Source organism: Loxodonta africana, chromosome 3 (assembly GCF_030014295.1).
Source record: "Loxodonta africana isolate mLoxAfr1 chromosome 3, mLoxAfr1.hap2, whole genome shotgun sequence".
NCBI classification, from domain to species: Eukaryota; Metazoa; Chordata; class Mammalia; order Proboscidea; family Elephantidae; genus Loxodonta; species Loxodonta africana.
In genome coordinates this window covers 22,281,298-22,353,386 of record NC_087344.1, presented here as the reverse complement: position 1 = coordinate 22,353,386, position 72,089 = coordinate 22,281,298, and the positions used below count along the sequence as shown (strand labels likewise).

General features: G+C 40.1%; 3 protein-coding genes and 1 pseudogene across 3 annotated transcripts; all 4 read left to right on the top strand.

Annotated features, from left to right (window-relative positions):
* The first annotated feature begins 10,273 nt into the window (after positions 1-10,273).
* On the top strand, positions 10,274-12,817 carry LOC100657368 (olfactory receptor 7E24-like; annotated as a pseudogene).
* A 13,307-nt stretch (positions 12,818-26,124) lies between these two features.
* On the top strand, positions 26,125-28,124 carry LOC100657650 (olfactory receptor 7E24-like). Its single transcript, XM_003413397.3, has one exon. It carries the CDS (start codon positions 26,626-26,628, stop codon positions 27,631-27,633), a length of 1,008 nt encoding a protein of 335 aa, XP_003413445.3. The 5' UTR covers positions 26,125-26,625; the 3' UTR covers positions 27,634-28,124.
* A 13,243-nt stretch (positions 28,125-41,367) lies between these two features.
* On the top strand, positions 41,368-43,447 carry LOC100668223 (olfactory receptor 7E178-like). Its single transcript, XM_003422906.4, has one exon. The coding sequence runs from the start codon at positions 42,438-42,440 to the stop codon at positions 43,365-43,367; it is 930 nt and encodes a 309-aa protein (XP_003422954.3). The 5' UTR covers positions 41,368-42,437; the 3' UTR covers positions 43,368-43,447.
* Positions 43,448-58,756: 15,309 nt separating this feature from the next.
* LOC100665862 (olfactory receptor 7E178-like) lies at positions 58,757-60,769 on the top strand. The gene has a single exon (XM_003423541.3). It carries the CDS (start codon positions 59,773-59,775, stop codon positions 60,601-60,603), a length of 831 nt encoding a protein of 276 aa, XP_003423589.2. The 5' UTR covers positions 58,757-59,772; the 3' UTR covers positions 60,604-60,769.
* The last annotated feature ends 11,320 nt before the right edge of the window (positions 60,770-72,089 follow it).

Genomic DNA, 72,089 nt, shown 5'->3' with positions numbered 1-72,089 from the left:
CCCATTTTTTGGGGAAATTTGTGGGCATTCCAGAATCCGTGGTAAATCATAATATGTGCCCAATTGAGTCCTGTAACACCTATGGGACTGTCTGTATTTGCCATCTGTGACACAGGCATCCTGGTGAAATGCACAACTTTTTAAAAATAAAAAATATAATCCAGCACCCTTTCCACATATTATGCCTATTGTCAATACAACATCTATATCTATCTTATTTATTTATGCAGTTTAGGTGTATAATGCTTGTTATTAGTTCTCAAACTTATGTTCATATTGGAATCATCTTGTGAACTGTAAAGATACTCATGCCTGAGTTGCCACACCAGAGATTCTGATTTATTTAGCCTGAGGTATGTGTTGAGCCAGAAGAATTTTCAAACACCCCAGGAGGCACCAGTGGGCAGCCAAGGTTGGAGACTACTGATCTATGCGAGACCATTGTTCAATGATGACTAATATGCCTTGGAGCCTTTATTCCTCATGAGCAGATACTGAAGATTTTAAAGCCATCAGAGCTTACAAGGGGGGAGATATGAATGAACTTCAGGCAATGTGATTTTTCTCAATGTGCCTGGTAATATTTATCCAAATATCTTCTCTTTTATACCACAGAGCTGGTCATATGTGCTGCATATTATGCTCTTGTCTCTCTGCTCCAAACTCATCTTTGTATATTATAATTTGTGATACTGGAGTAGAAATTCTCCCATTACTGCTCTGATTTTCCATCAGACTTTCTTACAGTGTTCTTCTAGTATTTGTCTATAACAATCAGCACTCTCCAATAAGCCAAGATTTTTTTCACTATATTCCTTATCCTTTGGCATGGCCACTTTAGGTACTAGCTCTGTTACCCTTTTCTTTTATCAATGCCTTTCAGCCTTTCAATATCTATTTACCACTATTTTTTTATTTTATTTTAAATGATCTTCATTAAAATTACTAGTGTGTTTTCCTTTTTCTTGATTAAGCCCTAAGTGATAAATTTTAACATGGAGAATAAATGTAGGTTGTCATGTGTTTGTAATTGTTGTTATTGTTGTTAGGTGCCATCAAGTTGGTTTTGATTTATAGTTATGCTGAACCCTAGAAGGTGAGCTCTCTCCAGCACGCTCAGACCTGCCAATAATCTGAACAGTGGCCTTTGAGAGAAAGAAAGTAACCTTATTGCAATGCGCAGAGCAAGGAGCCGGTTGGAAGTTCCTCAGATTTGACTCCCTGAGCTATAGGGAAGCAAAGCTTATATGCGATTTGGGCAGCAAGATGGTGGCTGTGCAGGCATAGTGGGGAGAGAAAATACTAGAAGGAATACGAGGTGGATTGATACAGTGGCTGCAACAACGGGCTCAAGCATAACAAGGAGTGTAAAGATGGTTCAGGACCGGACAGTGTTTTGTTCTGTTATTCATAGGGTTACTATAAGTCAGAACCAACTCGATGGAACCTAACAACAACAACATAGTAGTTCTATGTCTATATTTCTGAGGAATCACCAAACTGTTTTCCATAGTGGCTGAACAATTTTGCCTTCCCACCAGTGATGGATGAGTGTTTCAATTTCTCCACATCACCGTCATGTTTTTCTTTTTTAATTCCTAGTCTTGTCAGGGTATAGTGGTATGTTATGTGGTTTTGATTTGCATGTCACTATTGGATAATGCCCCCACGTACCTGTCAGCTTGTGGTACTGTAGGGGCTTGCGTGTTGCTGTGATGCTTGAAGCTGTGCCACTGGTATTCAGATACCAGCAGGGTCACCCATGGAGGACAGGTTTCAGCTGAGCTTCCAGACTAAGACAGGCTAGGAAGAAGGACCCAGCAGTCTACTTCTGAAAAACATTAGCTAGTGAAAACCTTATGAATAGCAGTGGAACATTGTCTGATATAGTGCTGGAAGATGAGCCCCCCAGGCTGGAAGGGACTCAAAAGATGACTGGGGAAGAGCTGCCTCCTCAAAGCAGAATCAACCTTAATGATGCAGATGGAGTAAAGCTTTTGGGACCTTCATTGGCTGATGAGAAGATACAGCTGCAAGCATCCATTGAGAATTGGAATCTGGAATGTATCAAGTATGATTCAAGGTAAATCAGAAATCATCAAAAATGAAATGGAACACATAAACATCAATATCCTAGGCATTAGTGAGCTGAAATGGACTGGTATTGGCCATTTTGAATTGGACAATCGTATAGTCTACTATGCAGGGGATGACAACTTGAAGAGGAATGGTGTTGCATTCATTGTCAAAAACAATGTTTCAAGATCTATCCTGAAGTACAACGCTGTCAGTAATAGGATAATATCCATACGCCTACAAGGAAGCCCAGGTAATATGACTATTATTCAAATTTGCGCATCAACCACGAGGGACAAAGATGAAGAAATAGAAGATTTTTATCATCTGCTGCAGTCTGAAATTGATCAAACATGCAATCAAGATGCATTGATAATTACTGGCAGTTGGAATGCAAAAGTTGGAAACAAAGAAGAAGGATCAGTAGTTGGAAAATACGGCTTTGGTGATAGAAACAATGCTTAAGATCAAATGATAGACTTTTGCAAGACCAACGACTTCTTCATTGCAAATACCTTCTTTTACCAACAGAAAAGACAGCTATACACATGGACTTCACCAGATGGAGCACACAAAAATCAAATTGACTACATCTGTGGAAAAAGACAATGGAAAAGCTCAATATCATCAGTCAGAACAAGGCCAGGGGCCAACTGTGGAACAGACCAACAATTGCTCATATGCAAGTTCAAGCGGAAACTGAAAAAAAATCAGAGCAAGTTCACAAGAGCCAAAATATGACCTTGAGTATATACCACCTGAATTTAGAGACCATCTGAAGAATAGATTTGACACATTGAACACTAGTGACCGAAGACCAGATGAGTTGTGGAATGACATCAAGGACATCAGACATGAAGAAAACAAGAGGTCACTAGAAAAGACAGGAAAGAAAGAAAAGACCAAGGTGGATGTCAGAGGAGACTCTGAAACTTGCTCTCAAATGATGAGCAGCTAAAGCAAAAGAAAGAATTGATGAAGTAAAAGAACCAAAGAGATTTCAAAGGGCAGCTCCAGAAGACAAAGTAAAGTATTATGATGACATGTGCAAAGAGCTGGAAATGGAAAACCAAAAGGGAAGAACACGCTCGGTGTTTCTCAAGCTGAAAGAACTGAAGAAAAAATTCAACCCTAGAGTTGCAATAGTGAAGGATTCTATGGGGAAATTATTAAATGACTCAGGAAGCATCTAAAGAAGATGGTAGGAATACACAGAGTCATTATACTAAAAGGAATTAGTCGATGTTCAACCATTTCAAGAGGTGGCAGGCATATGATCAGGAACCGATGGTACTGAAGGAAGAAGTCCAAGCTGCTCTGAAGGCATTGGCAAAAAACAAGGCTCCAGGAATTGATGAAATATCAATTGAGATGTTTCAACAAACAAATGCAGCACTGGAGGTGCACACTCATCTATGCCAAGAAGTATGGAAGACAGCTTCCTGGCCAACTGACTGGAAGAGATCCATATTTATGCCTATTCCCAAGAAAGGTGATCCAACGAAATGTGGAAATTATAGGACAATAGTACTAATATCAAACGCAAGCAAAATTTTACTGAAGATCATTCAAAAATGGCTGGAGCAGTATATGTACAGGCAACTGCCAGAAATTCAGGTCAGTTTCAGAAGAGCACGTGGAACCAGGGATATCATTGCTGATGTCAGATGGATCCTGGCTGAAAGCAGAGAACACCAGAAGGATGTTTACCTGTGTTTTATTGACTATGCAAAGGCATTCGACTGTGTGAATCATAATAAATTATGCATAACATTGTGAAGAATGGGAATTCCAGAACACTTAACTGTGCTCATGAAGAACCTTTACATGGATTAAGAGGCAGTTGTTCAGACAGAATGAGGGATACTGATTGGTTTAAAGTCAGGAAAGGTGTGCGTCGGGGTTGTATTCTTTCACCGTGGGTATTCAATCTGAATGCTGAGCAAATAATCTGAGAAGCTGGACTATATGAAGAAGAATGGGGCATCAGGATGGGAGGAAAACTCACCAACAACCTCCGTTATGCAGATGACACAACCATGCTTGCTAAAAGTGAAGAGGACTTGAAGGACTTACTAATGAAAATCAATGACCACAGCCTCCAATATGGATTGCACCTCAACAGAAAGAAAACAAAAATCCTCACAACTGGACCAATGAGGAATATCATGATAAGCGGAGAAAAGATTGAAGTTGTCACGGATTTCATTTCACTTGGATCCACAATCAACAGCCATGGAAGCAGCAGTCAAGAAATCAAAAGATACATTGCATTGGGCAAATCTGCTGCAAAGGACCTCTTTAAAGCGTTGAAGAGCAAAGATGTCACCTTGAAGACTAAGGTGCGCCTGATCCAAGCCATGGTATTTTCAATCTCATCATATGCATGTGAAAGCTGGATAATGAATAAGGAAGAACAAAGAAGAATTGATGCCTTTGAATTGTGGTGTTGGTGAAGAATATCGAATATACCATGGACTGCCAGAAGAACGATCAAATCTGTCTTGGAGGAAGCACAACCAGAATGCTCCTTAGAAGCAAAGATGGCAAGACTGCATCTTACATACTTTGGACATGTTGTCAGGAGGGATCAGTCCCTGGAGAAGGACATCATGCTTGGCAGAGTACAGGGTCAGCGGAAAAGAGGAAGACCCTCAACAAGGTGGATTGACACCAATGAGCTCAAGCATAACAACGATTGTAAGGATGGCTCAGGACCAGGCAATGTTTTGTTCTGTTGTGCATAGGGTTCCTATGAATCAGAACCAACTCGACGGCACCTAACAACAACCACATTGGCTAATGGGAGGAGCCCTGGTGGTGCAGTGGCTATGCATTAAGTCTGCTAAACAAATAGGTTTGGCAGTTCGAATCCACTGGCTGCTACTTGGAAACCCTATAGGGCAGTTCTATTCTGTGTTTTAGGCTATGGGTCAGTTCTACTCTGTCTTTTATGTTACAAGTCAGTTCTACTACTTCTTTTAGGGTAGCTATGAGTAGGAATCAACTTGACAATGATGGGTTTGGCTTTTTTTTTTTTGGTTATTTGCTATTAAGCCCTTTTGGTACACTGGTTAAAGTGCTTGGCTGCTAACTGAAAGGTCAACGGTTCAAACCCAACAGCTGTTCTGCAGAATAAAGATGTGGCAGTGTGTACTTGTAAAGATTTACAGGTTTGGAAACCCTGTGGAGCAGTTCTATTCTGTCGCATGGTATCTCTATGAGCTGGATTTAACTTGACAACAATGGGATTTTGTGTGTGTGTGTGTGTTATTAAGAACATGCTCAGCATTTCTCAAGCTGAAAGAACTGAAGAAAAAAATCAAGCCTTGAGTTGCAATTTTAAAGGATTCTATGGCCATAAAAAAAAAAAAAAATTTTTTTTTTTATGGACAAAATGGAAACCCTGGTGGTGTAGTGGTTAAGTGGTATGGCTGCTAACCAAGACTTCAGCAGTTTGAATTTGCAAGGCACTCCTTGTAAACTCTACGGAGCAGTTCTACTCTGTCCTATAAGGTTGCTATGAGTCAGATTTGACTTGATGGCAGTGGGTTTTTTTTTTTTTTAATGGACAAAATACTGAACGATGCAGGAAATATCAAAAGCAGATGAAAGGGATACACAGAGTCACTATACTAAAAGGAATTGGCTGATGTTCAACCATCTCAGGAGGTACCATATGATCAAGAACCAATGGTATTGAAGGAAGCAGTCCAGGCCTTCACTGGAGGCATTGGCAAAAAACAAGGGTCCAGGAATACAAATTGAGATGTTTCAACAAAGGGATGCAGCACTGGAGGTGCTCACTCTCTATGTCAAGAAATATAGAAGACAGCTACCTGGCCAACTGACTGGAAAGATACATATTTGTACCATTCCAAACAAAGATGATCCAACACAATGCAGAATTTTTTTTTTTGAAGAATACTTTCTTTATATCATCACATATCCAGTCAGTGTTCAAATTTCTCTGATTGCCTCATAACTTTTTTTTTCACTTGCTATTTATTTATTATTGTGCTTTAAATGAAAGTTTACAAATCAAGTCAGTCTCTCATACAAAAATTTATGTATACCTTGCTATATACTCCTAGTTGCTGTCCCCCTAACGAGACAGCACAATTCTTCTCTCCACCTTCTATTTCCATGTCCATTCAGTCAGCTTCTGTCCCCCTCTGCCTTCTCATTTCCCCTCCAGACAAGAGCTGCCACATAGTCTCAAGTGTCTACTTGACCCAAGAAGCTCACTCCTCAGCAGTATCATTTTTTATCTTGTAGTCCAGTCCAATCCCTGTCTGAAGAGTTGGCTTTGGGAAAGGTTCCAGTCTTGGGCTAACAGAAGGTCTGGGGACCATGACCTCTGGGGTCCTTCTACTCTCAGATGATTAAGTCTGGTCTTTCTGTGAGAATTTGAGGTCTGCATCCCACTACTCTCCTGCTCCTTCAGGGGTTCTCTGTTGTGTTCCCTGTCAGGGCAATCATCAGATGTAACCAGGTGCCATCTAGTTCCTCTGGTCGCAGGCTGATGTAGTCACTGATTTATGTGGCCGTTTCTGTCTCTTGGGCTCATAATTACCTTCTGTCTTTGGTATCCTTCATTTTCCTTTGCTCCAGGTGAGTTGAGACCAATGGATACATCTTAGATGGCCGCTTGCTAGCATTTAAGACCCCAGATGCCACTAACCAAAGTGGGATGCAGAATGTTTTCTTAATAGATTTTATAGTGCAAATTTAACTAGATGTCTCCTGAAACCATGGTCCCCAGCCCCCCGACCCCTGCTACACTGTCCATCGAAGGGTTTGGTTTATTCAGGAAACTGCTTTGATTTTGGTTTAGTCTAGTTGTGCTGACCTCTCTTGTATTGTCTTGTCTTTCCCTTTACCTAAAATAGTTCTCATCTACTATCCAATTAGTGAATACCCCTCTCCCTCCCTCCCACTCTCTTAACCATCAAAGAATATTTTCTTCTCTGTTTAAACTTTGTGTGGAGTTCTTATAATAGTGGTCTCATACAATATTTGTCCTTTTGCAACTAATTTCACTCAGCATAATGCCTTTCAGATTCCTTCATGTTATGAAATGATTCATTACTGTTCTTTATCAATGCGTAGTATTCCATTGTGTGAATATACCATAATTTATCCATTCATCTTTTGATGGGCACCTTGGTTGCTTCCATCTTTTTGCTATTGTAAACAGTGCTGCAATGAACATGGGTGTGCATATATCTGTTTATGTAATGGCTCTTATTTTTCTAGTATATGTTCAGAATGTGGACATTATTGAACAATATCACTAATATCATACACAAGTAAAATTTTGTTGAAGATCATTCAAAAGAGGTTGCAGCAGTACATCTACAGGAGACTGCCAGAAGTTCAAGCTGGATTCAGAAGAGGACAGGAACCAGCGATATCATTGCTGATGTCAGATGAATCTTGGCTGAAAGCAGAGAATACCAGAAAGATGTTTACCTGTGTCTTTTTGACTATGCAAAGGCATTTGACTGTGTGGATCATAACAAATTATGGATAACATTATTACGAATGGAAATTCCAGAACACTTAATTGTTCTTATGTTGAACCTGTACAGAGACCAGGAGGCAGTCATTTAAACAGAGCAACGGGATATTGGGTGGTTTAACATCACAAAAGGTGTGCTTCAGGGTTATATCTTTTTATCATACGTATTCAATCTGTACGATGAGCAAATAATCCGAGAAGCTGGACTATATGAAGGAGAATGTGGCATCAGGATTGGAGGAAGACTCATTAACAACTTGTGATATGTAGTTGACACAACCTTTCTTGCTGAAAGCAGGGAGGATTTGAAGCACTTACTGATGATGATCAAAGACTACAGCCTTCAGCATGGATTACAACACAACATAAAGAAAACAAAAATCCTCACAGCTGAACCAGTAAGCAATATCATGATAGAGAAAAGATTGACATTGTCAAGGATTTCATTTCACTTGGATCCAGAATCAATCAATGCCCATGGAAGCAGCAGTCAGGAAATCAAAGGACATATTGCATTGGGAAAATCTGCTGCAAAAGACCTCTTTAAAGTGTTAAAAAGAAAAGATGTCGCTTTAAGGACTAAGGTGTGCCTGACCCAAGCCATGATATTTTCAAACACCTCATGTGCATGGAAAAGCTGGACAATGAATACAGAAGACTGAAGAATGGATGCCTTTGAATTATGGTGTTGGTGAAAAATGCTGAATATGCCATGGACTTCCAGAAGAATGCACAAGCCTGCCTTGGAAGAAATACAGCTACATCGTTCCTCAGAAGTGAGGATGGCAAGACTTCCTCTCATACTTTGGACATGTTATCAGGAGGGACCAGTCCCTGGGGAAGGACATCATGCTTGGTAAAGTAGAGAGTCAGTGAAAAAGAGGAAGACCCTTGGCGAGCTGAATTGACACAGCGGCTGCAACAATGGGTTCAAGCATAACAACGATTGTGAGGATGGCACAGGACGGGGCAGTGTATCCTTCTGTTGTACATAGGGTTTGGTATGAGTTGGAACTGTCTCAAAGACATCTAATAACAACAACAATGGCTGATGAAGTTAAGTATCTTTTCATGTGCTTTTTGGCCATTTGTATATCCTCTTTAGTGGAATGTCTATTCAAGTCCTTTGTCAATTTTTAGATTGGACTGTTAGTCTTTTTCTTGTAAAACTGCAGGTGTACTTCATATATTTTGGATATTAAACCCTTATCAGATATATCATTCCAAAATTTTTCTCCCAGTTTGTTGGTTGTCTGTTCACTTTGTTAATTAAGTCATTTCATGTACAGAAGTTTTTAATTTTGATGAGATACATTTATTTATTTTGTCTTTTGTTGCTTGTGCTTTGGATGTTATATCTAAGACTCCTGGGTTAAAAATTAGATCTCAAAGCATCGTCCTTATGTCTTCTAAGTGTTGTTTAGTTTTAGTTCTCATATTTTTAGGTCCTTGATACATCTTGAGTTAATTTTCATGTATGGTATTAGGTACTGGTCTAGCTTCATTCTTTTGCGTGTGGAAATCTAGTTGTCCCAGCACTGTTTATTGAAGAAGAAATTCTTCCACATTTAGTGAATTTACCGCTCTTGTCAAAGATTAATTGACCATTGATGTTGTGCTTATCTCTGGACTCTCAAGTCTATTCCATTGGCCTATAGGTCTATCATTATACCAGCACAGACTGCTTCGATCACTGCAACTTTATAGTATGTTTTGAGATGAGGGGATATGAGTCTTCCTACTGTATTCTTTTTCAAGATTTCTTTGGCTATTTGAAGCCCTTTGTGGTTCCATATAAATTTCAGGATTGGCTTTTTCATTTCTACAAAGAAGACTGTTGGAATTTTGATGGATATTTCATTGAGTCTGTAGATTAGGTTGTATTGACATCTTGACAATGTAAGGCTTCCGATCTGTGAGTGCAGAATGTTTTTCCATTTATTTAGATCATTTTGGTGGGGCAGTGGCTAAGAGCTACTGCTGCTAACCAAAAGGCTTGCAATTTGAATCCACCAGCCCCTCCTTGGAAACACTACAGGGTATTCCTGCTCTGTACTATAGGTTTACTATAAGTAGGAATAGACTCAACGGCAGCAGGTTTTTTTTTTTTTTTTGGTTTTAACTTTTTTTTTTTTTAAATAATGTTTTATATTTTCAGTGTACAAGTCTTCCACCTTTCTGGTTAAATTTTTTCTTAGCTATTTTATTCTTTTAGATGGTAATGCAAATGGAATTGTTTCCTTAATTTGTTTTTCAGATTGTTGCTGATGTACAAAAACTCTGCTTTTTTGTGTTTTGACCTTGTATCCTGCCATTGTGTTGAATTTATTTATTAGCGCTAATAGCTTTCTTGTCAATTCTTTGGGTTTTATACTTAGGATCATGTCGTCTGCAAAAAAGGGGTAGTTTTACTTCTTTCTTCCCAATTTGGATGCTTTTTATTTCTTTTTCTTGACTAATTGCTCTATTTAGAACTTTCAGTATAATGTTACATAGCAGTGTTGAGAGCAGATGTCCCTTGTCTTGGTCCTGATCTTTAGGGCAAAGCCCTCAGCCTTTCTCCATTTAGTATGATGTTAGCTGTAGGCTTTTCATAAATGCTCTCTATCAAGTTAAGGAATTTTCCTGCTATTCCTATTTTGTTGAGTACTTTTATCATTAAAGGGTGTTGGATTTTATCAAAAGGCTTTTATGTATTGATTGAGATGATCATGTGGTTCTTTTCCTTTGTTCTGTTGATGTGGTATATTACATCAACTTCCTAATGTTGAACCACCCTTGCATTTGTGGGATAAACTGTACTTGATCATAGTGCATAACCCTTCTAATAAGCTTTAGGATTAAGTTTGCTAATATTTTGTTGAGGATTTTTTGCATCTAAATTCATAAGAGATGTTGGTCTTAGTTTTCTTTTCTTGTGGTGTCTGTCTTGTTTTGGTATTAGGGTAATGCTAACAACACAGAATGAATTAAGGAGCATTTTCTCCTTTTTTTTTCTTGAAAAATTTAGAAGTATTGGAGTCATTTCTGCAAATGATTGGTAGAATTCCCCAGTGATCATTTGGCTCTAGACTTTCTTTTTTGGGAAATGTTTGATTACTGCTTTTATCTCTTCTCTTGTTATAGTATGTTGAAGTGTTCTATTCTTGAGTTAATTTTTTTACTACCTTAATGAATTTGTTATCTCTAAATGTCTTTGCTCCTGTAACATTCTTCAGCTGAGTGTCTCTAAAGTGGGTGTGTATAGAACGGTTACAGACCAATGAAGATTCTAGGAATAGTGGTTTTGCTGCAATTGAGAAGTATTGCTGAAGGTGATGTATGATAAGTGTGAATTCTTTACATGTGAATTTCCAGAATTCAAGAGGTAGTTGCTTTGCTGGTTGCCAATTTACTTGTTTCCTTTTATGGACTCTTTCCCTAAAGGTGTCTCTGCTACACGGAACCATAGAATATAACACGTGTCTCTGAATTCCTCCTCCTGGGCCTCTCATACTATCCAGAACTGCAGCCAACCCCTCCTCCATCCTTAGAATCTTCTTGTCCATGTACCTGGTCGCCTTGCTTGGGAACTTATTCATTATCCTGGCCATCAGCTCTGACAGCCACCTCCACACTCCCCATGTACTTCTTCATTTCCAACCTGTCCTTGGCTGACATTGACTTCATTTCCACCACGATCCCAAAGAGGCTTAATGACATCCACACACACCACAAAATCATCTCATATGTCGACTGCATGATTCAGTTGTGTTTTTTAAAATTTTGCGTTCATGGACATTCTTTTCGTCATTACAATGCCCTATGACTGGTTCATGGCCATTTGTCATTCCCTGCATTACCTCGTCATTATAAACCTTCGTCTCTGTGGTCTGATGGTTTTGGTATCTTTTTTCATTAGCCTTTTTGACTCCCAGCTGCACCGGTTGGTGTTGTTACAGCTTACCTTCCGTACAGATGTGTAAATCCCTAGCTTCTTCTGTGATCCCCCTTAATTCCTCAGCCTTGCCTGTTCTGACACCTCCACCAATATCATATTAGTATATTGTATTGGGGCCATCTTTGATGGTGTTCCGCTCTCAGGGATCCTTTTCTCTTATACTCGAATTGTGTCCTCCTTTGTGAGAGTCCCGTCATCAGATGAGAACTATAAAGCCTTATCTACCTGTGGCCCTCACCTGTCAGTATTTTGCTTATTTTATGGACCAGGCTTTCTTGTGTACCTCAGTTCAGTTGTCTCACCTTCTCTCAGAAGTGATGCAGTGGCCTTAGTGATGTACTCCATTGCCACCCTCATGCTGAATCCCTTCATCTACAGCCTGAGTAACAGGGACATCAAGAGGAACTTGCAGAGGCTTCTTAGCAGAACAGCCTATTTTGAATACTTATACCATCTTTTTTGGTCCCTTGATTAGATTTTTTTTTTTTTTATTAGAATAGGCAAAGAAACCAGCTTTATGGAACTGGAAAACATGCTCATTTGATCACATACATTTTGTAGTGATCAGAATAATGCTTATTTGGCACATCTTTTATGGAATTGGAGAATTTCTGGAATCCATCTTACATCATAACATCTGCCCAATTGAGTCCTATAACACTATGGAGCCTTCTGTTTTTGTCACCTAAGACCTGTACCCTTTCCACAGTTCACAGCTGTTTTTCATACCTTTATATCTATCTTATCTACTTATGCAGTTTAGGTGTGAGAATTCTTATTACTTGCCCTCAATTTTGCCTTCATATTGCAAGTATCTGGTGATCTCTAAAAATACTCATGTCTGAGCTGCACCACAAAAGATTATGATTTATTTACAGTGATGTGTGTAGTAAGCCAGAGAATTTTTCAAAATACCCTGGCAGGTACTAGTGGGCAGCCAACATTAAAGAGTACTGATTCGAGTGAGATCATTGTTCAAAAATGACTAGTATATATGTCTTGGGTCTTTTATTCCTCATGAACTTATGATGAAGATCTTAAAGTTATCAGGGCTCACATGGGGGAAGATATGAGAGATATTACCTTAGAAACAGGCCATATAGTTTTTCTCAATATGTCTGGTAATATTTCCTCCTATATCTTTTCCCTCCACGCCATGGATCTGATTATAGTGCTGGGTATTAAACACTTTTCTTTCTGCTCCAACTTCCCCTTCTCTACTAAACTTTGTGATGCAAGGGTAGAAATCCTCCAATCATGCTCTAATATTATATCTGTCTTTCTTGTGATGTTCTTCTGTTGTTGTTGTTATTAGGTACCATCAAGTCAGTTCTGAATCACACTGACCCTACGTACAACAGAACTAAACACTGGCCAATCCTGGGCCATCCTCACAATCATTAGTATATTAGAGCCCATTGTTGCAGACACTGTGTCAATCCACCTCATTGAGGGTCTTCCTCTTTTCTCCTGAGCCTCTACTTTACCAAGCATGATGTCCTTCTCCAGGCACTGGTTTCTCCTGACAACATGTGAGGAAAGAATGTGAGATGAAGTCTTGCCATCCTTGTCTCTAAGGAACATTCTGACTGTACTTCTTCCAAGAGAGATTTGTTTGTTCTTCCGGCAGTCCATACTATGTTAAATATTCTTCTCCAACACCATAATTCAAAGTCATCAATTCTTCCTTCGTCTTCATTATTCATTGTCCAGCTTTTGCGTGTAAAGATGGTTGAAAATACCATGGCTTGGATGAGGCATGCCTTACTCCTCAAAGTGACATCTTTGCTTTTTAACACTTTAAAGAAGTCTTTTTGCAGCAGATTTGCCCGATGCAATACGTCATTTTATTTCTTGACTGCTGCTTCTATGGGCATTGGTTATGGATCCAAGTAAAATGAAATCCTTGACAACAATTTTCTCTGTTTATCATGATTTTCCTTATTGGTCCAGTTGTGAAGTTTTTTTTTCTTTATGTTGAGGTGTAATTCATACTGAAGTGTTGTCATCTTTGATCTTCAACAGTGTTTCAAGTCCTCTTTGATTTCAGCAAGTAAGCTTGTGTCATCTGCATATTGCAAGTTGTTAATGAGTCTTCCTCTAATCCTGATGCCCTGTTCTTCTTCATATAGTCCAGCTTCTCGGATTATTTGCTCAGCATACAGGTTGAATAACTATGGTGAAAGAGTACAATTCTGAAGCACAGATTCCTAATTTTAAACCACTCAGCATCTCTTGTTCTTTTCAAACAACTGCTTCTTCGTCTAAGCACAGGTTTCTCATGAGCACAGTTAAGTGTTATGGAATTCCCATTCAATGTTATTCATAATTTGTTATGATACACACAGTCAAATGCCTTTGCATAGTCAATAAAACACAGGTAAGCAGTGGTCGATATTCTTCTAATACTTGTCTATAAAAATCACCACCCCCAATAACCCCAACCTTTTCACTATACTTCTTATCCTTTGTTTCCTTTGTTAGGCAGATGACATAACCTTGCTTGCTGAAAGTGAAAAGGACTTGAAGCACTTACTAATGAAGATCAAAGACAACAGCCTTCAGTATGGATTGCACCTCAACATAAAAGAAAACTCCTCACAACTGGACCATGAGCAACATCATGATAAACGGAGAAAAGATAGCAGTTGTCAAGGATTTCATTTTACTTGGATCCACAATCAGCAACCATGGAAGGAGCAGTCAAGAAATCAAAGGACGAATTGCACTGGGCAAATCTACTGCAAAGGACATCTTTAAAGTATTGAAGAGCAAAGATGTGACCTTGAAGTCTAAAGTGCGCCTGACCCAAGCCATGGTATTTTCAATCACATCATATGCATGTGAAAGCTGGACAATGAATAAGGAAGGCCAAAGAAGAACTGATGCCTTTGAATTGTGGTGTTGGCAAAGAATATTGAATATATCATGGACTGCCAAAAGAACAAACAAATCTGTCTTAGAAGAAGTACAGCCAGAATGCTTCTTGGAAGCAGGGATGGGGAGGCTACATCTTACATAGTTTGAACATATTGTCATGAGGGATCAGTCCCTGGAGAAGGACATCATGCTTGGCAAAGTACAGGGTCAGCAGAAAAGAGGAATACCCTCAACGAGGTAGATTGACACAGTGGCTACAACAATGATCTCATGCATAACAATGATTGTAAGAGGATGGCGCAGGACTGGGCAGTGTTTTGTTCTGTTGTACATCAGGTCACTATGAGTCGGAACTAACGAGATGGCACGTAACAACAACAACAAGATCTTATCCTTTGTTGTGCTTGCTATTTCCTGCATGTAATATCTCTGTGTTTACAGTTTTTCTTTTATGCCTTTCAGTCTTTCAAAAACTGCTATTTACCTATATTAAGTGATCTTCATTAAAATAACTAGTGTGGTTTCCGTCTTCTTGATTGAACACCAACTGATAAATTATAACTAGGGGGATAAAGGTATGTTGCCAGGTGTCTCTATTAGGAGGGTTAGAAATGGTTTCAGGTAAAAAGGTGGTTGTAAATCTTATGCCTTGGTCAAGGATGTAAAATTTAGGTTGAAGGTGGTAGTATCCTATTTCCAGTTGCTGTGTAACTCTAATGGTACCTCAGAATCATTAAATCACCCAAGTTTTATGATTAAATTTGCCTTTATTTTTCTTTTCATTATTCTAGAATCACAAAGGGCCATGTTCTCAGCAATGAGGGGCTGTTTCATTTTTCTAGTAGCAGCCTCGTTGGGGTTCTACTTTGTAACCATACTCCCCTGTCTTCTGTCATGACGAATCTATCTTGGGGCTCCTTCTGTCTGGCTCCTCCTGCAGCACTACATGGGTATGTACCTTCCCTTTGGAGATGACACACATAGTTCCTGATACAGAGATGTAGGCTCTGAAAAACCGTACAATAATTAGTTTAAATTACTCTGCACTTTACCACTAAGCTGAATCCCCATCCAATGTCACTGATGAGGAACTGATATTCGACCTGTGTTTAAACCTACATGCCTGAGAAAAGGTCTTACAATTTCATCTTTACACAGTGAAATTTGTGCAGTTTAACAGCAAAGACTGAATATCATTGGCTTATATACTCAAAATCTAGCTTAGTTATGACGTACTTTTGGTACATTTCACTTTGTTTAACGTTGGATAAGTCATTCACTGCCTCACAAGAAAAAGCGAAGATATTTTGACATTGATACATCTAGTATCAGATGAACCACTAGACCTTTGATATAAATCTCTAACTCCTCAGAGAATAAATATATGGTTTCATTGTTTTTGTTTTATGAACCTTCAATGACATCATTTTTGCAATCTAATAGTGTATGCAAGATTAAGAATCACAGAATAAAGAGTGCGTTTTTGTATTCACTAGGAAAAAAACCAATCAAGCAAACCACACATTTTATTAAGAATTCAAGAGTTTCAAACATAAAGAAATTCTAAGAAAATACATTCTGGTGTGAGGGGAGCCCATTCTAGTGAAGCAGATATCAGATGTCATTGGGGATATTTGTTGAGTTTGTGCATGTAATGGCTGCAATTGGCCTAATACGGATGGAAGGGCTCTGTTCTTGTTAAGAAACCAGAAAAACGTTTGACTAAATGGCTAGAAGCAGCGCGGTGCATTTGCAGAAGTACTCAAGGCAGAGAAAATTCTACCACATGCCTGTTTTTCTCTGTTGGGTAACAACCCAGTGGCACCTGAACCCAAGGTCAGCTGCATCTCCAAGAGACCAAAGAAAGACTCTGGAACCAGCCATCATGACATGTGGTTTATTTGGGAAGCTTACTTACAGAACTGTGGCCCAGGGTGGCAGATGGACCAGTTTAGTGCTCCACAACCACCTAGCAAGAGACCCAAGCTTATATAACATTCCAGTTCATTGTTTTTCTCCCACATCCTTGGGCAGTCAGTGTTCCCAGGGACTTTACATCCAGGCCCAGATGTTTTCCTTCCTGTTGCTAAGGCATTCCTCGGCCTTGACTGCTGGCCCAGTCATGTCACTCCAGCATTGTATGTTAGCCTGAGTCCATCCTGAATTCATCCCCAGCATGCTTTGGGGAAGAGCAAAGCTGACTCCATTTGGAGGGGATGAATATAACTGAATAGCATTACCCTACAATCCACCCCTGCATACCCTCCTAATGTCCTTACAATCTTACCACCCCCTCTTCGGCGATAGCCCTCAGACTTTGTATGCAGAGGAGCATTGGAAAACCAAACCACATACTCAGTATAACCATCAACACAGGAAAAGACATAGTAATTAGAGTCCCAATATCACCCAGAAGCTTGTCTGTCAGGTAGACAGAGGGATTGCAGCCAGCTGGAGACAGGATCAGCAGCATCATGTTTGATAGAAGCGTGGTGTTGCTGCAAGTCCTGAAAAGCCAAAGACACATTTTTAGAGGCATCAGGGCAATACATGTAACATTTAATTTTTATCATGGCACAGGTGCCACCCTGGGTGGCAGTCAGGATGTCAAGGGCCATCCTGCTCTGGACAACTTTCCGTATTTGTTGAGTCTCCCCATTCAGAAGGGTGATAGTCCACCTGGTATTGTTAAGTGCAGCTGTGGTGCATCTGGCTACCACCTCTGTTTGCCACCCCACATCTATAGTGGTGGCCTGTGGCAAGGACAGGGACAAGGGTAAAACTACCATGATGTCCGCTAGTATCTGTGTTGGGCTGTTACAGTTTGCCAATTGCTGGGAACACTGGGGAGGGTGGTGTAAATATTAGCAGCTATGTACAGCTGCCCCCAGGTGCAGTGTCTCACCCATTTGTAGGGCAGTTATGGGCACCCATGCAAGCCACAAGTCCAAAGCCACCCCTTGGGTGATGGGTATGCCCCTGCCCATAGGCTTTGCTTTTGCTCCCCTAACCAACTACTGGCAACAACTAGCAGGGTTCTAGCACACTGTTGTCGGGGTTCAACCCATCTGAGGGGACGAGAGGTATTAGTCCCATTCCAAGACTTCCAGTGAAGGAGAACTTGGCTCTTATAAGGACTTGCTTCCACTTGGAGTAGGGCATTATACACTGCGCATGACTGTTTCTCCAACATACTGCACCTCTCTTTCGCTCCTCACCACAACCGGGACCAAAGTCCCAGTGGCACTCTCTTGTTGCCTTGCCATTGCCACAGGCCCTACCTGTATTCCTCGGGGTAACAGGCTATGGTCCAATTCGCACAGCTGACCTTGCATTAACACTCCTAAAGCCTGTATTTGTTTTACAGCGACCTTCTCCTGCTGGAAGTCCTCCTCTTCCTTTGTCTCTCAATCACACATTTCTCCTTTCTTCACATTCTCTATGTCTCTGTCTCTCCCCTCTTATGGGTCCTCTCTTCTTCTCACACCCTCATTTTCTAGAACTCTCCCCAGTTTCACCTGTCTTTGTCTCTCTCCAATCTTCTTCTCTTCCTCTCTCTCTCTCACTCATTCTCTTCCCGTCTAGCCCCCCGTATCACTTTCTCATCCAATATTTTTGTTTCTCTCTCCTTCAATCTCACTTCCTTTCTTCACTAACCTATATAGGGGCTATAGGGTATGGGCTACATGTGGTATGAAGGGGCACCAATGCCCTAGGAACCTGACAAATGCCTGTAGTTGTTTCACAGTTTCTGGGTGGGGGTAGGATTGGACTTCATCTATCACCACTTCAGGCATCAGTCTAGTCTTAACCAACCAGATAATACTCAAGTACTTGACTGACAAACCAGGCCTTTGGGTTTTTCCCTCATTCATTGCCCATCCCCACAACTGGAGGTGCGTGACTACCTCACCAGCTGCAATCTGTAAAGAAGCAAATGAGTCAGAGGTCAGCATGACATCACCAATATAGTGGAATACGGCCACCTCAGCAGGAGAACCCCACTGCTTGAGGTCAGCAGCAAACATGCCGTAGCATATGGTGGGGCTATGCAGGTACCCTTGTGGCAGTGAAAGTCTACCACCTCATGTCCCAACTGAAGACAAATTGGTCCTAGCTGTCTGAGTGTAGAGGGATGCTAAAGAAAGCATTAACCCAGTCAAGCACAAAGTGGTAAGTGCTCAATGCCTCCCCTATTTGCCCCATCATCTGTGCGATGTTGGGTACAGCTGCAAAAAAGGGGGGAGTCATATCATTCAATTCTCAGTAGTCTACTGTCATTCTCCAGGAGCCGTCCGGCTTACGCATTGGCCAGACAGGATTATTGAAGGGGCTCTTGGTCGGTCTCAGAATCCCCACTGGGTGTAGCTCCTGCATGGCCTCAGTGATTTCTTGGTACCTGCCAGGGAGGTGGTACTGCTTAAGGGCCATGACCCAAGCTAGAGAGTGAAACTGCACAGGGGGCCATTTAGCATTACCTTGTACTACAGTTTTTATGGCTCCCACTTGTAGGTGGAACTCACTGGAGGTCTGCAGCTGCAGCCCCAACAAGATATCTCTGCCTAGAATGTATTCTGGTATCGGTACTATGTACTTGGTAGGCCTTTGGGGGTAGCCTTTCAATCTGCAGCACTAGTTTGATTTGGCACACCCTGACAGCCCTATGCCTTGTACCCATCAGTAGCTGTTAGTGGCCCTTTAAAACCTATTTGGGTTACCATACGTCAGGGTGCATTCCACTCCGGTGTCCACCAAAGCCAAAACATATTGCTTGTTAGTGGGGGGTTCAGTGCATGACCATTTCAATGTGTGGCCTCTGGTCCCCTGTCACCCAGCAGAGGGCTTCCCGTACCTGTGGTGCACCTTGACCGCACCCCTATTTGAGGGGTAAGGGAGACTCCCACCCCTTGGTGGGGGGATCCGTAGACTTGGTCTCCTCTCGTGGGCTCTGGTCAGTGCTTTTGTGGAACCCAGATGTTTTGTCAGGAATAATTCTACACCAAAGAAATTTTATAGAATAGATTGATCAAACATATGGCACAAATAAGAAATGCCCTCGCAGGGAACTGCTGCTTTGAGACCCCAGGCTGCTTGTCTGAGATGCATGGTCCAGGTTGGGGTTGTCTTGTCCCCTCCCATCAGCCATTTAAACCTGTCCATTGAAGTGTTCAATGCCCCTATGTCTTGGGGTGATAAAGAGTGTGAAAGTTCATTCAAAATCCAGTGGAAGCCTCTGTGTAGGATAAAAAGCCCCAAAACAATTTACCTGCCAAGAATACCCTGGCCCGTTGTCTCACGAATCTGTCCCCACATAGGTTTTAGCCTTGGCCAGGGTCTCACAGGCTGGTCAGCTTTCTCATGCTATCCAGCATTTTCTGATGACAGTGGCAGTCCGTGCGTGTAGGCACAGTCTAGGATGGTGTGTGAATCTCCATGGATGGTCCTCTCTTAAATTCAGGAGGTTGTTGATTGCACATCTTTGTGCTCTGGAGCAGACAATGCTTCAGCCCTTGCAGCCAGGTGGTAAAGACTGGTCTGGTAGTTGACTATTGTCCACTCTCAGCGTGGGGGTTTTTCTGATGACTATCCACACAAGTAACAAAAGCTTATCAGGAGCAGAACTAATTTTGTTATTTTTCTATTTTTTTGTCCAGATGTCTCATCTCTACAAGGCTTTGCTTTATATGTCAGTCTGAGGGTTGTCAGTGGCCAGATTGAATGGCCAGGTTGTTAGCTATAGCCCACATCACAGTTTCCTTGTGCCCCTCTAAAAATGGCCCTAACGTCAACAATTCCCATCAGGACTTGGAGGCAAAAGTTTACAAAGGTGTGCATTAAGACATCAACATCATCAGTACATACAATAAGGATTTGTAGGGGCCCCAAGGGACTTATCCATAGTCAGGCCGGGGCAAGTGTCTCAATGACCTCAGACCCAAAGTATACCTCATTGGACTTTAATTGTAACACAAGGCCTTTGCTCCTCCCTGTTGATGGAGAAATTAGGCTTAATCCTTAACCTTAATTATTTCTGAAAGAAGATCTGCGAAAAGTTGGCAAAGCCCTTACTTATTTGTGGGGCCACACCTCCACCATACCAAGTGCAAGCATGGGTCCAGCCCAGTTGCCTGGTAACCTGGTGGTGGGCCCCCTTCTTTTAGTTTTCCCCTTACCATTGCAGCTGCAGCTAGGTTGCTGTTCAGTTATCTTGGCCAGAGGAGCTATCAGAGAATTCTGAGGTCTCTTCAAGGTTGCTCAACACAAGCTATCTTGAAGGGCTTACTACTCCTTTTTTTTTCTTTCTTTCCTCCCTGCTGTTTTAACTCTTGCTTTGCACTGGGTGTTACAGGGTGTTCTCAACAACAGGGACCTGTTTTATCCCCTCCAACTAGCTCTAGTCCCATGCTCTACCAATTGAGCTAGCAGGGCTTCACTGGCCAACCTGGGATTTCTCCCACAGAAAAGCATAGGGGCCAGGCCTCCCCATATAGAAGTCGCTGGCCACCCCAGAATTTCCCCTGAAGATGCCCCTTGCTTCTGCAAACGGGACACTAATGTTTCAGTGGAGGAGGAATATGCTGCCTGCAAATCTTCCAGTTGCGGCTCTGCTTCCAGCTGCCTAATTAGGGTCCTAGCAGCTGGCTCCACATTGGATGCCGCTCTCAATGCTGCCAGTAGAAGCCACCCCACACAAACTGCCTCAGCACGGCAATCTGTCTTTTGCTTTGGGGCCTCCAGCTGACACAGAGTAGCTTCAATGCCCTTAGGTGTTTTGGGGGCACCCCGTACTCACGCGGTGGACTCCAGCTAACCAAGATAGCTGTGCCCCCCTCTCCATGGAGGACGGGGGCCACCACTTCGGGATTCTTCCCATCAAGGTCCCTCTTCCCGCTGCATGTCCGGTGTTCACAGAGATTTCCTCAGTCTCCTGGCTGGCTTGCCAGTTGTTGGGTAACAACCCAGTGGTACCTGAACACAAAGTCAGCCACGTCTCCAAGAGACTGAAGAAAGACTCTGGAACCAGCGATCATGACATATGGTTTATTTGGGAAGCTTACTTACAGGACCGTGGCCCAGGGTGGTGAGCGGACCAGTTTAGTACTCCACAACCACCTAGCAAGGGACACAAGCTTATATACCATTCCAGCTGGGACCAAGGCTCCTTGTTTTTCTCCCATGTCCTTGGGAAGTCAGTGTTCCCAGGGACTTCACATCCAGGCCCAGGTGTTTACCTTCCTATTGCTAAGGCATTCCTCGGCCTTGGCCGCTGGCCCAGTCATGCCACCCCTGGCATTGTACGTTAGCCTGAGTCCATCCTGAATTCATCCCCAGCATGCTTTGGGGAAGAGCAAAGCTAATTCCATTCAGAGGGGGTGCATATAGCTGAATATCATTACCATACAGTCTCCACGAATTATTTGCTGCGAGCATGGTGGTGGCATTAGTTGTGACTAGGCTGGAAAGCAGAGGGACCTCTCTATAGTCTAGTTGTCGGTACTGTCAATTGTCCTTATAGAGAGCGAAGCCTGTGTAGCGTGTAGCTTCTAAGATTCTCCCAGTGACTCCCACCTCCTGTATTCACTTTCTTGTGGATAACTGTCCCCTTGAGTGTGTGGTGGACTTACTTCCAACAAATAAAATTTGGAAAAATATTGTGGTATCACTTCCAACCTTAGGGTTAAAAAGAATCTGCTTTCCTTCTTGCCAGTCCTCTATTGCTCTCTCCCTGGCTCACTCTGATGAAAGCCAGCTTGCATGTTGCCAACTGCCTGATTGAGAGGTGCCTGTTGCCAGAAGCTGAGCGAGGCCTCCGGCCAACAGTCTTTGAGGAACTGAACCCTCCCAACTGATGTGTGAGTGGTCTGGGAATGAGATCTTCCAACGAAGCCTTGAGGTGACTGCAGTCATGGCCAACAGTTTCAATTTCAATGCAGCCATCTTTGAGGACAGTGAAAGTATTGCTTTGTGTGTGTGTGTGTGTGTGTGTGTGTGTGCATTTTTCACTGATTGCCTCATTTATTGTTATTTTTTCATTTTGGTAAGTACGTATATAACCAATGATTTGTAATTTTACCATTCTTAACATGTATAATTCAGTGATATTAGTTACGTTTATCAGGTTGTTCAATTATTCCCTTTATCTATTTCCAAATTCTTCCATCACCTTTAGCGGAAGCTCAGTGTCTCCTAAGCACAGAGTCCCTCTTTTACCCTCCATCCACCTGCTCCTGGTTACCACTCACAAATTTTGCTTTCTACTCAATTGTCTAACCTATTTCACATACTTCCTGAAATATTTAAGTGAAAGATTGTTACCAAATATGTGTGGCAAAATAGTTTTCCAAGCTTACATTTTTTCCAGCGTACATTAACTACCCCAAAAAAGTAGAACTGGTGTTGTCATTCAAATTATCAAAAATATGAATCACCTACGCATAAAACTCCAAATCACACTAAAGCTAAAGAATGGGAAATAAAAAGTTGTCTTTAGTGACAGAAATCTTAATTCAGAAAGTGGAAATAGTATCAGATTTATGGCATAGAAGTCCTAGTCCTCCCTAAATTATATGAATAATTCCAAGGGTTTGGGAATATAATATCATATACTGATTTTTTTCCTGAAAATTTGAAAAAAAAATGTCCGATTTTTATGTTAAGATATGTACAACTTGGAAGTTAGAAGTGAGAATTATAGGCAGGCTTCCTCCTTAAAGCGGGAGGGCCTCGATAACAGAGACATTCACTTTCTTCTCTTCCTCTTTCATTAATGCTAATGAACCCTTAGAGATTAGAGTAACATGGACTAATTTGGACAATTGGGTGCCCTGGACATTGAGCTCTCAAGGCCATACAACTGTATATAACATGCCTATGCCTTCCAGGCATTCAGTTTGCCCGCCCCAGTCCAGCTAGCTCCATATCCCTGTCTGTCCTCTGGAGTGGTCGTCTGCCTCAGGAGGCCCATACCTGAATCTCTCTTTCTGACAGTCCTGAGGAAGGAGTCTCCACCTTCAAGCCCACCAGGCAGGAGAGGCATGGTAGATCCACACCCCTTGTCATGCCCCAGCAGAGTGCAATCCAATCAGTACCATGGGAGACAGTAGACATGAAGGGGCTTGGGAGCATTTTTTCCTCCTCATCAGGACAAGTAGTACACTTGGGATGGCCAGATGGGAGGCCCTGAAATGCTAAGTTTTAGCTCAGAGGCTTGTAAAGTTTCTGTTCCTGGTTCTGGTAGACATCTGAGAAAGCTCATTTAGTGTCTTGATTTCTTCTACATTGGCTCTACGTCCCATAGGCACTTCCCCACAAGCGTAGGAAATGGGTTCCTCTCACCCGCCCCCTAAACTCTTCAGAATGATCTTGTAGATGATAATGATAATGACAATGGTGAAGATGATGACAGTAACCATAGTATGATAAATGTTTATTGAAGGCTGCCCAGTGCTAGGATCTGAGCTAAGTATTCTACGTAAATTGTTTCCTGTTTCTGCACAACCTCACCCAGAAAAGAGGAATATAAGTTATTGTCATTTCATAGAAGAGAAAAGGAGCACAGCCTTTTTTTGTAACTTGTTCCAGGTCATGGGCTAGAAGAGGTTGAAGCCAGGTTTAAATTCTGAGAGTGTGAAGGGAGACACAGGGTACCTGGCCATGTTCTCTCCTGCCTACCTACCCTGCCATTTCAATTCCCTGGTCTCTCTAGGTACAGACCCCCTGATCACTGTGTTCTTTTGTAGTGGGGGCTGGGGTAGTGCCTGCTAGACCATAGTGGACAGCAGTGGGTGCTCCTTGCTGCATCAACTACAAGAGGGATCATTGCAATCACAGGTGAGAATCACAGAAAGATTTGGCAGATGAAAATTCAAGGCAGATCTCTTTCTTGCTCCTGCTCCTGGATGTTGTCTAAGCTGCCAATTCCTCCTTCATCCTTGTAATTTAGCCCATCCTGGTCTCAAAGGGAGACATGAGTTCAATTCAGAGTCAGGGAATTGTAATCAGTTTAAAGGTGTACCTTAGATGTATCTTTGGTTAAGTTCTCTGGACCTCTGCTTTGAACATTTTGAAATGTGAGGAAACAGAATAAAGATGGTTAGTGCATGGGCCTCAGATAGCTACAATTTAATTGTGAATCCAAGTTCTCATCATCTCTGAGCCTTTACATTGCCATTGAGTTGATCTTTAGTTGACAGAGTGATCTGCATTGATGTAAGGATTGAATACATAATGGATACTACTTTTGTGATTAATCATGTGATGGACATATACAGCAAGAGCCAATGACTTTTTGATATTATTATTATTTTTAATTAGGCTAAGCTCCATACCATTCAACTAAAATATACTGTGATCAGAATTTTTTTCCCCCCCTCTGGATCCCTGAAAGAACATTTCATTTTTATACATGAAGATATTGAATGCTAGGAAAGAAACCACTGAGTCTCATTCATTTCTGATTCCCCAGAGCCTATCTCATGCTTAGCACAGAGAAGGCTACAAACACAACCACAACAAAAGATCTGTTAAAACACTGAATAATTCCTTTCTTGGTTCACAGGAACCAAGCTAGACTACATGGCTTCCACTTGTTTAGTATCACAAGGTAGTCATGGCAAGGCAAACAAGAAAGACCTCATTCATTTAGCACTGGAGAATCAATTACAACGTTAGCTTAAATGTTAAAGGCCAAATCTTTAGACTTCAGGCTTTACCTTTAATGAGTGGTCTTGGGGAGGAGACTTGACCACACCTGGAACTCAGAGGAGGCCCTCGTATACAGGTTCGAGGTCTGCTGTGGCAAGCAGTGTCTCAGCAGGCTTCTCAGTCTTCAGACAGAGAGTCGAGAGACCTTTTGCTTCTGTCTCCTCTGAAAATGAGCTGAAATCCACGTTTATATACCCTGTTTTTTATTGTCATGTTCAACTATAATGGTATGTTTTATTGCCAGTTAAAAAATTGTTGTATGATATATTTAGGTTTTGTTAATTTATATTATGTTTTATGGTGAGTTAGGGACTTGTTGTATGGCATATTTACATTCTTGTTTACTACATGTTTTAAGACCAAGTTAATAAATTAAAAACTATGGGAATCGTTTAGTGACTTACACACATGTGTTTTTAAAGGACATTGCAGAAGCAGACATGACTTGAGAGCATAAAGAAAGCACACATAACAAAAGTACCCCCACCAAATTCATGACCGAGCTTGCTTTTGGGGGACAGGTGTGCAGAGGAATGAGGTCATGCAGGGAAAGCACGAAAACTCAAGTTTGACTGGAAATATTTTAAACCTCTAAAGTGTGATTTATAAAGCAAGTATTATTAAATGTGCATATTTTTAATATGGTGAGTACACATTAATGATAACAATAAATAATAAATAAAAAATTAAAAAAAGATAACAATAGTTAACATTGGAGCAATTACTAAGAGGCTGACAATAATGTAAAGCAATGGTTCTCAACACTGGCTGTGCTTCAGGATGACCAACAGAAGGACTCACATGTAGAGTCTGATTCAATTGGTTCAAGGCTGTGGCAAGGAGCCCTGGTGCCCTAGTGGTTAAGAGCTCAGCTGCAGATCAAAAGACTGACAGTTCAAATCCACCAGCCACTCCTTGGAAACCCTATGGGGCAGTTCTACTCTATCCTATAGGGTTGCTGTGAGATGGAATCGATTTGAGAGCAATTGCTTTGTTTTTTTTTTTAGGCTGGGGCCAGCTTATCAGTATATTTTAAAAGGTCCATAGATAATTATAACAATAAATTAGCATTGAGAACCACTGGTTTTAGCACTTTATATGCATTTAATTTAATTATTTTATAACAGCTCTAAAAGTGAGGTTCAATTAAGAGTTATATTTTAATAGATGTACAGACTACCAAGATGCTTGTCATATTATTCTCTTCTTCTTACAGGGTATATCTTATTGCATATGCTTTCCTCGTGGTGGGGGGCTGATACTTTACTGCCTGTATAGATTTTTTTATGTTAAAATGTCCTTGCTGTTCTAACATTCTTCAGCCCAGTGTGTCTCAAGTGGGTTTGAAAAGAAACAGTTGAATAACACAGAAATGAGTGAGGAGAGATTTCTGAGAACAGAACTTGGTTTTGCTACATCTGAGGAACATTGCCTAAGGTCCTAGAGTATTAGGTCCTCAAGTGTAAGCACTTGATTTGTGAATTTCTTGAATTAAAAATATATGCACAGTGCTGGGTGCCTGTATACTTATTTTCTTTTTTATAACCCTTTTTTCTTTCCCCAAAGCTGTCTCTTCTACATGGAACCACAGAATCTGACAGGTATCTCAGAATTCCTCCTCCTGGGCCTCTCTGAGGACCCAGAATTGCAGCCGCTCCTTTTTAGGCTGTTTCTCACCATGTACCTGGTCACTGTTCTTGGAAATCTGCTCATTATCCTGGCTGTCAGCTCTGACCCCTGCCTTCACATCCCCATGTACTTCTTCCTATCTAATCTGGCCTTGGCTGACACTGGTTTCATTTCCACCACAGTCCCCAGGATGCTAGTGAACATCCAGACACAGAGCAAATCTATCACGTATGAGGCCTGCCTGACACAAGTGTCCTTTTTTATTCTTTTTGCCTGTTGGGACGTCCTCCTTCTGACTGTGATGGCCTATGACCGGTTTGTGGCCATCTGTCACCCACTTCACTACCTTGTCATCATGAACCCTCGCCTCTGTGGCTTCCTGGTTTTGGTGTCATGTTTCATCAGCCTTTTGAACTCCCAGCTGCACTGCTTGATGGTGTCACAACTCACCTTCTACATGGAAGTGAAAATTCCTCATTTCTTTTGCGACCCTTCTCAACTTCTCAATCTTGCCCGTTCTGACACCTTCACCAAAAACATACTAGTATATTTTATTGGTGCCATTTTTGGTGGCGTTCCAGTCTCAGGAATCCTTTTCTCTTACAGTCGAATCATTTCCTTGATTTTGAGAGTCCCATCATCAGGTGGGAGGTATAAAGCCTTTTCCACGTGTGGTTCTCACCTGTCAGTAGTTTGCTTATTTTTTGGAACTGGTCTTGGAGCTTACTTAAGTTCAGCTATCTCATCTTCTCCCAGGAAAGATGCGGTGGCCTCAGTGATGTACACCGTGGTCGCCCCCATGCTGAACCCCTTCATCTACAGCCTGAGGAACAGGGACATCAATAGGGCTCTGTGGAGGCTCCTCAGGAGAACAGCTTGATTTCAAGACCTGTGCCATCTTTTACAGCGTGTGTCTTGAAAACAAAACTTACCAAACATCTCAAACAGGAAATCCTATATTTTGGCCAGATAATTCTTGTAGCTTTCATGTTGACATTCCTCTCGATATGTCATATCTCAATATTGTTTATTTTGGTCCCTCTTGAATAAGATTGTGGTAGTATTCTGGAATCCTAATTATGCCATAACCACTGCATGATTGAATTCTCTAAAACTTGTGGAACCTTCTATATTTGTCATCTGTCTTAGTCACCTAGTGCTGCTCTAACAGAAATACCACAAGTGGATGGCTTTAAGAAAGAGAAGTTTATTTTCTCACAGTAAAGTAGGCTAAAAGTCCAAATTCAGGGTGTCAGCTCCAGGGGAAGTTTTTCTCTCTCTTTCAGCCTCCTCATCAATCTTCCCCTAGACTAGGAGTTTCTCTGCCCAGGGACCCCGAGTCCAAAGGATGCGCTCTGCTCCTGACACTGCTTTTTTTGGTGGTATTAGGTCCCCCGTCTCTCTACATGTTTCTCTCTTTTCTAATTCAAGAAATTGCCTTAAGACACAGTCCAATCCTATAGCCTGAGTCCTGCCTCACTAATACAACTGCAGCCCATCCTCCCTCATTACCATCACAGAGGCAGGATTTACAACATACAGGAAAATCACACAATACTGGGAATCAGGGCCCAGCCCAACTGACATAAACATTTTGGGGGTGGACATAATTCAATCCATGACATCATCTATGACCCAAACATCCTAGAGAAATGCACAAGTCTCTTTTTTTACGTGTACAATTCTCAACCCTTCCCACAGGCCAGGTTTACTGTCCATAAAGCTCTTGCCTAGATCTGATTTATTTTCGCAGGTTATGTGAGAGGGTGTGCATCACTGGTCTCCAACGTTAGCTTCGTACCTGAATCAGCTGGTGAGCTTTAAACTCCCAGTACTTGGGTTCCACCACCAGAGTTTCTGAACTGATTGGACTGGCACGTGGCATGAGCATGAAGAGTGTTAAAAGCACCCGAAACCAACTAAACCCACTGCTGTCAAGTTGATTCTGACTCATAGTGACCCCACAGGATTTCCAAGGCTGTAAATCTCTGCAGAAGCAGACTGCCACATCTTTCTCCCATGGAGCCACTGGTGGTTTCAAACAGCCAATCTTTTCGTTAGCAGTCGATCACTTTAACCACTGCGCCACCATGGCCCCTTTAAAAGCACCTCAGGTGGTTCTAAAATGCAGCCAAGGTTGAGAATTACTGACCTTTTCTCAGACCTTTCCTTCAAAAATGCCTAATGTGCCTTGGGGCTTTTATTCCTCACTTGCAAATGCTGAAGATCTTGAAGTAATCAGACTTCAAAAGGGGGAAGTTATGAAAGAGGTTACCCAAGCAACATGCAATGTGATTTTTTTTGTTAGTCCTGGTAATATTTCTTCGCATGTCTTCTCCCTACACATTGTAGAGCTGGTCATATGTGCTGGACATTAAGTCCTCATCTCTCTATACTAAACCCACCCTTTACACTTTTCTGTCTGATGCCAAGGGTTAGGGAAGAGGAAAAACAATTGTTACATCACTGCTCTGATTTCCATCTGGCTTTTTTGTGAGGTTCTTACAAGAGTAGACAACAAAGCTCACTATGCCCTAATAAACCCAACCTTTTTCTCCCATTAGACTTTGGAATGGTTGCTACTTCCTGGGGTACTATTTCTGTGTTACCACGTTTTTTCTGTTACATCTTTCTGTCCTATAAAACTGTTTAACCAATTGCCTATATTCAGTTACCCTCATTAAAATCACTACTGTTGTTTCTCTCTTCTTGATCGAACTCTGACTGAAAAATGATAACACCATAAATAAACTATGTTTTGAGGTCTCTGTAATTGGAAGAATACAAAATGTGCTTAGGAAAAAAGGCTTGGTCTTGGTCAAGGCTGTAGCTTAAGGTGGTGAGTTCACATTTCTAGTTTCTGTGTGGCCTTAATGGTGCCTGAGAATTATTTAAGTCACCCAAGTCATTAGGAATAAACTCAACTTTATCTTCTTTTCATTACTGTAGAATGGCAAAGGGCCACGTCCTCAGCAAAGGGCACCTTTACCTTTCATTAGTTACAGCCTTCTTGGGATTTCACTCTGTGAACATGCTCACCTCTCCTCTGTCATGATGGGTCTGCCTTGGGGCTCCTCCTGTTCTTCATTGTGTGTGTATCCATCTTTCCTTTAAGATGCCACACTTTATTTCTGGGCTCTCTAAAATCAGGCCTAATAACCAGTTAGGTTGTACCGCCTTTTACCCATAGGCTAAATGCTCACCATCTTCACTGACAAAGGCTTTGATCCTCAAAGTGTGTTTTAATCTGGATATTTGATGGATAACCTTGGAATTAATGTTTACACAACGAGACCTTGAGCGGTCTAAGGGCAGGGACTGAATATCATTAATCTCTATACTCAAAATCTAGCACAATGTGGGCAGATATTTGGTACATCTCCACTTTGTATAATGTTGAATAAATTATCTACTTTCTTACACAAAAATGTAAAGGTGTTTTGTCATCCACGCATCCAGTATTTTCTTTCCTCCCTAAATCACTAGGCCTTCTACAGAGATCTCTGTGAGCTTGTGACAGAAGAAATATATGGCTAGCTTTTACTATTATGTACACTCAAGGGAATGTATATTTCCCCCACCTAATACTTTGTACAAGATTAAGAATTATAGAATAAAGGGTGAGTTTTAATAAGTTCTACAAACAACCAAAGGATAAAAAGTAAATTGAATACCTGAAAAGGAAATGTGAGAAGGTCATGATCTTTCTGTTACCTTCCAGGATACTCATCATGAGAGAAGGACTTGGAAAAAGCCCATTTTATCAAAGCATCACAATGATCTTTGGTTATCATATACCATGTACTCTAAACACAGTTGTGGCAGTAACCCTATTATCTGACAACCTCTTCCCACTATGAGATGACTTCAGTTTTAATATTACAGTTTTGCTACAGCCAAAGAATTATCAAATGTCTCCACACTGAGACTCTCCCTCTTCCTCTAAAGACTTGTCATTTGAACATCTGGCCTCCTACGAGTTACAATCTGCCATTCTGTGTACACATGTAAATAGCATTCGTTCTTCCATATCCAATTTAATATGGTATATATTATCCCAGTTTTCTTCATATCAGTCAGTGACAAACCAATCTCCAAGATCATCAGCAAAGAGATCCCTGAGCCAGGAGGGCTGCATGAGTAGGATGCAGAACCTTGCACTAGACTGTCATTTTCATATACCCTACTGTCTTAAGCTGGTTTCTCTAGAGAAGCAAAACTAGTACAGTATATATATATCTCGATGAAGTGGCTTATGCAGTTGTAGAGCTTGTAATGTCTCAAGTCCATGGGTCAGGATAGAGGCATTTCTTGATTGCTGTAGCTGCAGGGGCTGGTTAAGCAAAGGTCAGCAGGTCAGGGAGCAGGGCTCTTGGTCATAGGCTGTGAAGATTGACAAATCCCAAGATCAGCAGGCAAGACCACAGTTAAGCTGCCAGCTCAAGTCCAAAGGTCATGCAAACAGGAGCCAGCTGCAGGATCCAGAATAAGCAATAGCCTCTGAGCCCTATCAGAAAGTCTGCCCACACCTGATGCAGGCCACACACCCAAGAAAAATCTCCTTCAACAGATTGGCTACTCACAGCAGATCCCATAATGGGGGTGATCACATATCAAATCTCAACAGGGAAGTGACTACAAAATCACAGGGCTGTCAAAACACTGAGAATCATGGCCCAGCAAAGTTGACACACAATCTTAACCATTACACCCACTTTATCCACTAGTGAAAACAGAGAAGCCAAAATCACATTGTATTAAGACTTTAAGAGTTCCAGAGACAAAGAGATCTAAACAAAATACATTCTATGGTGAAGTGAGCCCTCCCTAGTTAAACAAAATCAGAAGCTCCTGGGGATATTTGTTGAAGCTGTACATGGAATGGCTGTGACAGGCCTAATATCAATGGAAGCATTCTACTGGTGTTAGAGAAACCAGAGGGGCTTTATTCTGTAAGGCCAGGAGCAGAATGGTGGGGTTTGGAGGAGTTCTATCAGGTACCTGTTTCTTACCAGGAAATGTGCTGAGAGAATGGTGGTGCAATGGATTGGCACTATGCTGGAAAGCAGAGGGACCTCTCTAGAATCTAGTTGTGCTTAGAGCCAACCGTCCTTATATGAAACTTGTGTAGTGTGCAGTTGCTAAGATTCTCCCAATGACCCCCACCTCCTGTATTTATGCTCTTGTGGACAACCATCCTCTTGGGTGTGTCCTGCATCAGTTAATTGCTTCTATCACATAGAATTTGGAAAACTGTTGGGATATCGCTTCCAACGCGGTGTGAAAAGAATCTGGCTTTCATCTTGCCAGCCCTTTCCTGCTCTCTGGCCATCTCACTCTGATGAAAGCCAGTTTCCATGTTACTATCTGAGTGATGGAGTTGCCTATATGGTCAGAAGTTATGGGAGGCCTCCAGCCAATAGCGTGGAAGGAACAAATCCTGGCAACTGATACCTGAGTGACCTTGGAATCAGATCTTTTTCCAGTTAAGCCTTGAGATTACTGCAGCACAGGTCAACATTTTGAATGCAGACTTCTGTGAGGCCCACAGACATATTTAGGGGAAGAATCAAGTTACCAAAGAGTATAACAAAATAAATACTTTTCTAAAGTACCAACATACATTAACTACACAGAGATATTAGAAATGGTGCTGTCATTCAAATAAACAAAAATATACATTGTAAATGCATGCAACCACAAACCACATGCAAGGGCTACAAAAAGGAAAATAGGAAGTTCTCCTTCATGACAGAAATATCAATTCAGAAAATGGAAATAGTATCAGATTCTTGGTATAGAAGATTTAAGGTTGTTGTTGTTAGGTGCTGTGGAGTTCATTTCAACTCATAGTGACCCCATATGACAGTGGAACTGTCCTATGGTGTTTTCTAGGCTATAAGCTTTACGGGAGCACATGGCCATGTCTTTCTCCTGTGGAGAGGCTAAGTGGGTTCCAACCGCCAACCTTCAGTTAGCAGCAAAGCACTTTAAGCACTGCACCACCAGGAATTTATAGAATACTTGTCCTCCCTAAATTATATGATTCATTCCATGGGTTTGAGAATATTAAATCACACACTGAGTTTTTCTATTGAAAAATTGAAAAAAGTGTGTCTGATTTGTACATTAAGATCCATACAACTTGGAAGTTAGAGATTAGGAAATACAGGTGAGCTTCCTCCTTAAAATGGTAGGGCCCAGATACCGGGGACATTCACTTTCTCCTCTTTCTGTTTCATTAATATTAACAAGTCTTCAGAGATTTGAATAACTTGAAACAATATGGCTAATTGTGTGCTCTGGGCATTGAGCTCTCAAGACCATATAGCTGTAAATAACCCACCTGTGCCTCACAGGGCTTCAGTTTGTCCAGCCCAGCCCAGTGAGCTCCATAGCCATGTATCTCCTCTAGAATGATTGTCTGACTCAGGAGGTTCATGCCCGAGTCTCTCTTCCTGACAGTCCTTGGGAAGGTGCCTCAGCTCTCAGGCCCACCACAGGAGAGGGGTGGTGGACTCACACTCTTTGGTCATGCTACAGCAAAGACCCAGTGCAATCCAGTAAGTGCCACGGGAGACAGTGGACACAGGGGGACTGGGGAGCATTGTTTCCTCCTGATCAGGACACGCAGCACACTTGGGATGGCTAGATGAGGAGGCTCTGAAATGCTAAGTTTTGGCTCAGAGTACTGTGAAGATTTTGTTCCTTTTTCTGGGAGAGGTCCAGGAAAGGTCATTTAGTGTTTTAATTTCTTCAGTGTTGGTTCTAGCTCCTGTAGGCACTTCTCTACTAGAGTAGGGGATAGGTCCCTCTTACAGAATGATCTCCTAGATGGTGATTATAACAATAATGATGAGGATGATGACAGTAACCACAGTATCATGAATGTTAATTGAAGGCTGCCCACTGCTAGGATCTGAGCTAAGTTTTCTATGTGGCTTCTTTCCTTTTTCTGTACAACCACACCCAGAAAAGAGCAACACAGAGTTATTGTCATTTCACAGAAGAGAAAAGGAGTGCAGTCTTTTTTTGTATCTTGTTCCAGGTCATGAGCCAGAAACAGTCGAAGTCATGTCTGAATCCCAACAGCATGACATCAGACAGATGGCAACTGACCATATTCTCCCCTGCCCACCCACCCTGCTACTTTGCTTCTCTGGTGTCTCCAGGCAAAGACCTCCCTGCTCACTGTACTCTTTTGTGGGGGATTTCTGCTAGTCCAAAGTGGAGAGCAGTGGGTTCCTCTTTGTGCCTCAATAATCAGAAAGATGGTTGAGAATACAGGATGGGGTCTCATCAGGACTTGGAAGTGGATAATTAGGACAGATCTCTCACTTGCCACTTCTCCTGGATTTTATCTCAGCTGTCAACTTCCCCTTTCATTCTTGTAATTTAGTCCATCTCAATCTCGGAGACATAAAGACAGGATCTTGGGGTCCATTCCTAGTCAGGACGTTGGAATGAGTTTAAAGGTGTAACTTAGATGTATCTTTGGTTGTGGCCCCCGGACTTCTGCTTTAAACATTTTGCAATATGAGGAAACAGGGTGAAGATGGTTAATGCATGGGCCTCAGTGACTTACAATTTAATTGTTAATGCTGCCTGCTTTCCTTATGATCTGGGTGTCACAGGGTAAGTTTTAGTATCTCTCAGTTTTCATGTTGTCATGTGAGTTGATCTGCAGCTGATAAAGGGCGGGAGATCTGCATTGCTGTAAGAATTGATGAGATAATGGATATTGCATAAGTGATTAATTATATGATGGATGCATATAGTTAAAAAAAATTAGGGCACATTAATTTTACATATATAAATTTACATATATAAATTAGATGAAGCTTCATACCATTCAATTAAAGTACCCTGTGATCTGAACATTTTGTTTTGTCTGAGTCCCTGTAAGAGCATTTATTTTCATTCTTGTACAAGTGGGGCAGTGATTGAGATCTAGGCTCATAACCGAAGGGTTGGCAGTTTGAATCCACCAGCCGCTCCTTGGAAACCCTCTGGGGCAGTTCTACTCTGACCTACAGGGTAGGTATGAGTCAGAATTGACTTGATGGCAATGGGTTGATACAAGAATGTATAAGAATGTTTGGAAGGAAGGAAACAACTGAGTGTCATTTGTTTCTGATTCCCCAGAGCATATTCTATGCTTGGCACAAAGTAGACTACAACCACAAAGACAACAACAAATCTGTGCTTAATATGGAATAGACACTTTTGTTCCTTTTTCCTTGGTTCACGGGGTCAGAGCGTAAGCTGTAAAGTTTCCACGCTGAGTGATTTCCTGCCTGTGCTTTCCTTCTCCCAAGGAAGTTCCACAGGACTAAAAAGGACTAGAAAAAGTAAAATAGGGCATGACTATGTTTATATCATGGACTTTCTATGGAATCTATTTAATAGAGTGTACAACACTCAATTATTTTCAAAAATTGTGGAGACTTTTTAGTTTTCATAAAACTGAAAACTAAAAAGGAAAAATGGAGAAAGAGAAGGGGAAACTAAATCTTACTGGGTGAACCTAGGCACATTTTATGATTTCAGTACATTCTGTGCTCGAGTTTTCTGGGACATATTAGGCTTCTTTCCAATGTAATCAAATAAAACTGGGATTGTATTTCAATAATCAACACACTACTTTCATATCGATTCAAATTCTGATTAAAAACCATGTCCAAGTATTTAGTAGTGTCACAACTTTGTTAACTGCCACATGCTCCCTAGTGATGGGTATTGTTCTCCCTATTTCTAGATAAGAGAGGTTGAGACATTTACACACACTCCAGGTTCATCATGTGAAAGATATGCCCTCTTGTTTCCTATTCCAGGGCTCTGTCTCCTCAACCAGAGCTGAATGATTGTGTTTCTTTTCAGATGAGCAAAGGGAGACTGAACCATTGGTTCTTCCTCTCTCAACTTGGTGAGTTGATCTGTGAATCAAGAAAATGAGCCAAATGGTTTATAGGGAATTTTATAGCATGAATCTGGTGGCTTGTAGGGTTTTCTATGAAAAGAAATATGTTTTACTACATACTTAGGAAATCTGAGCTATGGGATTATAATTCCCTGTACAGGATGGTAATTTTCATGTTGATCTATTATGGGGTGACCATTACCAGACCACTTTCATGGATTTTTGATTCCATACCTTGAAATAAAAGCATGTAGTTGTATCTGACTTGGTGTTGATAAACTCATGTTGGCAATTAATAGTAAATTTGGACATTCATCAATTTTACATTTTAAACAACTCTGCTCCATGCACATATAAAATTCTCAATTATGAATTGTGAATAATACATTCATAAATTATAAATTGTGAATAATAAATATATAAGAAATTCTCAATTATGAATAATATGGTGAGTGGAGGAAGAATTCTGCTATGATGTTCTTAATAAGATATTGACATAAAATGATCCTTCACTCAGCAATACAGTGCACCATTTAAAGTGTTTAAAATAGATGTATGTACATTACAGAGACAGTTAAAACACAATTTGTAATAAACAAAAACTTGTGCTGACGGTATGTGTGGGATTATACTATTTAGGTCCATTTTCAGAAAACTGGCTATGGACACGTGAATTAAAACTAATATTATGAAAATATTGATTGGAAAATATACCCACAAAATTTATTACAGAGGTTGCCTTTTTGAGAACAGTTGTGTGGAGGAATATGATCATACATCAAGAGCAAGAAAACAAGTTTTATGGGTAATATTTAAATCTCTAAAATATGAGTTACGAAGAAAATATTATTAAATGTTTATGTAATTAATGCCAGGAGTGGGTATTAATGATAATAATAGATCACATTGATGGTACACTTACTAAGAGCTTGGCAATAATGTAAAGCAATGGTTCTCAACCCTGGCTGTACTTCTGGATGACCAAGGGATTCACATGTAGAGTCTGATTTACTGGGTTCTAGGTTGTGGCCATCCTTCAATCTTCTTTTGATGCTTCCTGTGTTGTTTAATATTTTCTCCATAGAATCCTTCTCTATTGCAGCTGGTGGTTTGAATTTTTTCTTCAGTTATTTCAGCTTAAGAAATTTCGAACATGTTGGCCCCTTTTGGTTTTCTACCTCCAGCTCTTCGCACATGTCATTATAAACCTTTGTCTTCTCAAGCCACCCTTTGAAATCTTCTGTGCTTTCTTTTACTTCGTCATTTCTTCCTTTTTCTTTAGCTACTTGATGTTCAAGAACAAGTTTCAGAGTCTCTTCTGACATCCATTTTGGTCTCTTCTTACTTTCCTGTCTTTTTAATGACCTCTTGCTTTCTTCATGTATAATGTCCTTGATGTCATCCTACAACTCCTCTGGTCTTCGATCATTAGTGTTCAATGCATCAAATCTATTCTTGAGATGGTCTCTGAATTCAGGTGGGATATTCTCAAGGTCATACTTTGGCTATCATGGACTTGTCCTAGTTTTCTTCAGTTTCAACTTGAACTTTCATATGAGCAATTGATGATCTGTTCCGCAGTCGGCCCCTGGCCTTGTTTTGACTGATGATATTGAGCTTTTCCCTCATCTCTTTCCACAGATGTAGTCGATTTGCTTCCTGTGTATTCCGTCTGGTGAGGTCCATGTGTATAGCTGTCTTTTCTGTACGTGAAAAAAGGTATTTGCAATGAAGAAGTCCTTGGTCCTGCAAAATCTGTCATGGGATCTCTGGCATTGTTTCTATCACCAAAGCCATATTTTCCAACTACCAATCCTTCTTTGTTTCCAACTTTCGCATTCTAATTGCCAGTAATTATCAATGCATCCTGATTACATGTTTGATCAATTTCAGAATGCAGAAGTAGGTAAAAATTTTCAATTTCTTCATCTTTGGCCTTAGTGATTGGTGACTAAATTTGAATAATAGTCATCTTAACTGGTCTTCTTTGTAGGTGTATGGATATTATGCTATCACTGACAGTGTTGTACTTCAGGATAGGTTTTAAAATGTTCTTTTTGACGTTGAATGCAATGCCCTTCCTCTTCAAGTTGTCATTCCTGGCATAGTAGACCAAATGATTGTCCAATTCCAAATGGCCAATACCAAAAGCAAAGAAAGTGCTCCACATTTCTCAAGCTCAAAGAACTGAAGAAAACTTTCAAGCCTCGAGTTGCAATAGTGAAGAATTCTATGGGGTGAATATTAAACGACATCAGAAGCACCAAAAGAAGGTAGAAGTAATAACACAGAGTAGTTATGCCAAAAAGATTTAGTTGAAGTTCAACCATTTCAAGAGGTAGCATATGATCAGGAACTGATGGTCCTAAAGGAAGAAGTCCAGTCTGCACCTAAGGCATAGGTGAAAAACAAGGCTCCAGGAATTGACAAAATATCAACTGAGATGTTTCAGCAAACAAATGCAGTGCTGGAAGTGCTTACGCATCTATGCCAAGGAATTTGGGTGACAGCTACTTGGCCAACTGACAGGAAGAGATCCTTATTTGTGCCTATTCCCAAGAAAAGTGATCCAACTGAATGTGGAAACTATCAAACAATATCATTTATAGCATATGCAAGTAAAATTTTGCTGAAGATCATTCAAAAGTGGCTGCAGCAGTATATCGACAGGGAACTGCCAGAAATTCAGGCTGGATACAGAAGAGGACGTGGAACCAGGGCTATCATTGCTTATGTCAGATGGATTCTGGATGAAGCAGAGAATATCAGAAAGATGTTTACCTGTGTTTTTTTGACTACGCGAAGGCATTTGACTGTGTGGATCATGACAAATTATGGATAACATTTCAAAGAATGGAAATTCCAGAACACTTAACTGTGCTCATGAGGAACCTGTACATAGATCAAGAGGCAGTTGTTTGGAAAGAACAGTGGTTACTGCATGATTTAAAGTCAGGAGAGGTTTGCATCAAGGTTGTATCCTTTCACCATACCTATTCAATCTGTATGCTGAGCAAATTTTCCAAGAATTGGCCTATATGAAGAAGAACAGGGAACCAGGACTGAAGGAAGACTCATTAACAACCTATGTTATGCAGATGACACAACCTTGCTTGCTGAAAGTGAAGAGGACTTGAAATTGTTACTAATGAAGATCAAAGACCACGGCCTTCAGTATGGATTACACCTCAACATAAAGAAAACAAAAATCCTCACAGCTGGACCAATAAGTAACATCCTGATAAATGGAGAAAAGATTGAAGTAGCCAAGGATTTCATTTACTTGGATCCACAATCAACAGCCATGGAAGCAGCAGTCAAGAAATCAAAAGACACACTGCACTGGGCAATCTGCTGGAAAAGACCTCTTTAAAGTATTGAAAAGCAAAGACGTCACCTTGGAGACTCAGGTGCGCCTGACCCAAGCCATGGTATTTTCAATAGCATCATATGTATGTGAAAGCTGGACGATGAATATGGAAGTCAGAAAAATTGATGACTTTGAATTGTGGTATTGGTGAAGAATATTGAATATTCCATGGACTGCCAAAAGAACAAACAAATCTGTCTTGGAAGAAGTTCAACCAGAATGCACTTTAGAAGCCAGGATGGCGAGACTGGGTCTTACATACTTTGTACATGTTGTTAGGAGAGATCAGTCCCTGGGGAAGGACATTATGCTTGGTAAAATAGAGGGTCAACTAAAAAGAGGAAGACCCTCAAAGAGATGGATTGACACAGTGGCTGCAACAATGGACTCAAGCATAACAACGATTATGGCATAGGACTGGGCAGGGTATTGTTCTGTTGTACATACGATCAGTATGAGTCAGAACTGATTTGACAGCACCTAAAAACGACAATAACAGCAGGTTGTGGCTAGTTCATCTTTATATTTTAAAAGATCCACAGATAATTATAATGATCAGCTAGCATTGAGACCACTGGTATAATGAATTTATATGTATAATTTAATCTAATTTCCTTCTACAACTATAAATGTTATACCCACCCACTGCTGTCAAGTAGATTCTGACTCATAGCGACCCTATAAGACAGAGTGGAACTGCCCCATAGAGTTTCCAAGGAGCTCCTGGTGGATTTGAACTGCTGACCTCTTAGTTAGCAGCCATAGCACTTAACCACTACGTCGCCAGGGTTTCTACTATTAAAAAAAAAAAAAGGTTTAGTTAATACATATATTTCAACAAATGTGCAAATGATCAATGTGTTATTTCATAATATCCTCTGTTCTTTAGGTTTTCCCAAATTAGATCATCTTGGACCTTCCAAGCAAAATGAAGAAGTGAGGAGAATTCCAATCCCCCTGATAAGGAAAGATTGTCTTGGAAAACTCTTCAGTAGGCCTAAGGTGGGTGGGTTTGGAAGTGCCCTGGTCTTATTCTCCTCAATTGTAAATAAGAGTGTCGGCTTGATAAAGAAATAACGCTTTCTAAACATTTAGAATGAGAAACACATTTCAGCATTTTATCAAGTCAACAGAGAATGGTAGCAAATTAAAAAAAAAAAAGCCAAATGATCACCAGACATTTTTCTAAGATGGAGTAGTATTGATACCAATAAGACTACATACAGTGAAAAATACAGAGTGTTTCTTATTGTTTACTGTTTAATCACTGGTGCATTTCACAGTAAGGCCGTCTTTGGGATCATCAGTGTTGTCTGATTCCGTGCATTTACCAAACCATTATTACCAAAATTTGACGTCCATTAAAGCCAAGGGAGAGAATATATATTTCAAAAGATTTTTAAAGGCAACCCACATATTTGAATGACCTTTATCTCCATTTAAGATGGATGGCAAAGGACCAAAGATTAATGAAAACTTGTGAAGATAATTGACATATAAACATGTTCTCTGATTATAAACATTCTATTCTAATTTAGAATCCAGCTAATGAGGTCCCTGGGTGAAGTAAACAGTTTGAGCTGAACTACTAACCTATAGGTTGGTGGTTCTAACACACCCTTCAGTGCTGTGAAAAAAAGGCCTGGTGATCTGCTTTTGTAAAGATTAAGGCCAAGAAAACTCTGTGGAGCAGTTCTATTCTGTAACACACAGGATTGCCATGAGCCAGAATCAACTTGATGGCAACCATTTTTTGTTTGTTTTTTAATGTGGTCCTATTCCTTGTTGTTTTATAAATATTCCAAATCAAGAGAATTTATTGCACTGTATTTGGATAAAATAAAACTACATCTGACTCCTTAAAAAGAACAAGTTGCTATTGAGTAGATTCTGATTCATCATAGTGACAGTATATGTGTCAGAATAGAACTGTACTCATTGGGGTTTTCAGTGACTAATTTTTTGAAAGTAGATCACCAGGCCTTTCTTATGAGGTGTCTCTAAATGGACTTCAACCTTTTGGTTAGCAGCCTAATGTGTTAACTGTTTGCCCATCCTGGGACTGCAAGTGCTTCTTAGTGTCCTTTAATTTAAATGATTTTTTCTTTAAAGAAGGATACTTCTTATTGCATATGTTTTCCTCATAGAGAGGGCTGATAGTTTGCTCTTTGAATATGTTATCTTTTTTTTTTTTTGCATCCTTTGATTTCTTTTTGTTTTTTAAAAAAATTTATTTTAGATTTGGGTTTACAGAGTAAATTAGTTTCTCATTAAACAACTAATACACATATTGTTTTGTGACATTGGTTGCCATCCCCACAACATGTCAACACTCTCCTCTTCTTGACCCTGGGTTCCCTGTTACCAGCTTTCCTCACCTCTCTTGCCTTCTCATCCTTGCCCCTGGGCTAGTGTGGTTTTATGGGCCTGTCTAATGTTTGGCTGAAGGGTTAACCTCAGGAATGACTTCAGTACTGAGTTAAAAGGGAGTCTGGGGGCCGTACTCTCAAGGTTTATCCACTTTCTGTTGCACCAGTAAGTCTGGTCTTTCTTTTTTTGTGTGTGAGTTAGAATTTTGTTCTACATTTTTCTGCATCTGGGACCCTCTACTCTGATCCTGGTTAGAGTAGTCAGTGGTGGTGGTAGCTGGGCTCCATCTAGTTGTGCTGGGCTCAGTCTGGTGGAGGCTGTGGTACCTATGGTCCATTTGTCCTTTGGATTAATCTTTCCCTTGTATCTTTGGTTTTCTTCATTCTCTCCTGCTGCAGATGAGGTGAGACCAGTGCAGTATCTTAGGTGACCACTTGGAATCTTCTAAAACCCCAGATGCTGTTCACCAAAGCAGGATGTAAAACATTTTCTTTATCAACTATATGATGCCAATAAGCTAGATGTTCCCCAAGACCATGGTCCCCATCCCTCAGCTTGGTAATTTCATCCTTCAGGGAGTATGGATGTGTCTGTCTATGGAGCTTCCATACCTTGCTTTGGTCAAATTGTGCTGGCTTCCCCAGTATTGTGTACTGTCTTACCCTTCACCATAGTTACAACCTATCTGTGGTTTTTTTTTAGTTGTTATGAATTTGTTGTCTTAAAATGTCCTTGCCATTCTAACATCTCTAGCCCAGAGTCTCTAAAGTGGTTGTGTACAGAAACTGGTGAATAGCACAGAAAACAGTGAGGAAAGAGTTCTGAGAAGTACAGTGGTTGGGTTTGCTACAACCAAGTAATATGGCTAAAGGTACTGGGGTATTAGGCACTTAGGTGTGATCATCTGTGAATTTGTGGGCTTTACTTGTGAGTTTCTTGAACTCCAAATACAAACACAGGGCTGGACGCTTCTTGTTTCCTTTTAACAATCCTCTTTTCTTTTTCCAAATGCTGCCTCAGGTACATGGGGCCACAGAATCTAACAGGTGTCTCAGAATTCCTCCTCCTGGGCCTCTCTGAGGACCCAGAACTGCAGCCCCTCCTCTTTGGACTGTTCCTGTCCACGTACCTGATCACTGTGACTGGGAACCTACTCATCATCCTGGCTATCACCTCTGACCCCCACCTTCACAACCCAATGTACTTCTTCCTCTCCAACCTATCCTTGGCTGACATCGGTTTCATTTCCACCACAGTCCCAAAGATGCTAGTGAACCTCCAGACTCAGAGCAAATCCATCACCTATGCACGCTGCCTGACGCAAGTGTCCTTTTTTTATCTCTTTGGATGTGTGGACGATCTGCTCCTCACTGTGATGGCTTATGACCGGTTCATGGCCATCTGTCATCCCCTGCACTACACAGTCATCATGAAACCCCGCCTCTGTGGCTTGCTAGTTTTGGTATCTTTTTTCATCAGCCTTTTGGACTCCCAGCTGCAACTTTCAATGGTGTTATCACTTACCTTCTGCACAGCTGTGGAAATCCCTCATTTCTTTTGTGACATTCCTCAACTCCTTAACCTTGCCTGTTCTGACACCTCCACAAATACCATATTACTCTATTGTTTTGCTGCCATCTTTGCTGGTGTACCAGTCACAGGGATCCTTTTCTTATACACTCGAATTGTTTCCTCTATTCTAAGAGTCTCATCTGTAGGTGGGAAGTATAAAGCCTTTTCCACCTGTAGCTCTCACCTGTCAGTTGTTTGCTTATTTTATGGAACAGGCCTTGGAGTGTACCTCAGTTCAGCCATCTCATCTTCTGCCAGGAAGGGTGCGGTGGCCTCAGTGATGTACGCCATGGTTACCCCCATGCTGAACCCCTTCATCTACAGCCTGAGGAACAGGGACATCAAGAGGGCCCTGCAAAGGATCCTAAGCAGAGCAACCTAATGTCAACACTTGTGCCATCCCTTTGAGTGTATGGGTTGGAAAATACAGCAAAACCAAACATCTGCTACTAGAAATCTTGCCTGTTTGGTGGCATAACTTTTTAGCTCTCATGGGTTTCAATTTCGAGATTTCATATCTGAAGATCACTTCCTTTGTCACAGTTTTAATGGGATAGTGGGAGTATTCTGGGATAAGACAGTCTGTGTGATCAAATCCCATTATAGCTATGGTGCTTTCTATACTCTCATCTATGACTCAGACTTTCTAGTAAAATGCACAAATCTATTTTTATGTGCTTAGAATCTTCTTCCTTTACCGTAATTCCTAACTGTTACCCAGGCTACTTTTGCACCTAACAGAACAATATGTGCAGGTTGTGTGTGAGAATGCCTGTCACTGGCCACAAGCCTTGACTCCACATTGGAATTGTCTGGGAAGCTTAAAAAATATTGATGCCTTGCTCCCGCCACTACGGAGTCTGATTTAATTGTACCAGTATGTGGCTTGAGCACAAGGTTTTCAAAGCACCGCAGGTGGTTTTAATGTGCAGCCAAGGTGAGAACTACTCATCATTTTAGACTTTTCCTTCAGGATTATTTTGTCCTGGGTCTTTTACGCCTCCTGAGCAGATGCTGAAGATCTGAATGTGATCAGATCGTGCAAGGGGAAAGATATAAAAGAACTTACCCTAACAAGAGGCAAGTGATTTTTCTCAATATTCTTGGTGATATTTCTTCTCATATCTTCTCCCTCTGCATCACGTTGTTGTTAGCAGCTCTTGAGTTGCCTCCCTGACACATGGTGACCCCATGCACAACAGGAGAAAGTGCTGCCTGGTCCTGTACCATCCCCATAATCAATTGTGGATCAAAACCGTGTGATCCATGGGGTTTTCATTGGATGATTTTTATAAGTAGATTGCCAGGCCTTTCTTACTAGTTCATCTTAGTCTGGAATCTCTGCTGAAACTTGTTCAACATTTTAGCAGCACATAAGTTTCTACTGACAGATGGTAGCTGCGTACAAGTTACATTTGTTGGGAATCAAACGTGGTCTTCCACATGGAAGGGGAGAATTCTACCAGTGAAGCACCACTGCCTCTAGCCTGCACACCATAAACACTCAAGTCACGAGTGCATGTTGATAAGCTATTGCCTCCCTTATCCAGAGTCACTCTTCTATACTTTGTGATGCTCAGGCAGGAGATGAGAGGATCTTTAAATCACTCTTCTGATTTCCCATCTGGCTTTATTGTTAGGTCTTCCCATAATGATCAGTAAATGTCACCATACCCTAGTAAGCCTGATATTTTTCTTATACTTGTTTCCTTACACCTTGATGTGGTAGCTTCTTTCTGCAGTTACTATCTGTGTATTTTTGCATTGCTCCTTTTCTTCCTTTCAGTCCTCATAAAACTATTTTGCCAGATTCCTGTGTGAAATGATCTTCATGTTGTTTTCATTTTTCTTTATTGAATCCTGACTGATACATTGTATTTGGGGAATAAATCTATTCGTAAATGTCTAAAATTGGAACATTACAAAGCATGCTCAGGAAAAATGTGGTTGCAAATTGTATGAATTGGCAAAGTTGTACAAATGAGGATTAAAGTGGTGGAATCATATTTCCAATTACTGTGGCTCTATTGGTGCTCTAGGATCACTACTTCACCAAGTCATTATGAAAAAATTAAATGTTATCTTGTTTTTCAATAGTCTAGGGTTGCAAAGGACCATGTCTCCACTAAAGGGGAGCTCTTGCCTTTCACTTGTAACAGCCCGATTAAGACTTTGCTGTGTTATATGTTTCCTTACCTTTGGGTTCCTTTTTGGTGTGCTACATGGGTATGCATTTCTCTTTTAGAGATATTGACATAATCTCCGAGGAAGCAATTTGGGACTCTCTGAAAATCTGCTCAATAAATAGCTTAATTTACTCTGTCTTTTATCACTGAGTTAAATCCCCTACAAATTTTTCTGATGAGAAACTTTGATAAAGGAGAATGGACTGCACTTGACAGAGGATGAGGCCAGACTAGCTTCATTAAAAATCATGAAAGTAGTATTCTGATTTTCTGGTTACGGTTAACTGCAATGAGACTTTATGGGTCCCATCTGTCCTAGAACTAGGTTGCACGTCCATTTCTGTAAACGTGAGGATGGCCAAAAAATTGATACATCAAAGATTTTTTTTCCTTTTGATGTCTCAATGTAAGCTCTCCTGAAAGGTAACATTTTCTTTTTCCCCTTTAAACTTCAAGGCCTAACATGAATGAGACTAGTTGATTGATGCTATGAATGGGGAAAAGACTGGAAGGAAATATGTCAGTTTCCTATTGGCTATCAGAAAGTGGTGTACTTATCTTTGGTATGGAAGAGGAACCACAGATAAGAGAAAGGGTGTGGGATTTGAGGACACACCTCCAACCAGATCTTTGCTTATAAACTGGACAACTTTGGCAACTCAGTGCACTTCATTGAGCCTCAAAGTCATCCTCATCAAATTTGAGATTAATAGTGCTAATCTTCCAAGTTCACTGGAATGACTAAATATAATGTTGTCAAGGTTAGATCAAATAGTAATTTCCCATCATGTGGTGGCCCTTAATATTACTTTAAAGAAGTTCATTTTAAGAGCATTCCAAATATTCGAAGAGACCATCATATTACAAACAGTGATTTTAGGCATGATAGAGAGCGTCTTTCTGTTTAACTTCTTCCTCTCTATAGAGGTGGTAGCAAAAGCACTCATTTGAGAGAGTGATTAAGAGGATATACTCAAAAGTACTGATTAGAACAGTGTTTAGTACATATAATAGATCAGTAAGTGAACACTAACACAGTTACCATATACATAGGCCAATATAATTTTTCAACTAATGGGTTTTGCGGGGAAAATATTTTATTTTCAATATTAGCTCCTCTAACTCAGTTTCGTGGACTGGGACTTGTTATTAAAGTCTCGTGGTGTCCAGTTCTTCATTTTAAATGATACTTAACTTAAAGCCCTGTAAGGATTTAACAGATAATATATATACATGGTTAGTAAATACAGATATCATTCCATCGTCATCTACTCTATGGCTGATGTCATTCAAATAAATTATTTGAACACTAAGTGTGGATGACCCTGGATACCTGACAGGCCGTGATAGTTTATCTTTATACAATAAGACCTTGAATAGTTCAAATGTGGAGACTGGATATCATTTATCTACATACTTGAAATATAGCACAGTGAGGCCAGAGATTAGTCCCATCTCTACTTTGTGTTATGTTGAATAAAATATTCACTATCTTATAAGAAAAGGTGAAGACATTTTGAAGCAATACATCCTGTATTTTTTCTTCCTCCCTGGAGCACTGTACCTTCCACAGAGATCTTTAAGAACTCCTGAAGGAAGAAATGTGTAGTTTGTTTGCTTTTATTATTATGGATATTTGATGGGAACTATTATTGCATTTAATTGGGTGTGTAAGAGTTTTGTGAGAGTAAGAATCATTGAATAAAAGGGTGGGTTTGATACATTTTATGATTAAAACAGGGATAAAAAACTGAGGGTAGATTTTCCTCAATCGTACATCTAAACAGGATGCAGGAAGATGATAGTCTTTCTGTTTCCTTCAAGGATAGTCATCATGTGAGAGGAAATTGGGAAAAAACACAAAGCAAATCTCTCTTTTTACCACAACTCTTTGGTTTTCATACTCCTGTCTTCTACACTCATCTTTGGAAGTGGCTCTCGAATATGATACCCTCTTTTTTGTTGTTAGTTGCCATGGAGTCCTCTCCAACTCATAGTGATTTTATTTAGTTGTAATACTTTTCAGCCCAGTGCCCCTAAAGTGGGTGTGTTTCGAAACAGATGAGTAGTGTAGAAACCAACAAGGAAAGAGGGATGGGATTGTCACAATTGAGAAATATTGCTGAAGGAGATTATGGTCATCAAATTTGAGTGCTTTGCTTGTGAATTGCTTGAATCCAAAATATAGACCCAGTGCTGGGTGCCTGTATACTTGCTTCCTTTTTTATGACCCTCTTTTATTTCCCAAAAGCTGTCTCAGCTAGGATGCTCTCATTACAGAAAAAAAAAAAAAAAAAACCTTAAATGAGATATGGAAATATATCAGATTCTCAGTATAGAAATCCTTATTATTCCTAAATCACTTGATCAATTCACTGCATTTGTTATCATCAAAGTCACTCAATGAATCTTCAAATCAGGAAAAAAAAAAAAGAGCCAGAACTCCATATTAAGAGCTCTACAATTTACCAGACAGAAGTGAGAATATTGGTGTGATTCTTTCTGAGAAGATGAAGGGCCATGAGTCTTTCAGGTCATTCACTTTATTCCTCCCTCATTCATTAAGAAGCCCTTAGGGAATGGGAGAACATAGATCAGATAAGCTAATTATGAGCTCTGTGAGTTGCATTCTCAAAACCATATGACTATAAATTATTAGCCTGTGTTTTCAGCCATTCAGAGTGCCCATCCCAGTCCAGCAGACTACATATGTGTGTCTCTTCCTTTCAGAGTCGTCATTGACATCAGGACACCCATGCCTGAGTTTGTCTTCCTGCCATTTCTGAGGAAAGAGCCTCAGCCCTCATCTCCCGCCAGGCAGGGAAGGTGCAATGGATTCACACTCCATGGCCATGCCCCAGCAGAGACATCGTGCAGCCCAGTGAGTGCTGAGGGAGACAGAAATGCAGGAGGGACTATTAAGAGCATTGTTTTTCATCATGAGGACCAACAGCACAGTTGGGATAGTCAGAATTGAGGGCCCAGAATAAAATGTTAATATAAATGGCTTATGACATTTATGTTCTTGGTACTGTGGCTATCTGAGGACTTTGATTCAGACTTCTGCTCTTCTCTAACACCATTTTGAGGTTCCACAGGCATTGTCTCTATGAAAACAGGAAATAATTCCTTCTAAACTGTCACCTATGCACTCCTAAATGATCATGAAGTTGAGGATGATGATAGTAATGGTGATGGTGATGATAACTACAATATCACCAAACTGTATTGAGAGTTTCCTGGTGCCAAGCTCTGAGCTATGTCTTCTGTAGCTTTTTTTGTTTTATCTGCACAATCATCCCCAAGATATGGGTGTACAGATTATTATTATTTTATAGGTGTGGAATGGAACACAGCGATTTTATTTATTTCAATCAAGTTTTGGTGTAGAAAGGGATGAGTTCAGGTTTGAACCGGGCAGTTAGACTCCATTGACATAGTACCACTATTGGTGTGGATCAGATCATTGTAATCCATAGTGTTTTCACTGGCTGCATTTTGGAATCTCCATGGAAGCCAATTCAACATCATAGCAACACACAAGCCTGGACTGAGTGATGGGTGGTGGATCTGCATGAGGTGTATTGGCTGACAATCAAATCCAGTCTTCTGCATGAAAAGTGGAAATTCAGTCACCACAACTGCCCCTTATCAATGGGCCAAAAACCAAACTCCTTGCTATCAAGTTGATTCTTACTCGGTGACACTATAGGACAGAATAGAACTGTCCCACAGGGTTTCCAAGGCTGTAATCTTTACAGAAGCTGACTGCCACATCTTTCTCCTGTGGAGTGACTGGTGGGTTTAATCTACCCACATTTTGGTTAGCAGCCCAGTGCTTAACCCCTGCAATACCAGGGCTTCTTATCACTAGGCATCTAGCCAATATTCTAAGCTGACAGCCCAACCTGCTATTTCTCTTCCTGGGTCATCCCAGGTGAAGTGCTCAGAGAAAAAAGATTGAGTCTCATTCATTTCTGCTTCCCTAGATCCTACACCAAGCTTGGCACAGCAGAAGCCACCATAACAGAATACCTCTGTTAAATAGTGATTATAGTTATTAGGTCAAAAGAACAAAGCATAGTCACAGTGACTTTTACACACGGGGTGTTTTTCTGCCTGTGCTTTCCTTCCTTCCTGGGATGTCCAGTAGGACTAGAGAGATGAATGAGACTCAGGCGTTTCCTTCCAAGCTCTCTGCCTAGATCACCAGGAAAAAGAAATGGAAGGTAAGAGTATTGGCTTGGTGCCTGTGAATGGCGTCACAATGCTCAGATACATAAATAAGATAAAACAGGGTTTGTGTGGGTCTATGTCATGAATTTTCTGTGGCATCTATTATTTCCCATTTAATATGTATGTATGTAACACTATATTTAATAATTGGGTAGATTTTCATAAAAATGAAAACAGAAAAAGAAGAGGGAGAAAGAGAAGTAGAAGAAAAATCTTACTGTGTGGACCGAGAAAACTTTTCGGATTTCCTTTTGTTCATGCTTGAGTTTCTTGAGATAAGACAGGCTTCAACCTCTTGCCATATAATTCAACAGGAAGTGCCTCAGTTTTTCGTGGTATTGAATTTCATCAATAAATCAGCTACTTTGACAATTATTCCAACTCAGGTTAGAAAACCATGATTGCATATTAACTGCCAGACTTCCAGTGAATGAAAGATATAAGACTCAGACCTTATTCTCCTAACTCCCATCTGAGGCCCTGTCCCCACCATCAGAGCTGAATGAGTGTTTTTGTTTTCAAACTTGGTTTGGTTAAAGATGGGCAAAGAGAGGCAGAAGCATCAATTCCTCCTCTTGGGATCTGGTGAGTTCATCTGGAATTAGTTGTAAGGTTGTGGTTTTCAAGAGTCTTTGTGAGATGGATATTGTGGTTCACAGGGTTTTCTGTGGGTAGCAATTCATTTTACAGCCCACTTTTGAAATCTGAGATATGTAAATATTATTCCCTGTACAGATGGGAATTTCACGTAGAGCTATCATGGAATGATGACTATTACTACCTAGACCAGAGATATTTGTGATTGTATAACTTGTGGCACAATTTTTATGCACTTGGTTTTTAAATGAAAAGTCGATGGTCCGAACCCTCCAGCAGTTCCACAGGAGAAAGATGTGGCAGTCTGTTTCGGTAAAGATTACAGGCTTGGAAGCTCTATGGGTCAGTTGTACTCTCTTCTACAGGGTCCCTATGAGCCATAGTCAACTCAACAGCAACAGGTGATACCTTGACAATAAGAGCATGTAGTTGATTTTTTCTACTGGGAAAGCAAAGGTTGACAATTAATGGAAAAATCGAACACACATTGGTTGCCACAACTCAAACAATTATCCTTCATTCATATCTCTTATAGAAATTCTCACTTCTGTGAATTGACAGGCACAAAAATTTTCATAGAATTGTCCGAATAAGAAATTGAAATATAAAATTAAGTTCATCCCTCAAGTGATGCTAAGTATTACTTTAACTAGATTTTAACCAGATGGATGTGCTTCACAGAGAGACTTAAAATACAACGTTTGGTAAATGACATTTCAAGGACAGTACATGTAGTATGATACTATTTAGGTAAGTTTTTAAGAAAACTATTTATAGAAACATTGTCAGGTAAATTTTCCCCCTAAATTCACGTCAGTGGTTTCCTTTGGGGACGTATGTTCTGTAGAATGGCATCAGCAGGTGTAGAAGGAAAGTTAAATGTTAATGGGAATATTTTAAATGCATATAAAGTATGAATTCTGAAGCAAATATCATTAAACATGTACATATTTCATATGGGCAGTGGGTATCAATGATAGTAGTAATAGTTAACCTTAATGGAGCATTTACTCAGTGCATGGCAGTATTCTAAGGCAGTGATTCACACTTGGCATACATTAGCATCATCACGGGCCTCATATATTTGGATTCTGATTTAACTGGCTCTAGGCTGAGGTTACTGCAGCACCATATTTTAAGAAATCTGCAGGTAATTGTAATGATCAACCAGGGTTGAGAACTACTACACACACATACACACACATACCTGTACCAGGTGCTGCCAAATTGACTCCAACTCATGGTGACCCCATGTATGTCAGAGTAGAAGTGTGCTTCATTGGGTTTTCAATGGCTGATTTTTCAGAAGTAAAATTTGATTTCTCTTCTGAGACACCTCTGGGTGGATTTGAAACTCCAACCTTTTCGTTAGCAACCAAGTGTGTTAACCTTTTGCACAATCCAAAAATGTAAGTATATTATTTAATTTAATTTCTTACAACAACTCTACCTATAAGGTAGTTTCCATTATCCCCATTTTACAGATGAGAAAACGCCCAGGTATTCATGATATTATTCTCTGTGCTTTATCTTTTTGCATTTTCCCCAACTACGTCATATTGTTAACCTGCCAAGAGAATTGAGGAATTGAGGTACTTTCAGAGATCCAAATTTAGAATTGCAATCCCCCTTCCTGGAAGGATTAACTTGGAAAGCTATGAACTAGGCATGAGATGGCTGGGTTTCAGATCAGCACTGGGACCTTTCCTGGTCCTGAATCCCTCAACCGTAAATCTACTGGGTTGGTTTTGATGAAAAAAACAAGTTCTTGAAATGTTTAAGTTTAGAAACATAGTTAAGCACTTTTACCAAGCCTCTGAAAATGGTGACAAGAACAAAAAGTGGACTATAAGATATTTTCCTGAGATCATACAGGAAACTCTGCATAAAATGAAAAGAAAATGAAAGAATGAGAACAGTGCTCATTAGCAGTTAATTACTGTTAATTATTGACAGGGGTGTTGCACTATCATTTTGGATCAGCGATGTTGTATGAATTTGTGAATTTAACAAAAGCATATTTATCAAAACGTGAAATCCACTAAAGGCAAAGGTTAGGATTTATACTTAAGAAGACGTTTCAGAGACAACTCACACATTAGAGGGAGCATTTACTTCCAAGGAGGATGCATGTCAGAATAGGAAACAATGATGAGAACTCAGGTAAAATAAAATGCTTCTAATAAAATGCATACTTGATTAAGAAAGTCCCTGGGTGTTGCAAATGGTTAAGCTCTTGGCAACTAACCAAAAGGCTGATGTTGAAGCCCACCCAGTGACTCCACAGGACAAAGACCTGGCGGCCTGTTCTTGTAATGCTTACAGCTTAGGAAATCATGTGGGGTAGCTCTACTCTGTCACATGAGGTAGCTATGAGTCAGAATCGACTCGATGGCACCTAACAACAACTAACTGAAAAGTTGGCAGTTTGAACTCACCCAGCGGCACCTCGGAAGAGAGGTCTGGCGATGTCCTTCTGTAACGTTTACAGGCAGGGTGAGTTTTAAGAGCAGTCAAACATTCAAAAACAGGACAGACATTTTATTACATAGCTCTTATAGGGTGTTTATAAATAGCCCAAATCAAAGGAATTTATTAAGCTGCATTTTGAAAAATAAAATACATTTGAAGCATTTCCTGTTGAAAATCAAAAATCACAGCTTTCAGTATGAATTACACCTCAACATAAAGAAAACAAAAATCCTCACAAGAGGACCAATAAGTAACTTCATGATAAATGAAGAAAAGATTGAAGATTGAAGTTGTCAAGGATTTCATTTTACTTGGATTCACAATCAACACCCATGGAAGCAGCAGTCAAGAAATCAAAAGAATTACTGCATTGGGCAAATCTGCTGCAAAAGGCCTCTTTAAAAGCAAAGAAAGATGTTAACTTGAAGACTAAGGTGCCCCTGACCCAAGCCATGGTGTTTTCAATCACCTCATATGCATGTGAAAGCTGGACAAGGAATAAGGAAGACTGAAGAATTGGCACCTTTGAACGGTGGTGTTGGTGAAGGATATCGGGTATAACATGGGTTGCCAAAAGAACAAACAAATCTGTCTTGGAAGAAGTACAATCAGAATGCTCCTTAGAAGTAAGGATGGCTAAACTATGTCTCACATACTTTGAGCATGTTATCAGGAGGGATCAGTCCCTGGAGAAGGACGTTATGCTTGGTCAAGTAGAGGGCAAGCGAAAAAGAGACCCTCAACGAGATGGTTGGCAAAACGGCTGAAACAATGGGCTCAGGTATAACAATGATTGTGAGGATGGTGCAGGACTGGGTAGTTTTTTGCTCTATTGCACATAGGGTCACTATGATTTGGAACAGACCGGACGGCTCCTAACAACAATAGCTAATGCCCTTCAATTATACCAATTTTTTTTTTTCTTAAAGGAAGGACATTTCTTATTCCATGTTTCCTTCATAAAAAGTGGGATTATATATTACTTTATTGTTGTGAAAATATACATAAGACAACATTTGCTAATTCAACATTTTCCCACGTATAAGCAATGACACCAATTACATCACTCATATTGTGTAACCATCACCAATATCCATTGTGAAATTTTCAAAGCAGTGAAAAGAAACTCAGTGTTTCTTAATCAATGATTTCTGCTTTCCCCTTCCCTCACGCTGCTGGTCCAAAACCCCCAAACAAACAGAACAACCAAAAAAAACTAAAAGCCTTTGCCATTGAGTTGATTTCAATTTCTACACATTTGTCTATTTTAGGTATTTCATGTAAATTACATCATATAATATTTGTCCTTTTTTGATTGACTTACTTCACTCAGCATAGTGTTTGAAAGGTTTACTGATGTTGAAACATGTATCAGGACCCCCATTTCTTTTTATTGCTGACTAATATTCCATTGTATGCATATATGGGAGCCCTGGTGGCACAGTGGTTAAGTGTTCGGCTGCTAACCAAAAGGTCATTTTATTTCTTCATTCATCTGCTGTTGGACATTTAGGTTGTTTCTACCTTTTGAATACCGTGAATAGTCCTGAAATGCTTATTGGTGGACATGTGTCTGTTTGCATTGCTGCTTTCAATCTACTAGACTGTGAGCAAATAAATTTCTCTTTGTTAAAGCCATCCTCTTGTGCTATTTCTGTTATATCACCACTAGACGACTAAGACAGATTGAAGGAAGAGGTCCAAGCTTCCCTGAAGGCACTGGGGACAAATATGGCCCCAGGAATTGATGGAATACCAATTGAGATGTTTCAACAAATGGCAGCACTGGAGATGCTAACTTGCCTATGCCAAGAAATTTGGAAGACAGCTACCTGGCCAACCGACTGGAAGAGATCCATATTTGTACCCATTCCAAAGAAAGGTGACCCAACAGAAGGCAGAAATTATCCAGTAATATTATTAACCTCCAATCCAGTGCCGTTGAGTCAATTCCGACTCACAGTGACCCTATAGAACAGAGTAGAACTGCCTCATAGAGTTTCCAATGAGCGCCTGGTGGACATGCAAGTAAAATTTTGCTGCAGATAATTTAAAGGCAGTTGGAGCAGTACATCAACAGGAAACTGCCAGATATTTAAGCCAGATTTAGAAGAGGGCATGGAACAAGGCATATCATTGCTGATGTCAAATGTATGGTGGCTGAAAACAGAGATTACCAGAAAGATGTTTACTTGTGTTTTGTTGACTATGCGAAGGCATTCAACTGTGTGGATGTAATCGCGCTCATATGGAACCTGCAAATCGACCAAGAGGCAGTCGTTTGAACAGAAAAGGAGATACTGCATGGTTTAAAATCAGGAAAAGTGTGCATCAAGGTTGTACCCTTACACCAAACTTAGTCAATTATTTGCTGAACAAATAATCGGAAACACTAGATGAAATACAGAAGAATGCAGCTGCAGGATTGGAGGGAGACTTATTAACAACCTGGAACATGCAGCTGCCATATCCTTGCTTGCTGAAAGCAAGAGGATTTGAAGCATTTACTGATGAAAAGCAAAGACTACAGGCTTCAGTATGGATTACACCTCAACATAAAGAAAACAAAAATCCTCACAAATGGACCAATAATAACATCATGATCAACAGAGAAAAGATTGAGATTGTCAAGGATTTCCTTTTATTTGAGTCCACAAGCAACACCCATGGAAACAGCAGTCAAAAAATCAAAAGATGTATTGCACTGGGCAAGTCTGCTGCAAAAGACCTCTTTAAAGTATTGAAAAGGAAAGATGTCACCTTGAGGACTAAGGTACACGTGACCCAAGCCATGGTGTTTTCTATCGCCCCACATGCATGGAAGAGCTGAACAATGAATAAGGAAGACTGAAAAAGAATTGATGCCTTTGAATTGTACTGTTGGCAAAGAATATTGAATATACCATGGACTGCCAAAAGAGCGAACAAATTTGTCTTGGAAGAAGTACAACCAGAATGTTCCTTAGAAGCAAGGATGGCGAGACTATGTCTCACATACTTTGGACATGTGATCATGAGGGATCAGTCCCTGGAGAAGGACATCACGCTTAGTAAAGTAGAGGGTCAGTGAAAAAGAGAAAGACCCTCAATGAGATGGAATGACACAGCGGCTGCAAGAATGGGCTGAAGCATAGTAACAATTGTGAGGATGGCGCGAACTGGGCCATTGTTTAGTTTTGTTGTGCATGGGGTCGCTATGGGTTAGAACTGACTCGAAGGCACCTAACAACCAGAACAACAGGGTGGTGCAGTGTTTAAGAGCTCAGGCTTTCTTCTAACCAAAAGGTTGGCAGTTCAAGTCCACCAACCACTCCTCGGAAACCCTATGGGGCAATTCTAGTCTGTCTTATAGGGCTGCTATTTGTTGGAATCATCTGGATGGCAATGGGTTCATTAATAATGGCCAGTGAAAGGAGCTCTGGTGATGCAGTAGTTAGGTGCTCAGCTGCTAACAAAAAGGTTGGCAGTTCAAACCCACCTAGATGCTCCAAGATAGAAATACATGAAAATCTCCTCCTAGAACACCCTATGGGACAGTTCTACCCTATTATGTGGGGTTGCTATGAGTTGAAATACAGTTGACAGAACATAAGAACAAAAATAATAATGGCTAATGAAGTCAGCCAACTTTTCATGTGCTTGTTAGCCATTTTTACATCCAAGGCTTTTACCTATTTTTCGATTGGGTTGTTTGTCTTTTTTTTGTTAAATTGTAGCAGCTCTTTATATATTCTATCTATTAAGTCCTTATCTGATATATGATTCCCCAAAATTTTCTCCCAGTCTATAGGTTATCGCTTCACTTTATTGATAAAGTCCTTTGACGCACAGAAGTTTTTAATTTTCACAAGATCTCATTTATCTATTTTGTGTTTTGTTACTTGTGGTTTTGAGTCATATCTAAGAATCTGTTGTTGCACACTAGCTCCTGAAGAATTATCCCTATGATTTTATCTGAGAATTTTATGGTGTTGAGTCTAATTTTTAGGCCTTTGATCCATTTTGAGTTAGTTTTCACATATGGTGTGAGGTATGGGTCTAACATTCTTTCGCATGTGGAAATCCAGTGGTCCCAGCACTATTTACTAAAGGGAATATTCCTTTCCAATTTCATGGATTTAATAACCTTCTCAAAGATTAATCAACATAGATATGTGTGCTTATATCTCAGCTCTCCATTCTATTCCATTGATCTACATGTCTGTCATTATACCAGCACCAGATTGTTTTGATTACTGTAGCTTTTGAGATTGGGAAGCGTGAGTCATCCTACTCTGTTCTTTTTTTTCGATATTGCTTGGGCTATATAAATTTGAGGATTGGCTCCATTTCTACAAAATAGGTGTTAGAATTTTTTTAGGCATTGCATTGAATCTACAGATTGCTTTAGGTAGTATTGGCATCTTGACGATATTAAGCCTTCTGATCCATGAGCATGGAATGTCCTTCCATTTATGTGGATGATCTTTAACTTCTTTCAGTAGTATTTACCCTTTTCAGTATACAAGTCTTTCACCTTTATGTTGTTAGGTGCCTTCGAGTCAGTTCTGACTCATAGTGGCCCTATGCACAACAGAATGAAACACTGCCCGGTCCTGCACCATCCTCACAATTGTTGTTATGCTTGAGCCCATCGTTGCAGCCACTGTGTCAATCCACCTCACTGAGGGCCTTCCTCTTTTCTGCCAACCCTGTACTTTACCAAGCATGATGTCCTTCCCCAGGGACTGATCCCTCCTGACAATGCGTCCAAAAGTATGTAAGATGCAGACTTGCCATCCTTGCTTCTAAGGGGGCATTCTAGTTGTATTTCTTCCAAGACAGATTTAGTCGTTCTTTTAGCAGTCCATGGTATATTCTTTGCCAATGCCACAATTCAAAGGCGTCCATTCTTCTTTGGTCTTCCTTATTCATTGTCCAGCTTTCACATACATGTGATGTGATCGAAAACACCATGGCTTGAGTCAGGCGCACCTTAGTCTGCAAGATGATGTCTTTGCTTTTCAACACTCTACAGAGGTCTTTTGCAGCAGATTTGCCCAATGCAATGCGTTTTGTGTTTCCTTGACTGCTGCTTCCATGGCTGTTGATTGTGGATCCAAGTCAAATGAAATCCTTGACAATTTCAGTCTTTTCTCCATTTATCATGATGTGGCTTATTGGTCCAGTTGTGAGGATTTTTGTTTTCTTTATGTTGAGGTGTTATCCACACTGAAGGCTGAGGTCTTTGATCTTCATTAGTAAGTGCTTCAAGACCTCTTCACTTTCAGCAAGCAAGTTCGTGTCATCTGCATAACCAGGTTGTTAATGAGTCTTCTTCCAATCCTGATGCCCTGTTCTTCTTCATATTGTCCAGCTTCTCGGATTATTTGCTCTGCATACAGATTGAGTGGGTATGGTGAAAGAATACAACCCTGAGGCACACCTTTCCTGACTTTAAATCATGCAGTAACCTCTTGTTCTGTCTGAACAACTGCCTCTGATCTATGTACAGGCTCCTCATGCGCACAATTAAGTGTTCTGGAATTTCCGTTCTTCCAATGTTATCCATAATTTGTTATGATCCACACAGTCAATCCTTCTGGTATTCTCTGCTTTCAGCCAAGATCCATCTGACATTACCTTTACAGTTAAATTTATTCCTAAGCATTTTATTCTTTTAGGTGCTGTTTAAATAGAATTGTTTCCTTTCAGATTGTTGGCTCCTGGTGTGTAAAAACTTAACTGATTTTTCTGTGTTGACCTCATATTCTGTCACTTTGCTGAATTCATTTATTGTGGATCTTCGGGGTACAGAAAGTCCCTCAGTTGTGAACTTGCAACTTATAGACAACTTGTAATTGCCCTTTAACGGTATTTAAATTTGTTCTCACTTTGAAATGATTGAACCAGCCCCTAGTCACAACAAATTCTTTGTGATGATCACCTTCACTTGCTGCATGTGCAGCTTTTAGATCATGGGACAGGCTTGGAGCTTTTTCTTGCACTAAAGTAAGGCTAAATAAGAATAATGCATCTGTTCCAGCTTACCTACAAATTCAGCTTAAAGACACACAGGAACAGATCTTGTTTCTAACTGGTGGACTGCCTCTATGCTATAAATAGGAAAGCTAGGTACAAAAACAGAGGCCTTTTATTTCTTTTCTTGCCTAATTGCTCCAGTTAGAACTTCCGTTACAACATCGAATAGCAATGGTGAGAGCAGGTGTTGGATTTTGTCAAAATCCTTTTCTACCTTGAATGAGATGATCATGTGATTCTTTGCCTTTGTTCTGGAAACCCTGGTGGTGTAGTGGTTAAGTGCGGCAGCTGTTAACCAAAGGGTCAGCAGTTCGAATCTGCCAGACGCTCCTTGGAAACTCTATGGGGCAGTTCTACTCTGTCCTATAGGGTCGGAATCGACTCGATGTCACTGGGTTTGGTTTGTTTTTTTTGGTTTGCCTTTGTTCTATTGGTGTGGCATATTCCATTGACTGACTTTCTAATGTTGAAATCATCTTGCATTCCTGGGATAAATTCCACTTGATCATGGTATATAACCCTTTTCATGTGCTTATGGATTCAGTTTGCTAGTATTTTATTGGGGATATTTGTTTCCATATTTATCAGAGATATTGATCTGTAGTTTTCTTTTCTCATGGGGTCTTTATCTAGTTTTGGTACCAGGGTGGTGCTAGCCTCATAGGATGAATTAGGGAGAGTTCTCTCCTCATCTATTTTTTGGAAATGCTGAAGAAAAATTGTCATCATTTGTTCTATAAATGTTTGGTAGAATTCTCCAGTGATGCCCTCTGGTTCTGGACTTTTCTGTATTGGGAGGCTTTTGATATTTCTTTGATCTGTTCTCTCATTATGTGTCTGTTGGAGTCTTGTCTTTCTTCTAGAATTAATTATTTTATTCACTTTATGAATTTCTTTCTGTAAATGTCTTTGATCTTCTAACATTCTTCAGTTAAGTGTCTCCAAAGTGGGTTTGTATAGAAAAGAGTGAATAGCACTGAAACCAATGAGGAAAGAGTTCTAGGAAGAATAGTTTTGCCACAATTGACAAGTGTTGCTGAAAGGAGTGTATGGTATTATGTGTGAATGCTTTACTTGTGAAATTCCTGAATTCAAAATATAGACAAGAGTTGGGTGTCTGTATTCTTGTTTCCTTTTACCAGTCTTTTTGTACTTTCCCAAAGGTGTCTCTGCAACGTGGACCCACAGAATCTAACAAGTGTTTCTGAATTCCTCTTGCTGGGCCTCTCACAGGATCCAGAACTGCAGCCCCTCCTCTTTGGAATATTTCTGTCCATGTACCTGGTCTCTGTGCTTGGGAACCTTCTCATTATCTTGGCTGTGAACTCTGACCCCCACCTTCACACCTCCATGTACTTCTTCCTCTCCATCCTATCCCTGGATGACATGGGTTTCACCTCTGCCACAATTCCAAAGATGCTTATGGATATCCATACACACCACAGAATCATCTCCTATGTTAACTGCCTGATTCAGTTGTCTTTGTTTAGTTTTTTTGGATGTATGGACAATCTACTTCTTATGGTGATGGCCTATGATCGGTTTGTAGCCATCTGTCATCCCCTTCACTACCCAGTCATCATGAACCCCCACCTCTGTGACTTGCTGGTTTTGGTGTCTTTTTTTTTCAGCCTTTTGCACTCTCAGCTACACTGCTTGATGGTGTCACAATTCACCTTCTGCACAGAAGTGGAAATTCCTCATTCCTTCTGTGACCCTTCTCAACTCACCAACCTTTCCTGTTCTGACGCCACCACCAAAAACATGCTTGTGTACATTATTGGTGCCATCTTTGCAGGCATTCCAGTCTCAGTGATCCTTTTCTCTTATACTAGAATTGTTTCTTCCATTCTGAGAATCCCATCATCAGGTGGGAAGTATAAAGCTTTCTCTACCTGTGGTTCTCATCTGTCAGTCGTTTGCTTATTTTATGGAACAGGCATTGGAGCAAACCTGAGTTCAGCTGTCTCACCTTCTCTCAGGAGTGGTGCAGTGGCCTCAGTGATGTACTCCGTGGTCACCCCCATGTTGAACCCCTTCATCTACAGCCTGAGGAACAGGGATATCAAGAGGGCCCTGCAGAGGCTCCTCAGCCAACCAGCATAATGTCAATACCTGTGCCATCATTTTTGGTCTATGGATTAGAATAGGCAGAAAACCAAACATGTGGAACTAGAAAGTATTCTGCTTTTGTCACATAATTTTTGTAGATATCATTGTTTTCATTCCTCTTGATGTGTCGTATCACAGTATTTCTTAATTGGCACATTTTTGGGGGATTTAGGGGATGTTCTGGAATCTGTGGTACATCATAATAAATATCCAATTGAGTCCGATAACACATATGGAGCCTTCTGTATTTATTACCTATGACACAGGCATCTCAAAGAATTGCACAACTTTTTTAAAATAAAAAATACAATCCACTACCCTTTCCACATGTCATGCTTATTGTCTGTACATCATTATCCATCTTATCTACTTATGTGGTCTAGGTGTATTGATGCTTGTTATTGGGCCTCAAACTTGGGTTCATATTGGAATCATTCCGTGAGCTTTAAAGATATTCATGCCTGATTTGCACCACCAGAGATTCTGATTTATTTAGACTGAGGTGTGTGGAGAGCCAGATTTTTCAAAGCACTCCAGGAGGTACCAGTGGGCAGCCAAGGTCAGAGACTACTTATCTAAGTGAGACTGTTGTTCAATGACTAATATGCCTTGGATCCTTTATTCTTCATGAGCAGATGCTGAAGACCTTAAAGCAATCAGAGCTCACAAGGGGGAAGATACGAAAGAACTTCAGGCAATGTGGTGTTTTTTTAATGTCAATGGTAACATTTCTTCAAGTATATTCTCCCACCCTACCACAGAGCTGGTCATATGTGGTGGATATTAAACCCTTGTCACTCTGCTCCAAACTCACCTTTCTATGCTATACTTTATGATGCCAAAGTAGAAATGTCCAATCCCTGCTCTAGTTTTCCTTCTGACGCTCTTGCAATGTTCTTCCAATAGTTGTTCATAAAGATCACAAACCCCAAAAAGTCAACCTTTTCACTATACTTCTTATCTTTCAGCATGGTTACTACTTCCTGTAGGCGCTAGCTCAGTGTTACCCCACTTTTTCTTTTATGCCTTTCAGTCTTTCAATACCTATTTACCTAATTACCTATATTAAATGATTTTCATTAAAATTACTAGTGTGTTTTCTTGATTGAGCCCTGACTGATAGATTGTAACATGGAGAGTAAAAGTATGTCATCACGTGTCTGCAGTTGTTGTTCTTAGGTGTTGTGGAGTCAGCTCCAACTCATAGTGACCCTATACACAGCAGAACAAAACACTGCCCAGTCCTACACAATCCTCACTATCTTTGTTAAGTTTGAGCCCATTGTTGCAGCCACTGTGTCAATTCGTTTGTCAATGGTCTTTCTCTTTTTCATTGACCCTCTACCAAGCATGATGTCCTTCTCCAAAGACCTGTCCCTCCTGATAACATGTCCAAAATACATAAGATGAAGTCTCACCATCCTAGCTTCTAGTGAGCATTCTGGCTGTACTTCTTCCAAGACAGATTTGATCACTCTTTCAGCAGTCGATGGTATATTCAATATTCTTTGCTAACATCATAATGCAAATGTATCAATTATTGTTTTGTCTTCCTTATTTTTTGTCCAGCTTTTGCATGTATATGAGACAATTACAAAATAAAATGGCTTGGATCAGGCACATATTAGTCCTTAAAGTGACATCTTTGCTTTTCTACACTTTAAAGAGGACTTTTGCAGCAGATTTGTACAATGAAATACGTTGTTTGATTTCTTGACTACTGCTTCCATAGGTGCAGATTCAAGTAAAATGTCGTACTTGACAACTTCAATATTTTCTTCATTATCTTGATGTTGCTTATTGGTCCAACTGTGAGGATTTTTGTTTTCTTTATATTGAGATGTAATCCAAACTGAAGGCTATAGTCTTTGATCTTCATGAGTGTGCTTCAAGTCTTCTTTACTTTCAGATAGCAAGGCTGTGTCATCTGCGTATTATAGGTTGTTAATGAGTCTGCCACCAAAGAATGCCTCATTCTTTCTCAGATAGTCTAGCTTCTTGGATCATTTGCTCAGCATACAGATTGAATAGGTATGGTGAAAGGATACAACCCTGTTGCACACCTTTCTTGATATTAAACTACACAATATCCCCTTACTCTGTTCTAACAACTGCCTCTTGTTCTATGTGGAGGTTCTGAATGAGCACAGTTAATTGTTCTGGAATTCCCACTCTCTGAAATGTTATCTATAATTTGTTATGATCCACACAGTCAAATGCCTTTGCATAGTCAATAAAATACAGGTGAATATCTTTCTAGTATTCTCTGTTCTCATCCAAGATCCATTTTACCTCAGCAATGCTATACCTCGTTACATGTCCTCTTCTTAATCCAGCTTGATTTTCTTGAGGTTTCTTGTTGATATGTTGCTGCAACTGCTTTTGAAATATCTTTAGCAATATTTTACTTGTGTGTGTGATGTTAATGATATTGTTCAATAAATTTCACATTCTGTTGGATCACCTTTCTTTGGAATGGGCACGAAAGGGATATCTTCCAGTCAGTTAACCAGGTAGCTCTCTATCAAATTTCTTGGTATAGACAAATGTATGATTCCAGCCTTACAACCGTCTCAATTGGAATTCCTTCAATTCCTGGAGCTTGTTTTTTGCCAGTGCCTTCAGTATAGCTTTGACTTCTCTTAGTCATCTAGTGCTGCTATAACAGAAATACCACAAGTGTATGGTTTAACAAAGAGAAACTTCTTTTCTCACAGTCTAGTAGGCTAGAAGTCCAAATTCAGGGTGTCAGCTCCAGGGGAAGGCTTTCTCTCTCTGTCGGTTCTGGACGAAGATCCTTCATATCAGTCTTTCCCTGAACTAGGAGCTTCTTTGCACAGGAATCCCAGTTCCAAAGAACGCACTCTGCTCCAGGCAGTGATTATTTTCTTCATTTCTTACTGCTTGAGAAATGCTGAGCATGTTCTTCCCTTTTGGTTCTCTAACTCCAGGTCTTTGCACATTTCATTATAATACTTTACTTTGTCTTCTTGAGCTGCTCTTTGAAACCTTCTTTCTGCAGTGGGAAGATTATAAAAGTGCATCTGAATAAGGGTGGTTGTGAATCATATGCCTTTGTCAAGAATATACAACTGGGGTTTAAGTTGTATATTTCCAGTTGCTGTGTGACTCTAATGGTACCCAAGGATCATTATTATGAATAAATTCAAATTTATCTTTCTTTTCTTTATTCTAGGACAGCAAAGAGTCATGTCTTAAGCAAAGGGAGGCTCATTCTTTAGTAATAGCCTCATTGGGAATCCACTTTGTAATACTACTTCCCTGTCTCCTGTCGTGATGAAGTCTTGGGGCTCCTATAGTCATTTATCTTTCCTTTACAGGGATTTTACAGGTGCCACAACAGGTTCCTGATGCAGTGCTGTGGGCTCTGAAAATGTGTGCAGTAAGTCGTTTTATATTACTCCGCATTTTACCCCTAAGCTTAATCTGCAAGCAATTTCTCTAATGAGGAAATTTGGTGCCCAATATATGATTTAACCTAAATGCTTGTCAAACGATCTTACAATCTTATCCTTATAGAAGGAGTCCTTATGCGGTTTAAAGGCAGGTACTGAATATTAATGGTCTATATACTCAAAATATACCTTAGATTTGGTACATCTGCACTTTGCTTAATGTCGAATAAATTGTTCACTGACTGAAGAAGAAGTGAAGACATTTTGATATTGATACATGAAGTATCAGACCTTCTATATAGATCTCTAGTAACTCCTGAGAGAATAAACATATGCTTTGTTTTTTTCTATTATTATGAACATTCAATGTCATCAACACTTTTCAGTTTAATAGAAGAGGTGATATTAAGTATCCCAGAATAATGGGTGGATTTTGGTAAGTTGTACAAATAACACTACCACCAGTTGCCATTGAGTTGATTCCAGCTCGTGATGACCCCATGTGTCTGAGTAGAACTGTGATCCATAGCGTTTTCAATGGATGATTTTTCAGAAGTAGATCACCAGGCCTTTCTTCCATGGCACCTCTGGGTGGACTTGCATTTACAACCTTTTTTTTTTTTTTTTTTTTACCAGTCAAGCATGTGAATTGTTTGCACCACCCAAGGACTCCAAAATAATCATAAGAGGGGTGTTAATGATAAGGCGAGGATAATGGAGAGAATGATGATGTAACTACATTAACAGGAAGCTTTATTGAGGGCTTCCGAGTGCTTTTTTCTGAGTAAAAAGCTTCATTCATGTAACTTGTTTTCTTGCATCGGTGCCATCACGCACATTACTGTCATTTTACAGATGAGGACAGGAACAGAGCCTTTTTACGTAACTATACCCAGTCATGGAATAGAAAGGGATGAAGCCAGTTTTGAATCTGGAGAGTCTGACCCCAGATACAGAGCACTGAACCAATATTCTTTCTTGCCCACCCACTCTGCCATTTCCCTTCCCTGGTCAGTGCAGTCTATTCGTTGTGCTCTTCCACCGAGTGTCCCTTTTTGCTTCAACTACTGGAAGGATAGCTGAGATCACAGGTGATTATCACAGAAAGAGTTGGCAGATAATAATTCTGGGCTGACCTCTCTCTTTCCCCTATTTACCTGGGTTTTGTCTCAGCTATTCACCTCCTTATGCATTCTGGTAATTTTATCCTCTCAATCTCAAAAGAGACTTTACTCAGAGTCTTAAATTCCAAGTCTAGTCAGGTAACTGGGATCAATTAAAAGTTATAGCTTCTATATACCTTCGATTAAAACCTCTGGGCCTAAATAACTTGGCTTTTGTGATCCATAAGATTTTCATTGGCTGATTTTCAGAAGAAGATTGCCAGGCTTTTCTTCCTCCTCTCTCTTAGTCTGGAAGCTTCAGTGAAATTTGTTCCACATCATAGCAACACTCAAGCCCCCACTTACAGGCGGGTGGTGGCTGCACATGAGGTGCCCTGGCTGAGCATTTTACCTGTATCTCCCACATGGGAAGCGAGAATTCTACTACTCAACTACCAAAGTCCTCCCTCACTGTTTCATATTGTCCTCTAATTTGAATGTTCTTCTTTTTTCTTGAAGACAGAAGGGACCTCAAATATTCCGTATGTTTCCTTCATAAAGATATTTTACTGCCTTTATGAATTCATTACCTTAAAATGTGCTTATTATTCTAACATTCTTAGGCCCAGTATCACTAAAGTGGGTGTGTATCAAAACAAATGCATAGCACAGAAACCAATGATGAAAGAATTCTGAGAAGAGTGCATTAGTCATGACGGAAAAATATTACTGAAGAAGATGTATGGTCATCGAATTTGGTACTTTAATTGTGAATTACTTGAATCCAAAATATAGACCCCCTGCTGGGTGCCTGTATACTTGCTTCCTTTTTAACAACCCTCTTTTCCTTTCCAAAATCTGTCTTATTTAGAATTTTCTCTTTAGAGATGTAAAACATAAGTGAGATACAGAAATAGTATCAGGTTTTTGGTATAGAAATCCTCATTCACCTTAAATTACTTGATTAATTTGCTGCAACTGATGATATAAAATCATTCACTGATTCTGCAAGTTATTAAGAAAAGAGTCTGAACTTCATATTAAGATCCCTACAATTTACCAGAGAGAAATGGGAATACAGGTGTGATTCCTCCTTTGAAGAGGAAGGGCCCTAACCCTTTTTTTCCTCATCCGTTAACTGATCAAGCCCCCAGAGATGGATCTCAGCAAGCTCAGTGAATTTTTTTCTCAAAACCATATGACTATACATTATTAGCTTGTGTCTTCAGCCCTTCAGAGTTGCCATCCCAGTCCAGCAGGCTACATACATGTGTCTCTTCCTGAGTCACTTATGACTGAGTCTCTCTTCCTGTCAGTCCTGATGAAGGAGCCTCAGACCTCATTACCCACCAGGCACTGGAGAAGCAGTGAATACATACTCCTTGGTCATGACTCAGTGGAGACACCATGCAGCCCAGTGATTGCTGAGGGAGACAGGAATGCAGGAGGGGTTGTCAAGAGCATTGTTTTTCATCATCACAACCAACAGCACAGTTGGGATAATCAGAATGGAGGGCCAGAACAACAAGTTTCAGCTAAGTGGCTCATGAAGTTTATGTTCTTTGCCCTGAGGATGTCTGAGGATACTTATTCAGACTTCTGCCCTTCTCTAACACCATTTCTAGCTTCCATAGGCATTACCCCCATCACAGCTGGAAATAAATCCCTCTAAACTCTCACCTAAGTGTTCCTAAATGATCATGAAGTTGAAGATGATGATGATGATGACAATAACTACAATATCATCAATCTATATTGGGAACTTCTGGTGTCAGGCTCTGAGCTATGTGTTATGTTGCTTTTTTTCATTTCATTTTGGGGGAAATATGTGTAGTATGATAGCATTTACATAAATTTTCAAGAAAACTCTCTACGGATATATAAACCAATACTAACATTATAGAAACATTGTCAGGTAAATGCCCCACTAAATTCGTTATAGTGGTGCCCTTGGGGAAACAGATATGCTAGAGAATGGGATCATGCAGAAATAGGAGGAAACTTAAATGTTATTGGTAATATTTTCCATGTCTATAAAATGTGAGTTCTGAAACAAATATTATTAGATATTTACATATTCATTATGTAGAGTGAATAATAGCTAAACTTAATGGAGCGTTTACTAAGGGAATGCCAGTATTCTCAGACAGTGATTCACAGCACTTGCTGTATCGTAGAATTGCCAAGAACTTCATGTGTAGGTATTCCGATTGAACTGGTTCTTGGATGTGGCTAGAGGATCAATATATTTTAAATTGGGTACTTAGAATGATCAACCGGAATTGGGAACTAGTATTCTAATATATATAGATACATTTTAATGTAATTTCTTACTACAACAACTGTATAAATTAGGTTTAATTATTACCCCCATTTAACAGTTGAGGTAACTTTCCAGGAGTTTGTGATACTGTACTCTGTACTTTTCTTTTTTGCACTTTTCCCAAATTATATCGTATTATGTCCTTTTAAGGAGAATGGGCATGAATTTAGGAGAATCACAGTCCCCTTACCAGGAAGGATTAATTTGAAAAGCAGTTAACTAGGCATTAGAAAGGTAGATTTTAGTACTGTTCTGGGATCTCACTTGGTCCTAAATTTTGGAATGTAAATATACTGGATGGATTTGAACAGAAACAAATGCTTTGAATGTTTAAGATTAGAAACATATTGAAGCACGTTTACTAAGCCTTTTCTAAAGCTGACAACAAAAGCAAACAATGGCCTCAAACACCAGAGGTTTCCTGTGTGGTGTGTGGTTGATACAAATATCCCTGCATAAAATGAAAATAAAATTAAAAATAAGAACAGAGCATTCATTGCTGTTATTGTTAGTTCCTACTCATCTCGACTCTATGTACAACAGAACGAAGCACTGCCCAGTCCTACAGCATTCTCATAATCTTTGTTATGCTTGAGCCCACTGTTGCAGCTAGAGTGTCAGTCCATCTTGTTGAGGGCCTTCCTCTTTTTTGCTGGCCCTCTACTTTACCAAGCATGATGTCCTTCTCCAGGGACTGATCCCTCCTGATAACATGTCCAAAGTATGTGTGACGAAGTGTTGTCATCCTTACTTCTAAGGAGCATTCTGGCTGTACTTCTTCCAAGACAGATTTGTTCATTCTTTTGACAGTTCATAGTATATTCAATATTCTTCATCCACACCTTATTTCAAAGGTATTGATTCTTCTTCAGTCTTCCTTATTCACTGTCCAGCTTTCACATGTTCACGAGGCGATTGAAAACACCATAGCTTGGGTCAGGCTCACCTTAGACTTCAAGGTAACATTTTTGATTTGCCCAATGCAACGCATCATTTGATTTCTTGACTGTTACTTCCATGGGTGTTGACTGTGGATCCAAGTAAAATGAAATCCTTAACAACTTCAATCTTTTTTCTGTTTATTATGATGTTGTTTTTTGCCCCAGTTTGAGGATTTTTATTTTCTTTGTGTTGATATGTAATCCATACTGAAGGCTGTTGTCTTTGATCTTCATCAGTAAGTATTTCAAGTCCTCTTCACTTTCAGTAAGCAAGGTTGTGTCATCTGCACACCACAAGTTGTTAAGGAGTCTTCCCCGAATCCTGATGACTCATTCTTCTTCATACAGTCCAGCTTTTTGGATTATTTGCCATCATAAAGGTTAGATAAGTATGGTGAAAGGGTACAACCCTGACCCACAACTTTCTTGACTTTAAATCATGCAGTATCCTCTTGTTCTGTTCAACAACTACCTCTTGATCTATGTACAGGTTCATCATGTGTACAATTTAGCATTCTGGAATTCCCGTTTTTCACAGTGTTATCCATAATTTGCTATGATCCACACTGTTGAATACCTTTGCATAGTCAATAAAACCCAAGTAAACATCTTTCTGGTATTCTCTGCTTTCAGCCAGGATCCATCTGACATCAGCAATGATATCTGTGGTTCCACATAATTTTCTGAACCCAGCTTGCATTTCTGGGAGTTTCCTGCTGATGTACTACTGCAGAAGCTTTTGAATGATCTTCAGCAAAATTTTACTTACATGTGATATTAATGATATTGTTCGATGATAGCTGCATTCGGTTGGATCACCTTTCTTTCGAATAGGTATAAATATAGATCTCTTCTAGTTGGTTGACCAGGTAGCTGTCTTCCAAATTTCTTGGCCTAGATAAGCAAGCACTTTCAGAGCTGCATCCATTTGTTGAAACATCTCAAATGGTATTCTGTCAACTCCTGGAGCCTTGTTTTTCGCCAATGCCTTCAGCGCAACTTGAACCTCTTCCTTCAGTACTATTGGTTCTTGATCGTGTGCTACCTCCTGAAATGGTTAAACATTGACCAATTCTTTTTGGTATAGTGACCCGGTGTATTCCTTCCATCTTCTTTTGATGCTTCCTATGTTGTTTAATATTTGATTTGATTCCTCTCTGTTCCATCAGGTGAGGTCCATGTGTATAATCACTCTTTTTGTTGTTTAAAAAAGGTATTTGCAATGACGAAGTCGTTGGTCTTGCAAAATTTTGTCTTGAGGTCTCTGGCATTGTTTCTTTCACCAAGGCCGTATTTTCTAACTATTGATCCATCTTCTTTGTTTCCAACTTTTGCATTCCATTCACCATTACTTATCAATGCATCCTGATTGAATAGAGTCATTTAATGTTGCAACTTGAGGCTTGAATTTTTCATTTCTTTCAGCTTGAGAAATGCAGAGCATGTTCTTCCCTTTTGGTTGTCTATCTCTAGGTCTTTGCACATTTCATTATAATACTTTGTCTTCTGGAGCTGCCCTTCGAAATCTTCTGTTCAGCTCTTTTACTTCATCATTTCTTCTGTTTGCTTTAGCTACTTCACATTCAAGAGCAATTTTCAGGGTCTCTTCTGACATCCATTTTGGACTTTTCTTTACTTCCTGTCTTCTTAATGACCTCTTACTCTCTTCATTTATGATGTCCTTGATGTCATTCTACAAGTCACTTGGCCTTTGGTCATTAGTGTTTTATGCATCAAATCTATTCTTGAGATGATCTGTAAACTCAGTTGGGATATACTCAAGGTCGTACTTTGGCTCTCATGGAGTTGTTCTAATTTCCTTCAGCTTCAGCTTGAACTTGCATATGACCAATTGATGGTTTGTTCTGCAGTTGTCCCCTGGCCTTGCTCCGGCTGATTTATTGTGACTTTCCATTGTCTCTTTCCACAGATGTAATTGATTTGATTTCTGTGTGTTCCATCAGGCGAGGTTCATGTGTATAATCAGTTTTTGTTGTTTAAAAAAGGTATTTGCAATGAAGAAGTCACTGGTCTTACAAAATTTTGTCTTGAGATCTCTGCATTGTTTCTGTCACCAAGGCCATATTTTTCAACTACTTATCCATCTTCGTTGTTTCCAACTTTTGCATTCCAATCACCATTGCTTATCAATGCATCCTGATTGCATGTTCAATCACGTTTAGACTGCAGAAGTTGGTAAATATCTTCAATTTCTTCTTCTTTGGCCTTAGTGGTTGGTGTGTAAATTTGAGTAATGGTCGTATTAACTGGTCTTTCTTGAAGGTGTAAGGATATTATCCTATCACAGCATTTACTTCAGAATAGATCTTGAAATGTTCTTTTTTGATGGTGAATACAATGCCATTCCTCTTCAAGCTGCCATTCCTGGCATAGTAGGCCATATGACTGTCTGATTTAAAATGGCCAATACCAGTCCATTTCTGCTTAGTAATGCCTAGGCTATCAGCTTTTATGCATTCCGTCTCATTTTTGATGGTTTCCAATTTTCCTAGATTCATACTTTGTACATTCTAGGTTTCGATTATTAATGGAAGTTTGCAGCTGTTTCTTTTCATTTTGAGTCATGCCACATCAGCAAATGAAAGTCCCAAAAGCTTAATTCCATCCACGTCATTAAGGTCAACTCCACTATGAGGAGGTAGTTCTTCCCCAGTCGTCTTCTGAGTACATTCCAACCTGATGGGCTCATCTTCTGGCACAGTATCAGACAATGTTCCACTGCTATTCATAAGATTTTTACTGGCTAATTCTTTTCATAAGTAGATAGGCAGGTCCTTTTCCTAGCCTGTCTTAGTTTGGAAGCTCAGTTGACTCAGTTTTCTATAGGTGACCTTGTTGGTTATTTGAATATTGGTGGCGTAGCTTCCAGCATCACAGCAACACACATACCCACACAATAAGACAAAATGACAGACACATGGGGGCATGTTCATTAGCAGTTAATTATTGTTTAATTGTCGATAGGGGAATGCACTGTATGTCATTTTGAATTTAACATTTGTGCATTTAACAAAAACATATTTATTAAAATGTGAATTCCACCAAAGCTAAAGGTTAAGGTTTATACCTGAAAATACTTTTAAAAGACAACCCACACAGTTGATATTACTCAGCTATAAAGAAAAATGAATTCTTGATAATTGGTACAACATGGGTGAATCTTGAAAACATTACGCTGAGTGAAATAAGTCAGCCACAAAAGGACAAATATTGTATGATTCCACTTGTATGGAATATGTAGCATAAGCAAGTGTATAAAAACCAAAAACCACAACAACAAAAAAAAAACCATTGCTGTCACATCAGTTGCAATTCATAGCAACTGTATAGAGACCAAATTTTATTAGTGGTTATCAGGGTGGATGGAAAAATTCATGAAGATAACTGTCATAAAAAAGCTATCTGATTAAGAATATTTGACTTTAATTTAGAATGCTTTTTCTGTGGTTCCTCCTTGTTGTGACTACTCTTCAGTGTCAGGATGTTGTTGTTGTTAGGTACCTCAGGATGAGGCAGAGGCAGTGCAGGGCCTAGGTGGGAGGGAGAAGCAAAAGGGAGAAGAGGAAAGATAAAGAGAAATAAAAAATATGGCATTGGAGGAGATGGCCTGTGGGAGTAGTGTAAACCTGGGAACACCATGTGCCAGTAACTCTCCAGCCAAGCCATGTATTACAGC

What these genes read in the sequence shown, in the direction of transcription:
- LOC100657650 (XM_003413397.3), top strand. Translation starts at nt 26,626, where the DNA reads ATGCACAGTGCTGGGTGCCTGTATACTTATTTTCTTTTTTATAACCCT.
- LOC100668223 (XM_003422906.4), top strand. Translation starts at nt 42,438, where the DNA reads ATGGGGCCACAGAATCTAACAGGTGTCTCAGAATTCCTCCTCCTGGGC.
- LOC100665862 (XM_003423541.3), top strand. Translation starts at nt 59,773, where the DNA reads ATGTACCTGGTCTCTGTGCTTGGGAACCTTCTCATTATCTTGGCTGTG.